Consider the following 72,089-nt stretch of genomic DNA (forward strand, 5'->3'; position numbering starts at 1 on the left):
AATAGTTTCAAAAAATATAAAATTTTTTTCGAGATTCAAATTATTTTGGAAACAATTTTGAACGAGGAAGAAAAGGGTTTTTAAGGATATATTGTCGATTTATCATCAAAAAAAAAATGTATACAGGATGATTTGCTACAATACAATACAATTAATTGAGATTACTTTTTTTCGAAAATTAATTATATTAGTATTATATTACGTCGAACTAATTTATTTTAACCATTTTTTTATTCTTAGAAGATTAATAGATCATCCTTCCTTGTATTTTATTTCAGTTATAGTTTAAAACTTCTATCTTGCGTTCAACGGGTTACAATTATAATCACCGTAAAAAAATGCCAAAAACTTTATTATTAAAATGGCATTATAACTAGAGAACATGTTCTACAACTATTAAAGTAAACAAACAAACTCTTTATGACAGAGGTGATTTTGAACACTTTCACTGCCATCTCGTGGTGTATAAGTGAATTCCTTACTTGCGTTTGATGCCAAGTTGAACACAGAATTGGCAGTCAATGTGTAAATAGATATTGTGTTATTTCTAAATTTTAAACTCATGACCGTAACTCAATCATAATTAAGCTTATTGGACTCATCCAAAACTGTAGGGTATTACTTAATTTTAAGTAACAAATTTTAGAAAACTACTTGATGATCCTTTCTGAATACCTCCAAATTTGCAGTTCAATGCGAACAGGATCTAAAGAATTAAATTTCGAAGCGTTTAACATGGTTAACTTGTTCTGTTAGCATTAAAGTACAACCGAAGAATGATCAAACATAGATAAGAGTGATGAAAAAGTAAGGACACATTATAATATTGACGTAATAGACCTTAATGGTGAATTATGGATGTTATGCACTTTTATATAAGCCCATACTGGATTGGATAACATGTTAGACTGTTGATAAATCTCCATGATTTATATCGCGAGTAGAGAACAGTGCTCTAATTATTAGGTGTTTAAAAAAATTAAACTTGTAGAAACTCAGGCCAGAAGCTTATTTTGCCTTGCTACACGTAACGGAAGTATCTGCATATTTTCACAACCTTCGAATTTGCTTGTCTGATTTTTTGACAACCTGGTGAAATGATGAAAGCTGTTGAGCGATGAATAGGTGTAGTAGCTACATATTCAGCGCGATAATTCAACTTGCTCATGAGAAAAATGATGAAGAGATTAGACTTGCCAAGATGTGACCTACATTCACCATTTTGACATTTCCTACTTGTTCTTCCGTCTTGTTATGACGAACCGAATATTTCCGATTGGTGAATTTGAAACTTTTCTGAAACATATTTTAGAAACTTCGTGAGCAAACGAAACAAGGAAAAGGTATAATATAGTTTTAATTAGAGAGATTCCCGGAAACATGTTCCTATGATATAAACCCAATATCTTCGAGTATCGGACTTGATTGAGTTGGGTTGAGCTAGGTTCGCTTGGGTTGGCCCTAACTTAGCTTCAAATAAAATCTCCAAACCAGAATTTCTTAATCTTCTAGATGCCTATTGTCATCTTCCTAGTTCTTATTGTATGATGGCAGATCATATGATCAGATGACACGCATTTATGGATTTCATGGGCTTGTACAAAATAATACACACAAGGGAAATTATAAGAATGATTGTTAGAAATGATAAAGAGCAATTTGTTTGTACATACCAAGTGCATAACATTGTAAATATGTAAACATACCCATACATTCCGAAACAATACTAACAAGGTTGTTGTAAGGGTTGTATATTCTGGTAAAATTTTTAGACATGATGATATTTTGTTGAAAATATGAATACTTTTGCCAAACGTCACATTTCTACCTAACTTATAATAGTTGAGGCCTATGATGAAAATTCTGGGAGCAACTTGATCAAGAAAATTTTGCAAAATTCTGGAAACTTTTTACAAACACTAAGTAGTTCACAATTGATTAATGTGAAGTGAAAATTATTGACAAATAACATAGAAGTTGAGAAAATATTAACACTTAATGAAAAAATGTGCTAAAAAGCATATGAAATAGATTTGGTCAAAAAAGTGGGAAATTTTGAAATACTAACATTAAATGAAAATAAATGTTTACAACTGGTTTAATAGTGCTATTTAACTTCTAATAGTTTCGTTCTTGAAAGTTTTCGTTCTTATTAAATTCGGTATTATTTGAATTTAAATATCACTCTTAAATAAATTATTTTTTTACCATAATAATAAAAATTCAAAGTTGCATTAAAAGAAGCAATTTTAACGCTAATGTCACTCGAACAATAGAACCAGCATAAACAAAGCGCCATCGCAAGACATGGAGAAAATATTTAATTTGAATGTTAAGGACAACAAGAATACAAATTCCTCATTTGGAGCACGTATTGCCTAATAAGTCAGACCCCACATGGCTCATTCTAGCCGATTTTTAGTTGTTGTAATTTATCTTTTCATTTTGGATTGATTTGCTAAATTTAACACAATATTTATTTAATTTATGCCAATTATAAGTTAATTATTTTTAATTTCTAAAATTGACACTGATATTCAAAATTCATTTTCATTTTTGCTTGTAGTTTTGAAGTGGTAAAGACACTATAATTGTTACTCCAGAGTTATATGTGTTGAACCTCAATTTAGCAATTTTAGCAAGCATGTCTCCAGTTCTACTAAGAAAACATAATTATGTAGTAGCACACCCAAATACTATGAAAAAAAATATAATTTCGAATTAAGATTAATGTTGGCAACTTAGCCAACATTTCGCCAACCAAAAAATACTATAAAATGAGACTTTAACCAGAAATTAGAACAGTACAAATCCTTTTTAAAACAATAATCAAATGCACTTTGCAAAATTCAGATGGATTACCAAGTTACAGAAATTATTAATAAACATGATTAAAAAATTAATTTTTTAGCACTTGAGCACAACCAAGATTTTGAGAAAGTAATATCTATGAACTAAAGATAAAACATTAAGATGAGATTAACATTTGCAATACTTAGCGGCGATGATATCATGAGTTTTAAGGAAATTAGTTTAAGTTTAAGTTTATTCTTAAAATATACTCAGGCAAACTTATTTCTTAGCGATTTCGATGCCAAGATTATAACAACTAAAATTGTAACTACATGAGATGAACCAAAACTTGGAAATCGAAAAAAATTTATTGGCAAAACTCAATAAATAATTTATCATAATAAGCATTATATTAGCTAAACAATATTGACATACTTTAATAAATACAATTAATTTTCGATAAAGATTCACCTAATTTCAATTAATTTTTTTTGTAGCAAATCACTCTAGATACATAAAAATTAAAAAACCCGTTTGTTTTTTTTAAACATAGAAAATTTCGTCAACCTTTGCATTTTTTTATAAAAAACCATTTATCGCAATTTTTCTGTACTTTGGATATGAAATACGTTTTTTTTTTGTTAGGAACTATGATTCGGACATCGGTCCTGCAAAAATACTCATTTTCATTTATCAAGAGGAAAAATGGAAATGATTAAAAAAAAGAGAAAATTAAATTAATAAAAAAAAATCTTTTTTTTGTAACAGAGCGAAAAAAGTAATAATAAATTACACACATCGGCTGTACGATATAATCATTTTTTTTAGCAATAATAATATAATTAATAATTAATAGTATATATGAATAGTAATAATAATCGTGTAATACGTCAGGAGAGTGACGGCCTCAGCCCTCATCGTGTTATTAAATTTATTTTTTTTCACATTCACTTAGCATTGCTATTCAGCATAAACACCCGTATCGATCACCTAAATCCGGACCTGCATTCATATAAAACCATTTGAATTTTTTTCTTTGTAACTTTCTTTGTTTTTTTTTTATTGTTTTCTTTTAATTTAGATGTTTTTTTAATTTGTAATTAATTGTAGATAAGGATGGACGATATGTTGTTCTTCAAATATATTATTTTTTTAATGGATAAATTAAACGATACGGGTGTAATTGCTAGATTTAATGGTTTTTTTGTTCAACAATCACACTTAGTTTCCAAATAAACTCACTAATATGCGAGGCAGGTCATACCGAAGTAATCCCCAGTTTTGAGTTATTTTGGATACGTAAACCTAGAATATATTTAAAATTTTTAAATATATTTTCTACTACTATATATACGTACAATGCCGTTTTTGATCAGTTTTTTGCTTTCACCCCGATCAAAAATGCGTTTTTTTTTTCAAAACATAACTATATTATTATTATTACTTAAAACACCGTATCGATTATTTATTATTATTAGTAATTAGTAGGAACCAATTTTCATTCTGCTGGCTTTTTTTATGTTTTTGCTTTTTTACGTTTTCTCTTTTTCTTAGTTTTTTTTTATTAATCATATTTGTTGTTACCGAAAGTGTCCAACTTTCGGTAGTAATTTTTATTATTTCGCGATGGATATTTAGAAGAGAATGGAAAACGTTTGTAAAAAAGAAAGAACCAGGGGAGACAGTGACGGATGAAGCGTTGTCTTTTTTTCATATTTTTTTATAAACCAGCTTTATGATGATATACATATATATAATTCATTGTATATATATGATAAATACAGCATTTGCCTTATCAACTTTAATAATGTGTTTTTCAATAATAAAAGTATTTTTTATTTTAATGTTTTTTTAATTATTTTTAATAATTATTAAATAATGAATAAAAAAAGCGCCCGCGCCCTTCGCGAAGTCGTTTTCAATCATTTTTTTTAGTTTACTTTTATAGTAATAATTATAATAATAATAATATTTGAGGAACAAGGGGGCGGGCTTTATAGGAACTTGTTTTTACTGGGCCCGGACCTGTTATTTTTGCTTTATCGCCAGAAACGGACCCTCAGTGGAAACGATTCGCATGCAGTATCTACATTTCGTCGATTTTTTCTTTGTTTTTTTTTATTAATTAGGAACATTGTAGTCGCAGTTATTTTCTTAATTTTTTCATTTTAATTAATAAGTCATCTAGTAAAACACGTTGATGTTAATTTCTATTTTTTCGTTTTTTTTTTTAATTTCACTCTTTTTGTATTAGGATAAACCCTGAAAAGCTACCGATTTTTTTAATTTTTTAGCCTATAAGAGCTATATGTACACCTATCCTCATACAAATTAACGTGTCGGTGGTAGTTTTAGTAACTTTACGTTGCTGTATAGGAATCATCGCATTTTTTTGTTTAATATCTACTATAATTTGTTTAATAATGTTTTTTTTACATACTCGACTATGTACGTGAAATAAACGAGAACTAACCGAGATTTTTTCCTTTTTGAGATGATTACGCTCAAAACAAGATCTTAGATCGAAAAAAAATCGATTTTGAGACACACAACTACTTATAGCAGGTTAATAATTAGTAGTAATTAATAATATAACGTTTAAAAATATATATATGTAGCTGTAAATATATATTTTTTTTAATTTATAGTTATTATACTCATTCTTTCTTTTTAATTTATTCATTGCTTATTTTTGTTGTTCTTTTCTTTCAATTTATTAGGAAATTTTTACGATTAGGAACTCAATTACGTTTTTTTTTGTTCATTCCTTTCCAAATACTCAAAATAAAAATTAAAAAAGAAAAAACGAAAATACCTAATTATAAACGTCATAATCTTTAATGTCCAGCGCTGGTAAGTGGTTGTTGTTGAGATAATCCATCACTTTGTGCCATAAACCTCCTCTTCGGTTCAGCAGGTTGACAGAAATTATTTGAATTCTGATCGGGAACCGTTTGCTGAGCGGTTCGAGCGGCGATCAACGTAATCTGATTGACAACATCCTCCATTTCGTGACTGAGAGGCGACTCGGACGGCGGCGGAAGCGTCGAAACCGAAACCGCGGTCGCCGTTTTTAAGAATTTATGATGATTCTCAAGGGTTTCGCAGTGTTTCTTAAACTCAACGATACTTTTGTAACGATCCGAACCGTCGCACAATTTGCACTCGAACGATGTTTGCACGATCCTAAATACACCGCGAGAATCTGAGATACCACCACCGCCACCATAACACTGACGTTGATGTGTTAATAGTGAGGATTCGGTTGTGTAAGCCACCCGACACTTCTTGCACACGAAACACACCTCAACATCGATTTCTTTTAACGGCAAATCGCTGTAACCCGATGTTCTCAATGACGGCGAATCCGAGATTCGTAGTGTTGTCACTCCTGGATCGGTGTTTCCGGTTGACATTTGATCGAGGATCAATGATGGTAGTGGCAGAAATGATGTTGTTGACCCGGTATCTAAAAGCAGTCCTCCGGCTCCCCCTAAAACAAACGGAAAGAAATAAATTAAAAAAATCATATAACTTAAAAACTTGGTTTTATTAAGATTTTTTTGTGATTTGTTTTTGTTGTTTGGTGGTAACCACCACATCCATTATTATTGTTGGGGGGTAACATTTTAATTATGCCTCAGTTTGATTAAAAAATCCGTCCGGAGCGGTCTCGTAAAAAAAATAAATTGCCTATTTAATTGGGGTCGCCCAATTTCGTTTTTGGGGGTTGCGATCGATAGCGACGCCGTCGTCTACCGAGCTGGTCGGGTGGAGGAGCGACGAGGCGGCGAGGGTTTCTTAAAATTTACTTTTTCGCTTCGCGAGTTATAATAGCCGGGGGTTAGGGGGGACGACGTAGAACGCTGTGTGGGGGTGAAGAGGTGGAGGGTTTTCTCCCCCGAGTGAGATATGGATTTTGCTTCCGACGCCGCGCAGTTTTTTTCCCTTCCTTTTCCCTTCCGTCGCTTTTCTCTTCTCCACGAGGCTGAATTATAAAATTTCTCGACGGATACGTGAGCTGGCTCTACCACCCCCGAAAGCGTTTATTGAAAATTTAGGCGTTTCTTTTGTTTTCGAAAACCCTCCCTTTTTTGTTTCTTTTTTACTACCCCCCCGTTTTTTAACTTCCTTCCTTCCTTTCTCATTCTTATTTTCCTTTGATACTTTTTTATAAACATTATTTGAATACTTAAAACATTTGATCTAGTTTAAATCGGAATTAGTAAACACGTCAATCGTTTAATTGCCGCAAGAAATCGATTTGTCAAAGGCGATAATTACAAGTTTAAAACGCACCGGACGCATTCCGCTTATGTAAATGACCCCGCAAAACGATTAGTATTCATTTATGTTAAATAATTTCGACGCTTAAACACCAGAAAAACGTGGTAATAAAGCGCGAGCAAAACAACTTTTTCAGGGTATAATTAAGAAAAAATAAATCATGATCTCCCCACAATAAAGTGAGATTTCAAATCTGGGGCGTTAATTCCGGGGTTTATCTCGTGACAGTGATAAGCCACTTGTTAATTGGCCCGTTGTAATTTCAACCCTTTCGTTGAGAGCAACAAGTGGTTAGGCTTTGAATGCTAATTTCTCAATTACCCCGCCTTCATTTCGGTGGCGGCGGCACGCCGATCCCCTTCGGACTAATTAAAATCCATTAAAACACCCTCTCTCTCAACCAGTCGAGTACCGAAATTTCCATGCTGGAAAATGACTCCGGGAAAACCCTCCTGGTAATCGACCAACGGTGTAAAACAAACCAGAGGGGTTGTTTGAGTAATTAATCTCCACCGTAATTAGCTTAAATTGTTTTAAATTTTTTTGCTTTTAAGTGTAATTGTTGTCGATTTTTTCATGTTTTGTTTTTAAACGCTGCCGACTTCCTGTTGTACAAATTACGTCTTAATTGCAATCAGCAAAATCGCCCACAGTGGAAAAATTGGGCTCTCAATGACGTCAGCGTCATTGTAGTCATTGTCGTTGTCTCCTCCTCTGGTTGCTTTAATTGCGTTTTTTTAAGAGGTAATTATCGACGTCCGCAGTCGCGAAAACTCGGCGTTCTTTTGTTAAAATCGTCTCAGTCGTTATTACACCCAAGCCGCTTTTGTTCGAATCGCACAAACCGGAAAATAGCTTTAACAAGGGGGCATTTTCAACAAGAGGGAAAATCCTCGACATTGAAAAGAATTAAAACAAGAAAAATCTTTGGAGAAAATATTAATTTTGGACAATCAACATATTTTTAAAATACGTTTTATCTTGTGTTTCAGCGCCATCTTGTGTGCTTTATTATTACAAAAATTCATATCGTAATTGGTAAAGTATTCAAGAAAGAGCGGAGTTATGCGCAGAATTCCTAAATTAAATCATGATGAAACTTTCCTAAATCCAGGGAATTTTTTATGGTGGTTAGAGACGGGGAATATTGTTTTGGATTTTCTTGCTTTAATAAAGTGTATCTCGGTTAAACTGCATATCCAACCAAACACTGTCAGTTACAGACGCCCGTAAATAAGAATAGTACGTGATTAAAGGAGTAACCACAGTTACATAAACCCAACAAAACAATTAGCGGATCTGCCACTCACTTATTCACAGAAAGCTTATTACAGGTTTATGATCTACACTTTGCTTTGTAAAAAAAAGGATTTGTTCGCCTTTATTCTATCTTTTCTCTTATTGTGTCTTTGGTAGTTTGAACGACTTGAAATATTCCTCCAATTATCATAACTGCTATCCAACTATAACCCCAGTAATAGGCAAAATGAACTCAGAAATGCATAACTTTTTTATTCCATTGCTAAATTTGATTTATAAGTACTCATAATGTTCAGTAGATCATCCTGCACAGGTTAAGCAAGCAGCACGTATTTGGTAGAATACTTTCCTTTTTATTACGTTTTCTACTAGATAGAAACTTTCCCTAGACCACAACTTAGGAAGGGTATTCCTCCGAACCTAAGCAATTTAGAGAAAAACGACGATACTATGTGAAATTTCCATCTGGAAATATTTCAAAACATATAAAAGTATTATTTTAAAGTATAGAAACTTTCCCTAGACCACAACTTAGGAAGAGTATTCCTCCGAACCTAAGCAGTTTGGAGAAAAACGACCATGCTAAGCTGTACGAGTACCATCGTTGAAGTAAGAATAAATGCAGTGAAAACAACTTTAGAATGTGATCAAGAAGAAATAGTCAAATTAAGATTCAATAGATAAGGTTCAGAACCAGATACTGATATTATTTATCAGCAATTGGAATTATACGATGGATACCCTAATCAAACCACTATATTCTGGATTCAGTTTTTATGGCAAGTGTATCTATCTTCTGGACACTGGTGCCATATTACTATGTGAAGTTCACCCAACAGTTAGATACTAAAATCGTATACGGGAGTATTTTATGGACTAGAATAGTCCATAAAATACTGGAATCATCAACCGGATGCTGTTATTACGTGTTACTAGATACTAAAATCAAATACTAATTTTAGTTCTAGTCACTATGGAAACTTTATCTAATTTCTGAATACTGCAATAATTCATAGTATTCTGAAATCATCAAGCAGATACTAAAATAAACTATATAGGTCGGGAATTATCAATCGAATATTGGAATTATCCACTAGATACTAAAATCATCCTTCAGATAGTGGTAAACCGTTAATTCCGTCATCTTTGAAATACACAGCAAGTGTACAACAACACAAAAGCTTGCTTTTTCGTGAAATTCAAGTTATTAAGAATATTTTATCGTAAAATGCTGTCTGAGGTGCTTCACCGCAAAATATGTATCCCATCTTTTATAAAAGTGGAAATGTAAGAGTCAGTCAAAAAGAATCCAACCAAATTAGTATCGGAACCTTACAGGCTAGAAAATATTCAATAAATATCTCAGAATCTGATCAACTTCTATATACATTATTAAAATTTACGATTTTCTGTAGCTCCATATCGCGAAGTTCTTATCCTACGACATCGATAACAATCGCAATCAAAAAATCCAAGTTTAGGACTAAAAAGTATGATATGTCTATGAAGAATATCGCTAAAATTAATTACACCCTTATGTTAAGTGCAGGTCTTGCAATAAATTGCAATATAGTGTTGTTAAACGAACCTTCTATCTCAAAAACTGATTACATTGACACGTCATGTAAGTGTAGGTATAAATAATCAAACAAGATAATTGTTACAAGATAATACAAGAAAATTGAGATGGACACATTTATTTAATCAGACTTTACACCACGCCGAGATATTACACTCTTGCTTTCAATAATTTTCCCTTGTAGTGTGGAGATTGTCAAAATACCATAAATTATTTTTTCAATTAAACAACCGCGTCTTATAAGGGAACATTAGTAGTATTGTAATATCATATGACCATACAGCTTAACCTTCAGATGCTCTCAGAACAAAAGTATTATACCGTAAGATCAGAAGAATTACAAGGCCACTGAGAGTGCTCGAACCTAGAAATCACATGACATTGGTATATGCTCCTACCAGAAATAACGTGTCAAATCAGAAGAAGGTTGTCAGCATATGATTGTAACACTTCGATTTGACAATCATTATCCTATCGACCATGTTAAGGCTGTGAAATGGCTACTCATGGATTTATCTAGAGTTTTAAAGAGCGTAAAATCAGGTGTTTTTCTTGTGGTGATTATGGTGATGAGTAAACAAGTGCAGCATTAGTTAGAAACATTGTACGCGTAGCGCTGTGTGTCTAGCTAATATGCAACTTGAAGTTTGTACTCATAGAAAATTTAATTCATGCAATACGTGAAATGACGCGATCGCGTCATATAGCTACTATATCAAGATATACTTCTTGGTATAGTAAGGCGGTGTTACTTTACCTTATCGATTATCATCACATACTAGACAAAATTTGCGCCGAACAACAAAAAACGACTCACTTAATAAATACTGTTCGATGTAGATAATGCTGCCAATGTTACTTGCCAAATTGAATTAAAGGCTTTGCTACATCCAACCCCTATGCTTACAACCCCTGTCATAGCTACATACAGAAAAAAGATACTGAGAGTATTCTATATTTTAGTGTAAACAATGAGTTGACTATATAGACTAAGTTTAAGAAATCCAACAAAGGATAGATCAGCAACACATACATAAGTTCTTTCTCAAAAGAAATTCTATTTACTTCCTCCCCTTTCCAAGCTATCACAGTGGGGGAGGAATTTATATGAAAAAATAAGTCCAAGAAGGGTATACAACAATTGGTGTTATTTAATCCAAGTAGTATTAATGTCAGAAATGTTTTCGATCGAGCTAATAACCAACAAAAGAACTCACACCCACACTTCAACATCTGTGTATACTACACTAATAAAGAATAATAATGCAAATGATTATCATTTAAACAACCTCGCAAAAGCTGCAAAAGAATCCATTTTTTGTCAAAACAATTACATAATACAGATGTTTGTAGAAAATACAAATAATACCACATGTATGGTTGGAAATGTTCCAAAAAGTTCCTATTTGGCACAGCAATTTCAGTAACCACACTGTAAACTTGCTCGCCAAGATTGTTATAAAACTAAAAAAAAATAAGAATGTAGATTTGAATAAAGTCTAAGAAAATTTCCTATTATTTAATTATTTTGTATTTAATTTTATTTTCAATTTATTTTTAATTATTTTCTTTTTAACAGTGGTTTGGAAATTGTTGGTGTAGGTGGACATTGAACGGACAGCGGCGGGCGTAAACTTGAATTTTATCGCATTTCTCCTTATTACGAGCGCATTTAAAATCCATAAAGTTCGATCGGGCGTCCGGGGGCGTCTCGTACACCGTCCAGAGACACGGTCCGAAATAAATAAGGGTTCAGCCATTAGAATCGTATATACAAGGTGAGATAACACACGTGTCGATACATTAAATCGAACATTCTGGCACGTCGGCCAAGTAAACTTTAAAAGGATATCTTCACTACGAGTTCAAACAAGACCTGAACTGGTCGACTTTAACCAAGACTCGATCAGGCGAACCTTGCTCTTGTATAAATTTGTATCGCGTCCGTGTCTTAGAGATTGGGCCTGATTAAAATGTAGTTAAAAAGACAACCCACACTCTCAACAAACAACATTTATTGGTACCTTTTTTATTTAGATAAATGATTTTATTTAAAGAAAATAAATTTTAATGTAAGCTACGTTAATTAGAACCGTTTTGTAAACAATGTTTAATTAATATTAATGTGACGGGATTATTTGAATCATTTTTACGGTGTGTGAATGAGACGTTTAAGCGATAAGAATCGGATGATGTCCGCATAGGAAACGCTACCGTTTCAATTCTCTTGTGGCGCAAATGAGCACGGTAATTATTTTAACAGCCGTATCCCTATTAAGATAAGTAATTAGAGGCGACGGCCGGCGAGAGAGGTTCACACTCTAATTACCAGAGAGCCCCGAGGGTGACGTCATGTCCGCTCTGCGTTCTTCCTGTGTGAGAGTATGTTCGCGTCAGAAGCCCATAGTAGACGTGATTAACGACTAATTGCCGTTGATTATTCTGATTTGAGGCTCTGATTTGGGCCACCAATACGGGGCCCGAACACTATTTTTAAAACGACGACGTCGATTAGTTTAATTGACACCGTGTAGGATTCGTTTAAAACTATTTAACTATGATTAAAACGAAAAAAAAATATTTTTGTCGAACGCAGTTAAAAATAAAAATATCCCTTACATTTTTTTTTAATAAAAGAAGCATTACGAAGAAGGGGAACTACGACCTTCTAATAAGCGTCCCTATCCAGTGTAAAAGAGAGATCTCCACGGGGAGATCTCAGAAAAAGTCGTGGGGGCGGCGAATGAGTAGGAGGCGATCAATAATTTAAAAAACCCGCGGGCGCATTTTAAGTGCGTAAGGAAGCCCGAAATTCCCGAGGGAGCAGTGCTGGCGGCGCGTGACTCATTTTTTCCTTCTTTTCCTTCACTCCTCCTCCTCATCCTCCACCACCTCACGAACTCCTTTTTTTTCTTCACCCCTCGTCTTATTACCGCCGCGGGGCGGGGGTGAGTTTGAATAACTGCACATAAAAAATGCAACCCCAGGCCATAAACGGCGCGCCCGATTAATCGAATTCGGTGATAAAGAACGCAGGGGGTTCCTATAACGCGCTGCCGATAAAAAAAAAGGGAAGAGAAAAAAATAACTTGGACCATTGAACCCGAACCCGAAAAAAAAGAGCAAACAAAAATTGTTTTTATCCGCGATTTATCTACGATACAAAAATTAAAAATTAAAATAAAAATGGTTAAAATTTTTTGTATTACTGACCTTTGCAATAGAGGCCAGTATTGGTCCAAAGTCGCATTGCGGTGAATCGTACACTGAAATAATCGAAAAGATAACAATATCAATAATTTCAAAAACACAAACAAAAGTAGGGATAAAAAGAAAAAAAATAACGAGAAGAAAAAAAAAACGGATTCTCGACAACCGAGGGGTGAAACGAAAAACGAATTCGGTTCAGAATTACTCGATAATCAATTCGTTCGCGGCGAATGGGGCGAATGTTCTCTGTCTGTGTCTGTACCACGAGGTACTAGGACTTATTTTATATTTAAATGTTGCATGATTAGTTGGTATTAAATAAAAGTCAGGCGCACCAATCAACTTCTCCATCCTTGTTTCTTGCGATTGAGGCATCCGAGGTTATAATTTATTTTTTTTATAGTTTATCGTTTTGGAGCCATCCCACACGAAAAGATTTAAAAATTTTTCGGACCCTTAATTTTTTATCAGTGCTGTACTCTTATTATAGAAGTAACACTACCGATTAAATCATCGTCATCCCTCGTTTTTAGGAGTATCGTTCGAAAAATCCATTCATTAAAGGTTTTTGGGGTGTAACTAGAAGAGTATTGTTAGCACCAGGCCTCTTTCATTTCTTTGTTAGAGCGCCGTTTAGCGTAATTCGCCGCGCCGTTACGGGTAGAAAAAGATACTTTTTCATGCAAAACCCCTCTAACTACTCATTGTACCGCGATGATTAATGGGATAGAAATTTCGTAATGGCGCGACGTTCGGGGAGGGTTTTTTGTTCCCACATGATCCCTCGTAGAAAATTTATCGCTTTTAATCAGTTTGGTAATAATTTTTTTTTTATAGAAATTCGATCGGTTTAAATTCGGTCCGAATTTAAAGGGAAGGGGTGGTGGTTGACGGCGCGTTAATAAAGTTAGGAAAGACCCCCTTTTTTGGATAGATCCAGGGTAGAAACTGTCAATTATGGGACAGTTGTACGAAACTGCTATATGAAAAAGCGACGAACAATGAAGAAATTCCTGCCCGGCGGCTCACTTTGGACGCGGCGGCACGGTCGTCCTCCGACGGGTCTCTCTTTTATAATTAAAAATCCCCGTGAAGTAACCAAAAGAATTAAAAAAGCAAAAGAAAAAAAAACGGCCGCCGAAGGTCACCGGACCTTTTTAATTGCCGCAATTTGGACATGGTGTTGGGCCTCTTCTTTTTCGGCCTCGCCCGAACTCCTTCTTCTCCTCCTCCTCTCGTGTTTTTAATTCGGTAGCTAAATTGTTAAGACAGTCTTTCCGCTTTGGCGGTGATTAAATCATACGGTTAGTTTAACAGAACCCGCTTCTACATGATGAAGAGGCCCCAAGGCTACACAACTCCAAATATGTATTGATGTTATTGATTGATTAACGCACGGCTTAAGGTTTTACAAGAAAAAGGGGTTAGTTTTATCAACCAAATAATTTCAAGGATAAAATATTTCTTTTAAAAATCCATATTGACCACAACAAAAAAGGTTTTACGTTGAATATTAATACGTTTACGTCCGTAAAAATTAAAAATAACGCACTCCCCGGCCAGGTAACGATTTCCGACGAAATATTTCCATAAATTATGCGGCCTCATTAGCATACAACACGTGTAAGCGAGGAAGAAAAATAAAAGAACCCACCCCCGCTTCCTCCTGTGACAAAAAAGAAACCGAGTGTCAGAAAAAAGAAAACGATGTGGTACGTTTTGAAATTTTAATCCGATGGATATTCGAAGTGAGCCCCCGAAGAAACACAAAAACAGACGTAATTTTTAACACCGACCCTCCTAAAGGAAGTACATTGTCCTTCCAGGTACGAAAGAACTTATACAATACGCGGATTTTTTTTTTTGCTTCATATGAACCTTTTGTAACTTTGGCGGTTGTTATTTTTGATGCTAAATGTGTTTCTTTTTTTGGGTTATGTGGGTGGCTACCTGGATTAGGAAATGGTAAAGAATTTTTTAAAGCTTTAAGAAGAAATTAACGGGTTGACTGCCACAGCTATTTTTATTTCGTTGCCACAATTATTTTGTAGTACACATTTCAATTACTTTTTCAAATGAATGGTACTCAACCGAAAACACTACAAATATGTGATGCTCTTAGAAAGATACACATACAACAATTTTTATATGGGGAAATGAATTCTATGGCCTCATGGATTATTCTGGTGAGTTCAGCAACTGGCACAACGAATATTACAGGTTATTAAAAAATATATTAGAACGTATGTACCCTTTTTTAACAGGCTTTCTGTGAATTGAACGCTGTTATACCAACTATCAACATAGAGTGCTCTGCCAAAATTTAAATATGGTTGCATTAATTCCATAACAACTTTGTTAGACACAGATATCCTTTGCATTGGTTCCTTTCCGGCGAAAAGAAAATTTTAGTGGAGAAATTTTTAATGCATAATTTAAAAATCTTGAGCCTTTTATTTTGTATACATTGCCTGAAGGAAAGACGACCTTTTCAGGAATAAGCGCTTGATTAAATTTCCTAACGATTAAATCAATTAGGTGTTGTACCTTATAAAGTCTGTCACCGATAGGAGCTTTTGAATTATCGGAAATTTGGTGAAAGATGATTTCATATTCATTAATAAAAAGCATCTAAGAGTATATTTCTAGGCCTTCTCATGAACTCAAGGACAATACGCTGTATTAATTAAATATCGTACCCGACGTCATCATTGCAAGTATGCAACCAATATCACAGTACGCGATAACCAATACGCGATTTGCCTATTGTAATACCAATACTGTGATATTGGTTGCATACTTGCAATGATGACACGTCGGGTACGATAATTAATTAAGACACAGTACTTAAAAAGAAAATACAGTGGCTTGCATAAACCAACGTATGTGTACCAGAAATACATGGTACACAGGGCAGTCAACCTGTTAAAAAGAATTTTTCACCATCTTTTTAGAAGATGGAAAAGTGGAAGGCATAAATTAGCTTCTTCTCTGGGGTTGGGGAATGACGTCAATGCACACACGTTAAATATGTAACGGGGGGCGGTGTCGGAGTCGGCGTCGCGGCGTCTGCCGCCCTTACAGAGCGCATGTCTTAGTCGACACCGCCCTCCGGTGTACACCTAAAGCTCGGCCAATTAGCCGGCGCCTCCGAAATCGCTAATAGGGATGCCGTTGGACGCCTTCCTCTCCGGATCGACGCCCTGCAACCTCCGGAGGAATCGATAAAAACCCTTATTTTTTATTCCTTTTCCCCTACGACGACGTCCAAATAGGACATAAGAACCACCCCTCCTAAGAATACATTAGAAACGAACGTAAAAGAGAAAATTGGAAACAACATTACATCTTGAACATTTTGTTGGGAATCTTTTATTATACAGGGTGTTACGTTCATGGACTCCAGGATAAAAACGAGTCAAAGTAATGAAAAGTGATTGTCCTTCTTTAGATTCTCAACCCTATATCACTGTTATAGGAGGTAGAAAACAAAATTTCTTTTTGTAGTTTTTGGACGATAAAGCTAGAGTGTAAGATCTAAATAGGCGCGGCGAGCCGGTAGAAGTTGGGATGTATGTATAGGGAAAAAATCCTGGTGGTAATCAAGTTGTAAATGCAGGAGGCAGCTGGGGCCCCGCCAATGGAGGCGCGTAGTCCGGTAGCTATAGTAACGAACTGCTTGTTTGTCTTATTGTAAAAGTAGAATGAATCTCCCCGGCCACGCCTCTAATCGTCACGTCTTCGTCGGGAGCAACGAACACGAAGGTTTGCCGTCTCTTTCGGCCGCTAGGCACGCGGCGTCGTGACTATGTGCCGGCGACTTTTTCTTCTCTTCGGCAAAGAGTCGCGCCCCCTCCGCCGCCACCGCCACCGCCGACCGCTGCTGCTAACTCCGATTTACGGGGCTCACGTTTAATGCCTCCGTGTCAATCAGGACGTGTGTTTAGCGATCAAAATACGATGGGAAAGAAACTTTTTTTCAAAGACTCATATACTGAATCATTTTAACTAACCTCATATTATGAAACACGATTAAAAATTTGTAATAAAATTTCGTTTTAATGGTCGTTGAGAATTGTGATATGAAATTCTGATAAATTATTAATGTTAAGAACGCGATAGATATTCAATAAACTCGTCTCGAAGACCCAAGCTATTCAAAATACGTCCGGAATGGCTATATGACATACCAACTGCGAGTTATGACTTGTTATTCGGCCATTCAATCATACCGAAGCGTCGAAATGGTGTTGGACGAGATCTCTTTTGGTACCAATCGCTCCCCCATATAGCTAATATTTCTGAGCTAATATTTCTTGAAAAATGTTCAAAAATCAAACGAACAATGGATAAGATTTCGGACTAGTATAGCAAAAACCAAGCAGATGTTTTTATTTTTCGTACTAATGATAAGTGATCTCAGGTAATAGAAAAGGACACGAGGGTTTTTGTAGCGAGCCAAGGTATAAGGACACACCTGGTCACTGTTCTCTTCTCGTCCCCGCGCGGGATTAGTGACAAAACTCAGATTGTCGACGAGTGTAAATGGGCAGAATGGATCTCGGGGCTCCGAGCCTTTGTCCTCCGAAATTTACGGTTTCGCGTCCTTTCTATAGATCATTATCTTCGTCGTCGAAGGAATTTTTACCCGCTCCAACGCTATATCTACGTGAACAATGTTTATTTACGGGTCCCGGAATTGTTAATGAGCCGCCTGCTCGGGGATTTCGATCGGCGATCTGGGATTTCTGGAGATGATTTCAAACACCGTGTCATTTCTAAATGATGGATCGGTTATCCTTCACCGAAGGAATTGAAAAGAATAACATATTTCGCGTCAAATTCGCAGCAACAGCGGTTGATTTTCACCACACCGAGGGCGTTACAAAAAAAAAACCTATGACTCATTAATAACGTACTCACTAAAAAGCAGCACATGTGATACTCTCTTTCTACTTACTACCATGACTGTTATTGGGGTTACGGACCCTTTTTTGTCGATAATAATTTATAGTTTATTGCAACGCCAGATTTTAACCCAACTAAGCTGATTGGAAAAGTATCGTAACGGTCAATAAAAAATCAGCTTCCCATATGTACCAAAAACCCATTAAGAACAAATGTTCCCCGTAATACAATTATTTCTAAATAAAATAAATTCTCCACGAAAAAAAAAATGTGATTAACGCTTTCATTTTCCGTGTCAGAAAACCACATATAGTATTCCATCAAGACACACGAAACCTATCCGCGACGTGCCCGATTTATTATTGATGGAGACGCGTAGCAAGGGCCGAGGAGCAAAGCCGAGACCCAGAGGAACCATTACGAATTCATATGAGAAACGCAAGGGGAGTCTTGAAATATTAAACAATACTCATTTCCCCGCGCCGGAAACAATCCCGCCCTCTACCCCACAAAACGAGATGAGAAATTGTAGTATGACTTACCGTTACCGGTGAAGACGGGGTGTTGCAGGAACTGGTTTTGACCGCCATAGGAACTATTCGCACCCATTTGGTACAGCTGCTGGAAGAAGGCCTCCTGGTTGTTCTCGTCAACTTCATTGCCCTTGTTCTGCATGTGAATACCGGCCATTTGGAGAAGTTGGAGGTGTGTATTGTTGTTGGTATTCTGTTGTGGGTGCGTTGTGGAATCGGCAGGAATGGAACCCGAAGGTGTTGGTATCGGAGGTACTTGGAATTCACCATCGTTGACTCCATCTTTAGTCGCGTTTTCCAAATGGGATTTAACATTGGCGATGTGGCTTTTCGTAAATATATGGTCTTGAATGGAATATTTATGGGAGTATTTGAACATACAATATTTACAATCTTCTGGTAATTGAGGTGTGTCATTGTCTGTACTCCCTAATACTTTTTGAAGGGCGATTTTCCCTTTTTTCTCTTTGGCTCTCGCGTTTTGAAACCACACTTGCACAACCCTTTTTGGTAACCCAATTTCCCTTCCCAACATTTCACATTCAGACATCGTTGGTGTTTTATAATCGGAAAATAAAGATTTCATTACTTTCACTTGAATCGAAGACATTTGAGTTCTAAATCGTTTTGTGCCCCCTGAAGAGGCGGGTGGTCTTTGATTACTTTGAGTACTACTCGCTGGAGAAGTAGGGTTACTTTCATCGTCAAAAAACTCTGTCGTTTCTGACATTGTATCACTTCTTTCATCACACAACGATCTTTCACTTAAATCCGTTAAAGGACCCGGATCACATAAATTTCTTTCATGATCCATACTAACTTTCATTGGCCGGGAGAGATCAACTGGTTTTGATAAATCTAAAGGTATTTCGCCTTCTTCTTTGACAACTTTAATTTCACTTTTATCCCCATTTGTGGATGCTGCGTGAGCTTGGATTTCACTAATGTACCTTCTCATACTTTCTTCGTAATATTTTTTAATTGAACTTTCCATTTCAGCATTTAAATGATGAAACATTGGTGGCATGATTGGATTTGGAGGAAATTTACCATCAACGCCAGAATTCAAACTCGGCGTGGATTCTAAACTGACTTCTTCGTCTGGTAACGCATCGATATTGATCTCTCCTCTCGCACATTGATCAGCGTGTTTCGTGGTTAAATGTGACTCGAGAGCCGATTTAACTTTGAAGAGGGCAGGACAGAATGGACACCTTTTATTAATGACTTGAGCATGTGCTCTGAATTGACCTTTGCGTTCTCGTGCTCTCGTATTTTGAAACCAAACTTGAACCACTCTTTTTTTTAAACCTACTTCTCGGGCGATATTTTCCAACATCTTTCTCGAGGGGTTACTTTCAATTTGATATTTTTGATATAAATAATCTAATTGTTCTGGAAGGATTGTTGTTCTTAACCGTTTGTCTTTGGGTTGGTCGGAAACGTCGCTTTCACCATCGTAATCTTCTAATTTTCTTTTAGGCGTGTTCACATTGTTTAACATATTCATTAAAGGGTTGTTCATCATTGGTGATTTATTGTTGCCTTGTTCGCTTATTTGTAACTGAGCGTGTTGTTGAAGTATTCCAAATGCAGATTCGGGTGAGTATTGGGAAAATAATGTGGGATTCATAATATGGACCAATTGATGTTCACGCCAAAGTTCGAATCTTGGGAAAACGAGGTTACACTTGTCACATTGAAAGGTACCTTCTTTAGTGTCGCCTGGAGTTGAAGTTGTTGATAAAGGACTTGCGGGGAAATTTGTTGGTGTTGGAGTAGTTGATGGATTGGGTTGAAGAGGACTTTGGGATGTTACAGGGATTTGATTTTGTTGTTGAGGTTGTTGTGGTGGTTGCTGTTGTTGTTGTTGTTGTTGTTGCTGCTGCTGTTGTTGAATTTGGTTATTGTTTGGTTGTATTTGAGAGTTGTTTTGTTCGATTGTTGTGCTGGAGTTGGAATCTTCGGAACTTAATACGGCTGCGATTTGAGCTGCAGCGGCTTGAGCTTGAGCTGACCTCTTTGCGTCCTCCTCTTTAAAGCAATGCGTTTTTTGGTGTCTAATTAATTCGTAATATCGTTGGAAAACTAATAAACATTTTTTGCATTGGTAATTTAAACCAGGGGTTCTCTGAAATCGATTAGCTCCCGTTTCATCGACGATTCCAGGAGCCGGTTCAACGGCGGGTTGGTTTTCGTAAACCTTCCGCGCCTTTTGTCTGGCATTTTGGAACCAGACCACGATCACCCTGGGGCTGAGGTTGAGAAGTTTTGAGAGGTACTCAAGGTCGTCATCCTTCGGGTATGCGTTATTCTCGAAGAACTCTTGGAGCACTTTGATCTGGTAATCTGTAAACCTTGTTCTATTAGCTCGTTTTCCGGTACTTCCCACCGAGTTACCTGAGTTGCCCGCCTGGAAGTCTCTATTTGGGCTGAGGCATCGGTTGGGTGTTGACATTGGGAGGATGCCTTGTAGCGGGTTTGGACTGGGGAAAACTTGTTGGTTCAATTTTGGTGGCGGTAGCATTGGACTTGAAGGTGTGACGTTCATTGTGGGGGTGGTCGTGGTCAGAGTGTCTGCCAGTTGTGACGCTATGATCGATGTTAAAGTCAAGTTATTTTGAGGTGTGTTTGGCATTGATAGATTGTCAACTGAACTTATCGGTGGAATCGGACTCTGTGACGTTTGGCTGGTGTTAAACACCAACGATTTATCGTCTTGTTCATCGTGTTTATCTTCACATTTAATCAACTGAGGTTCCTCCATCGGTTCTTCTTTAATCTCTGTTTTAAGTTCTGGTGTAGATGGAGGAGGTGTTTTATTTTTAACGCAATCTTCTGCGCTTGAATTGGTTAACGGAATAACTTTGGCTTCCCCAGTCTTTTCGTATTCTTCCAAATTCAACGTGGTTGATGGCGGATTATTGAAATTATACGGGCTGTCCTTGTTGCGTTGTCTCTCTTTGAACAAGGTGTTTCTAAACCAATGCTTAATGACTTTAGGTGGTAGTCCGCTCTGAGCTGCCATATCGTGGATTTGTTCTTCAGATGGGGAATTGTTGATGTCGAAATGGGCACGCAAAATCTTGAGTTGGTCGTCAGTGATGCGGGTTCTGGCTCTCTTCTGATTCGCCGCCGCGTTCACGGCCTGTCGGGAAACAAACAGAAAAGGGCATTGATAATTTGTAGTGATTTATCCGGACCACGCCGCTGACAAAAAGCGCGTGGATGCGCGCTGGCATTAATAAATAGCAACAAATTGGCAATAAATCAATTACGATAATTATCGCGGCGCAAGGTTACCGGCAACAAATAGCAATTAAAATAATCGAGGAGTCGGATCGCGGCCGGTCTGCGGTAATTGTCAGATCTGAGAATGTATAATTACTACTTAGCGTTTTGCGCGCGCCGCGCACTATATCAGGGACCTGAGGGGCCGTACAAAGAGGTCCGGGTTTTTCTCCTTTAGCGAAACGTTATTATTGCCGAGGACCGGCCCGGTTTCAGCAAAAAGAGCTGCTCGCGATTCAGAAAACTGTCCTGCTCGTAAAGTCGAGAGTTACAAATAAAGATATGGGCTGTAAAAGTAGGATGGCCGTAGGGCGAACCGGTTTAATAAAATTACACACTCAAATAAATAAAATAAAAAAACTTGGCGTAAATACGTACGCAGTAATAATATGAAAATACGATTGCCATTAAAAATGATGTGAATAAATAAATTCAGGTAATAGGTAACTATTAATCTACTTTTTAAAAATAAAATTTAAAAACATTGTCCTTTTAATAATAATACACAGAAGAGACCAGGTGTATTTGTAGCAAGTGAAACGGCAAGTTTCTTTGAATAAAATTAAATAAAGAAAAGAAAATCGGTTTTGAAAAAGAGACAAAACGTCTTCAAAATAGGAAACCATCCTACCCTACGGCTTTCATCCTCCAACAATCACCCTTTGTTAGCCCAAATGCCTTCTTGCCAAAACCGAAAAGGTCCTGGTTCGCGAAAGACAATAACCGGCCCGGCGGGGTACTTAGGCGCGAAAACAATGGTGCGCACGGAAGAAAGGGTTGTCAGTGTTACGATTCGACAAAAAAAAAGACGGGTCGAGAAACCAGGTAAGGAAATTTCGCGAGAATAATCAGTTCTACTCACCGCTTGCTGCTGCATAATGGCCTGTTGCTTGGCGATCAGAGCTTGCGGATCTTGAGGGTTGAATTGGTTCATGGGGTCGTACGGCGGTGGCGGCATCATCAGGGGAACCAAAGGCGGTTGAAGGTTCATAGCCGCTAAAGCATTTAGGCCGATCGGTAATCCCATTCCCATCATCTGCATCATCGGGTTAAAGTTCAATTGTTGTAATTGCATGACATTTATGGCTGCTTGCATTTCAGACATTTGTTGGGCTAACGCCATCGGATTCTGTGCCATAGTTTGAGCAAGCATCGCTTGTATATTAGCCGGTAACGTTTCGGCGTTGCTAACGGGTGTTGACGAAGAGGTTGGCGTTGACGGGGCCGTCGATGTCGCTTCCGGAGGGGTATGTAGATTAAGTTTGGCTTGGACCGCTTCTTTGGATTCGTCTTCGGGGGTCTTTTCCGGCGTGGCATGGTCTGCGGGCGGCGTCGGGACAGCGCTCGTTGCGGCGGTGTTTAGAGTGGAAACGGTAGATGAGGAGGTGGCCGCCGTTACGACGACGGATTTCTTTTCGTATTCGTTCTTGAACTGTTGAGCATACTTTTCTAAGAATTCTAGTGGCACTAAATCTTTATGTACTTCCTCACAGTGAGACTTTAACACCCACACGCTAGAGAATTCTTTATTGCAATGTTGGCACGTTGATCTACTTACTTCGGGTAGGGCGGTTTCGGCCTGGTCCTCCTCAAGGGGCGGCCTCGCGGCGTCCGCGTCGTCGGCACCGTTTCCCGCGGGCGGTTGCGGCGACGGCAGTGTCTTTTCTTCAGTGTCTCTCTGGGGCCGGTGCCGCCTCTGGTGGTTCTCGTTATATTGCATTACAAGGTCGAAACCGAAGCTCTCGAGCAAGTGTTTATACATGTGCGAGCCGGTCTTCTTCGGCAAGTTTAATTTGTTCAGGAGCTCTTGATCAACGAGCGGTGGACTTTTCGCCGTGACGCCGGCATCTTGGGCGTGAAACACGGCCATTGGAGTCGCAAACAGACAGTAGAGCTGCTGGTGTGCGGTCAATTGCTCTTGCGTACTGACGAATATCCCGCATTTCGAACAGCTCAACATCCCTTGGCTACCTGTACATTGTCCAGGTGACGGAGGGGTGGGAGAATTCTTCTCCCCACTACCTGGTGTCGGGCTACGTTGTTTCGGAGACTGCATGGCTTCGGGTTGCTCAATTAACGGTTTAGATAAATCTATTTGCCCCGCCAAAGCCAAATCTTGCAGTTTACTCGCTCTCGTTTGATGTAAAACGCTTCGCATGTGAATATCTAAGGTACTTCCTTGAGTATAAGCGACTTTACAGATGTTACAACGGTATTTCTTTTTGTCGTCCTCTTCCGAAGAGGTACTCTTAGGGGTTAACGACATGTTTGGATTTTGTCCAATAACCGGCGAAACCGGCGGGTTATTGTTATTATTTTGTTGTTCTTGCATCGCTCTTTTCAATTTATGTAAATGACTAACCGAGTTGTAATGAACCAATAAAATATTCTTTTGAGTAAAACTTTCTTTGCAAACGTCGCATTTGTAAGGTCGATTTGGATCGAGATACTTTTCCATCGGATAACTGAGCTTTTCACCCTTTCGATGTAGTAAAGTTTTATTATGGGCCGTGAGGTAACTTTGACGAGTAAACGCCACCTTACACCGGTGGCACTTATATTTTCTATTTGGGTCGTTGTAACTGTCTTCGGCTATCGCCTGACTATTCAGATAATCCTCTAGGAACTGTTGATCTTTATAGATGATGCTATCGTCGGAATTTTCCCCGTCGTTTTGATTGCTATCATCGTGCTCTTTATTCTCCTCGCACTCCTCCATGTCGTCTCGAAGCGACTCCTTTTTGAGGAGATCGTTCGTCGAGCTGTCGAGGACTTGTCCTTGCAAACCAGCGAGTAGCAAGGGGTTGTTCATGAGGCTTTGTTTATAAGCAGCAAGTTCTTCGTCCGTAAGTTCCGAATGTACCGTTTCGACGTGTTTGTGTAATGCTACAAGCGACCGGAAGCTTCGGCCGCAAAGAACGCACTTCGTGGCGTCTCGGATTAGATGGTACTGAGAATGAAGTTGAAGTTTTTCCAATGTTTTAAATGCCAGAGAACATTGGTTACATCGGTATTTGTAGACGTGTTTCTCGGATACGGACATGTTCGCGATAGAGTTCTTGGCGTGAACCTCTTTGAAATGCATCTGAAGAGCGTGTGCTGTCGGAAAAAACTGGTTACACGTCTTTTTCCAACAAACATACCCCGGACCGGCTGGTGTCTGTTTAATCTCTAAGTGACCCGTTTCATTCTGATGGAAGCACAACTCGTCAATATTTTTAAAATTTTTAAAGCACGTATTACATCTTTCGTATTCTGAATCGGCCGTATCATCGCTATTGGGTGATAATATATGCGGATCTACATCCATGGGTGTTGAATCGCTCTTATCCAGTTTTTGTGAATCTTTCGACGAAACTGACATAGGCGAAACGGATTGATTTGGTGGTGTTTGGTTGTTGCTGGTGTTGTTATTTGGCGTAGGCGTTCTCGATGAGCTATTGAGCCAATGGCTTTGGTCGACGAGCATTAAAAGTCGCTGAAGACCTTCGCTGTTAACCGAATGGATCTGCATGACGTGGCGCTCGAGGCTCGTGCGCTCCTTGAACGAATCTTGGCAGAGAGGACACTGCAAGCGTAAGACTTCTTGCGAGGAACTATTCGTACCGTGCTGAGCTAACACGTGAGCTTGGATACGCATTTCTGAGTCGCTCACGAACTCGCAATAAGGGCACATGTGATTTCCGCCCGCGGCTGATTTTATTTCGTCGCTGTCGTCGGTCGGTTCCGTTTTTATGCCGTCTTTTAGCGGATCCGTCGAATTGGCGTCCGAATTTACGCTATCTCGACGTTCTAAGTGGAAAAAGAAACAGTTTTAAGCTGTTAAGTTATGGAAAAAAACCGAAAAATGTAATCTTGGGCACTGAAACTTTTTTTTCTTTCGCTAAATTATAATTATTGATCACACCTCTCTTGGTCTATTTAAAAAAAAAGGTAAAATTATATGTATTTTAAAGAGGTTTGCTAAAAGTATCCTAACGACGCAATGGATAGTATGTAATAAATTGGTAAGGAGAGCGTCAATTACGGGCACGTTTCCCCGAGCAGAGAATAAAAGAAACTTTCACGTGCACACGTAACTGTATCCCTCGCTTACCGGAGGACTTAATGTCCTATTTAATGTGCGGGTTAATGCGAAATTGCTTTACATAATGTGGGGGCACACGTGAAATCGGGCCGCGCGTTTTACACCCTCGGGTGGGCGCAGGCAAACCATATGTCTTATAAAAAGGAGTTCGCCTATAGAGCGCGGGTAATAACAGTAGGGATTTGGCCGGCATCGAAAAACATTTCCGAAGCCCTTTAATATATAATTAGAGGCATTTTTTCATCCGGCTGTTGCGCCGAGGCGTGGCGGCCCTCGGCGCCCGCGGCCCTGATAACAATGGTGCCCGATTGTTCTTATTGTCGTGAGGAATTTTAGTACAATGATGATACCGTTAATTTCAACGGGGAGACCTCTCCCGGCATGTTTACGGAACAGAGATCGACAGGCTGTCAATATACAGCCTCTCGACACTTTCTGTTGTTACACAAAAGAAAATGTTTATTACTCACTTTGAGGTAAAAAAGCTAAATTGGACGTTCCATTCCAGTTCATCAATATTCTTTAACAAGAAATAATTATTTTTTTTTAAGTAATTCTATAATCCTTGAAAGCCATAAAATTTTATTAACATTGTTTAGAAAACTTCAACGTTGTTTTAAAGATTTATGAAATTTATATGTAACGTAAAATTAATAGCACATAAAACAAACCGATTATTATGTATAATACTTATTTAACAGCATATTTTATATTACATTTAGTTTCTGTGCCCAAGATTACACAATATTAGTTATTTTTACGACTTCTAATGTATTGTTTTATTTTAGGTCACTGAAAATAAACGAACAAATAACAATAATAGAATTCTCTCAATAAAAGAAACTAATACAAGAAATTCCCTAAACCAATTAAAGCAACATCATTCAACGCAAGTTTTTCTGCATAATTCACTTACCAGGTAATTGTTGTTCAACTGGTCCGGGTACCACGTGAAAAACCTCGCTAATATCAGGTCCGGTTTCTTTCCCGTCAGCCCTCCTTTGCAGTTGATGTAGTTGCTCCATATGGAGATGTTTTAATGATTTGACATGTTGAAGAAGTGGCAGTCGATTTGCGGCCGAAAAGCCACATAGCGAACAATGAAACACGCGTTGTTGATCAGATCTTAATACAGAACACCGATCCAAGAGGTAGCGCAGGAGTGCGACGCCGGCGTCGTGACGTCCTCCGGCGGCGTGAAGTTGAAGTTTATGAGCCGAATTTGTATAGTAATCGCAGGCATTGCACCGAATTTGAACACCTCCTGGCGCAGAGGCGTATTTTAACTTCCATTCGTTTCTTGGACCACCCTCTTTTACGTGATTTACGTGTTGAAGTCGTTGCAGGTGTTTATCAGTCTTGCAGTGGAGCTGGAAGTTGGCTTTTAGATTTGTTTTGTAGGTGCAGAGCTTACAAACGTAGTGGCCAGCCACTACGGCGAGGATTTCCTGCTCCCTGAGTCTAGTGCGATCCTGCGCTAAATGCCTGCCGAGATCTTCGAGATTGTCCGTTGAGAATAAGTTGCAAACGCAACATTGATACGTTTTATCCGGATCTGGATCCGCTGGTTCTGGTGGAGGTTCCATCGTTTCCGGATTTAAACCCATATCGGAGTGGGTGGTCATTTCCGGACCAGCATGACCCGGAAGTTGCCCTCCGGTCATCATTTGGATAAGGAGAGCTTGATTGTAAGCCATATCAGCTAAAGCGGCTTCAGGTTTATCTCCTAATCCTGGATACATTCCATAAAGGCTTTCCATGTGTTGTTGAGGATGTTGTTGATGGTGTAACGCAGATAATGTTTGCATGTGTTTTACGTTTTGTTGAAGAACTAACATGTTATGTGTGTGTTTTTCGGAGGTCATGTGTATCCGTAGATTTCTCGCGACGTTTGTTTCATAATTACATACATCACAGCGAAAGCTTGGTTTAGGTTTATGGCCACTGCTGACGGGGGAATGGTGCATTGGAGGAGCTTTTGGAGATGCTTGTCTCGCCTCCACGTTCGGTGCACCACCGTTTTGCAGTTCTTGCATGTTATTTAAATGTTTATCCGATTGCATATGAATGCTTAGGTTCCCTTTGGTTGTCGTAGAATAGTTACAAACTTCGCATCGGTAAGGTTTGTATCCACACGTGTACGTTTCTCCCCTGGCTAATCGAGGATGCGGTTGCCCTGCTATACAGTAAATACAACTCGTTTCTGCTTCGGGATGTTTTTCCTTCATATGTATTTCAAGGGTTTCTTGATATTTGTAATGCCAATTGCATTTAGGACATTTTAGTGTTTTACAAGAATTCCTACTGTGAACATTCCCTAATCCGGCAGGTCCCAATCGGCCGGATGCTAAAATCATTTCGCATCTGGTGCATTCCGCCCCAGATGGTCTTCCCTGAAGATGATCCGGACACACTCCTATCGTTGTGCCGGTGAGAAAAGCGGGTGGAGTAGCGAAAGGAGGCGAGGGCGATTTCCCCGGTGTGTTCCTCGACGTAGAGCACGGTGGGGGCGTCGTCTCCACGTTCGGATTCGCGACGGTCACCTGCATGGTATTGTGATGGTTCTCGGCAGGCTGCGCGGCGCCTAGCGGCTCCAAGAGCGAGACCATCGGCCTTTTGTCCGCACCGACGCACTGGAGGATTGCTGAACAGTCCGCGGACAGCACTTCGCGTTCGTTCTCCTTCAGAGAAACGCCGTGTTCGGATTGCGCGTGGTTCGCGAAGGACCGCGCAAAACCAAAGCTCAGTTTGCACACGAAACACATTAGAATTGGTTTAACCGGCACCGACGCCGGCCTCGGAGGTCGAGCGTCCCTAAGAGCGACGACACGATAGCTATGCACGGCCGGTAATTCGGACGCCCTCGTCGGTTGTCTCATTAGTCTTGAAACGTAGACTGCATGAAGGGGCGGCACAACTTCAGGAACCGGAGGTGTAGGAGTCGTTTCGTTTTCACTTTCCGAATCCTCGATGATATATGCCGATCCGTCCGGATTATAGACGATCTTCCCGGCGAATTGTTCGACGTCTGAGGTGTCCTGTTGGGACATCGCCGGCGAAGGCAGGCGCGTGGGCGCCGGTGGCGGTGACGCTCCCGGCGCTGCCGGCGGTGGACTCGCTTCCTGCTCCGGGCTCATCTCGGACGGGGGTTTCTCGTGCCGCTCGTTGCGGCCGCCGGAACAGTGCTCAGGCGCCGCGGACAATGTTGGCATCGCGGCGCATCACATGCTCGCCGACCGGACGCCCTGAAATCAAAAACAGAGATAAATTAAAAACAACTTTCAAATTAATGACGGTAGTCAAATTTGTACTCGGAGCGATACCACTTCAAAAACCGAATGTGATATTTTCGTAGACGACCCGGGAAGATTCTCAAGGCGATAAACCCGGCGCTATAAAACCGAGTGGAAGTGTTAATTAGTTTGAACAACGATGAGTTCGAGTTCAAGTTTATTGGGACCACCCAAAGAAATTTTCTACATCGACACCTTTAATACACCAATATAAACAAATCGCAGTTGATTTATTTTATTTTTTTAATTGATTTATTATCAAAATGTATAGATGCCGTCTACTTACAACTGTGTACACGTTCAAGGAGTTAATGTCACAATCGTGTATTGATTTCCGATTTATACAGCTGCCGGACGATGATTTTTTTCGTCATTGCTAAACCAATAAATGAAAATCGTTGTTACGTAAAATATTTACCCAGACCCGGTGGTTCATTTTGGATTTTTTAAAACTCAGCTGTTTATTCTCGATTAAAGCCAATATCTCCTGCTGCGTGTGAGACGATAAATAAGGAAATTGTCCCACGTTTGTCGAGTCTTGAAGGAGATAAAGGATTCAGACGACAAACACTTTGCGGATTCGATGAGAAATTCCGTTATTGGGATAGGAACGAGAGGTAAGGGGGGTGGTTATTAGCATAATTACTCGACCCGGCAATTAACAAAGAGCACAGCGCTTAAGTACACCAATTTAATTTCTGTTAAAAAATATAATAATGTATAATTTTGAATATAAGTGAGGGTAGGTTCGGTCGGTCGGGCCTCGAGCAGACTCCGGGCTGTTTATCGGGACGGATTCAAGCTGAGATAGAGTCGGAGAAAAATGCCCGATAAATTATCCGGTCAACCGCGGTACTTGTAATTACTAATTCCCACACACACCACGGCGCTCCAGTACTCTAATCACGGCAATAATTACGGACTTTTTGTTCAGGACTGAGCCCCGTTTTTCGACTCAGGTAACTTTTCCCATGATCTCTCACGATTGATTCTTTTTCGGACGGGACGAAAGCCGCCGGCCCGGAGTATGCGAAATATGCGCAGCGCTATTATTTCCTTCCTCGTTAAACACCGGGAATTTTTTAAATATTAAAATCGCCCGAGCGCAGGTGTGAAGAAAACAACGGCGGGCTCAAGATAAACCAGTTTTCTTGATAATTTACGATCGGCCACTCGGACGCAGCAACGTACGAACGAATACACATACTTCGTCCACTTCTGGCCGCGTCCATTATATTTTCGAGTATCGATGGGTGGCTTAAGAATAATGAATATCGTTCCAACCAGGGTGTGCTTCATAAAAATCTATGTGTGGGCGATGAATTTTTAAAGAAATTGCGATCAAATTTTCAGTCGTTTCTATATCAAGAAATATGGGCTTATATTCTTAGAATTTTAACGATTCATTATCATTTTGAATTTTCCTAAATCGTAAGCGTTTTGTAAATAACAACTGCTAATACTAATATTTAAGTAAATAAAATTTTATCGGTGGTAATAATAAAAAGTTCGAGATTTATATAAAAATTGATAAGAATGTTGTTATTACAGTAAAACCTCGATATAACGGACATCCTTCGTACAAAAACCCGAATGTTTCTAGTTCTAGGTCTAGTGTTAGTTCTAATTTTATTTGATATTCAGCGTTAGTTGGTGGTTTTCATAGAACTAACACTAGATCTAGAATCATTCGGGTTTAGCCGTACGTCTCTTAAGACGGCTAAACCCGAATGTTTCTAGTTCTAGGTCAGGTGTTAGTTGTTATTCCGCGTTAGACTGTTGTATATTCTTATTGAAAAACTAAAACTAACACTAGACCTAGAACTAGAAAGTTTAGGGTTTAGCCGTGCGTCTTCAGACATGGCTCGTATGTCTCTTAACCTATTTAGTCTCACTGGTGTGAAAACGCCCCAGCGTTTTTAATAGTATTTTAAAAAACTAGTTTCGTAAGTCACGCTTGAAATGCACGAATTCAAGTTGAAAAACGAGTGGCGAAGCCACTAGTTTTTTAATGAATGAGTGCTTTAAGTTTTACGAAGAGTGTTTTTATGCTATTTTTTGTAATTCGCGTTTTTATCCTCTTTTCAACACCGTAATACACCGTAACACCGTAATACTTGAAAATAGAAATTTGAATTGACAATTAGAAATTGTCAAAACAGAAAATGTATGCACCTGAAGAAACAAATCATTCATATACACCTTCTAAAATAAGAGAAATTACTCAGAGTTCAATGTCCTGATCATTGTGGACCTTGTATTCGATGCCAAGAACGTGTTTAAACATCTATAGACAAGAATTGTCACATTGACAACTACAAAACTTAATGACCCAATGTCACCAACTTGAACTGGTTCCATAAAATGTTACTAAAATCTCATTACAGCATCGGATGCTGTAAGGAGTCTCATTACAGCACCCGTTTGAGTACTGTAATAGTTATCATTACCGTCGCAAATTACAAACAATTATTTTACAGCCATATATTTCCAGATTTGAAGGTGTTAGCTATATATCAAAATAAATTTTGAATAAATTTGCCTTTAAACCATATTTGCATCAATTCTTTTCTATTGAAAATTACCGTTCAAAATATACAAGGGAAATAAAACTATTTTTAGTGCATAAAATTCTTTAAAATTTTGACATTTGCAAGTTTTTAAATAATGCGAAATAAAAATATGAATTCTGAAAATACGACTTGAAACATTAATGGTGCAAAAACACACCATTGGGATGTATGATGAGAAAAGGATTACATCATCTTTCGTATTATCAGAAACAAGTTTAGACGCATTTATTCGGTGACTTCCCTAGAAATAGTCGTTTATGGACATAGTGCGACAATATATGTGTAGTAAGTTAGGTTTCATTTACATGAAGAGTGCTTTGCGAAGTATTATGTTGTATTACTATTATTACTTATTTATGACTAATTTATTACTTAGTTAATAAATGATAATCAAAATATTTTTATGTTGTTGTTCATTTATCTTACCAGTGGTGCATTTTTGCACCATCTCATATCTCATAAATCAATTTTATTTTTCAAAAGCCTGTGTACATATTTATACTTTTCATTCTATCTTATCTCAAGGAGAATTATAAAAAACCGATTTTTTTAAATATAAAGCAGCGTGGGACTAAATGGGTAAAGACGGCTAAACCCGAATGTTTCTAGTTATAATAATAATAAGTTTATTGAATACGCATCAAAATGTACAATATTTTCGTCAAATAAACGTTGTAACAATAATGACAATAAAGAAAACAGGTATTCATTAGTTTTTCTTCATTGCTATTAAATATTAATCTATGGAGGAGAATTCCTTTTCTAAGAACTTATTCTTGGCCTGTCTCTTAAAACTTTTCATATTCAATGTATTGAATATCTTGCTTCTTAGCCACATCTACATCTACTCTACACTTCTTTTTCACATTAATGTACGTATCATTTAGTCTGAGATCTTGAGTTACGGATATTATTGTGATCAAGGCAAATGGTCAAAACCAGTTAGATGGTTTTTCATTTTTTTTTAATGTCTCTGTTTCCCATTTTTTACAATTCATAGGTCTAGTGAGTACATATGTCTTCATATAGGTCTAGCGTTAGTTCTAATGCTAGTGTTAGTTCTAGTTGTTATTCAGTGTTAGACTGTTGTAAATTGTTATTGAAGAACTAAAACTAACACTAGACCTAGAAGTAGTAAGTCGCGGGTTTAGCAGAAACTTTCTACTTCTAGGTCTAGTGTTAGTTTTATTTGTTATTCAGCGCTAGATTGTTTTGTATTTTTATTGAACTAAAACTAGAACTAACACTAGACCTAGAACTAGAAACATTCGGCTTTAGCCGTCTTAAGAGATGTGCGACTAAACCCGAATGTTTCTAGTTCTTGGTCTAGTGTTAGTTCTAATGCTAGTGCAAACAGGTTAAAGTGCAAATTAAAAATTTGTTCCTTATATCGAGGTTTCAGTGTATAAATAAAAGATTTTTTGTAGCAAAATAGTTTTTGAAAGAATTGTGTGGGCGAAAAGAATGTAAAGTGCCTCACCTAAAGAGACGATCGTGTGCGTCGAGCTTGAGGAGCGGGCCCGGAGTGGTGGATAATAACGATCTATATAATTGATATCTCGCGGCGATGCAATCAAGAGCGATCTGCTCTAGTAAAATATTCGTGCCCAGACTCGAGACCTGTCCCGGTCGCTTTTAGAACAATATTGGAATATTAATTTCAAAAATTATAACGTGCAACCATAAATTACGGCCCAGTTCGAAGTCATCATCTTGATCCCGAGGACGGGAATCGGTTGAGCCGTTGTTTCGCCAAAAGCGAAAAGAATATTTCAATTATAATTGACGGCTCCGGCCATTTCTGCGATTATAAATCTCCGGGGAGTTTAACAGTGTTCTCGACGTCGTCCGGTGCGGTAATGAGCTCTCTCTCTACTCTCCGGAAGTTTATCAATTTCGTTATCAAAACGGCGGCAAAACATCTCGTTTAGATGATAATACGTATCCGTTAGTAAGCGAGAGGGCGCCACTAACTTCATTTCAAGTCCATATGCGAGCTTCATGCATAAGTTATATGCTGTCTACAATATGATATCGCGAGTTACAACCGACCAGGAAAGTTGAGGGCATTCGGAGGCGAAAGATATGACGTCGACTCGTTTTGGACCGTTGGAAAACCGTGTGGCTATTATACATTTTTCCTTAAATTTTCCTTCTTAGGAAAGTCGGCATCGCATCGAGCCAACTTTTTAATAATGTAATATGTGACGCGCGGTGCACAATTCTTCCCTCTCGCCGAAAAAGTAAAATTTTAAATTAAATTTCGGCCCCGAACGCCACCGCCTCCACCTCTTCCTTCTTGCTCCTGCGGGAATTGAAAATTTTCTTTTCCGAGATGAGAACCTGCGGTGTGATTCGCGAGAATCCGATATTGATTCTTCTCTCACCGCGGAGACAGAGAGAGAAATAGGGAGGCGGAATAATAAAAATCGAGTCCGGGGAGTTTATACTCAAAAACAGGGACATATTTTTCTTCGTCTTTATATATTTTTTCTTTAATGAGTTTTTATTATTTCAATTTATATTTTTTATGCATGCGTCAATCTAAATGTAATTTATATTTTTTTATGAATAATAAAAATGTTTTTATGAACGTAAATAGGGTAATGTGTTGTTCTTCTTTTAATGTCGGTATCGTTAACGTTGTATTTGTCTTAAAATTGAAAGTAAATTGAAAAACAATTGGTTAAATTAGGGCAATAGTGAGGGGAACTTCTCTTTCGAAGAGGTAAGGGCCGATTTTTCTAACAATAGATATCTCGTAGCTGGGTCATCAATGGCCAGCGAACCACTGAATGGGGTTGTAAAACCTTCAAGGGGGATGATGCCGATCACGGTCAAGGTACAACCGGCCTTTTCTACTGTAAACGGAACGCCTTCCAACCGTGAATCGTACCCCCTAACAAAAATTTATGTTTTAAATTTTATGATGTTTTATCATTACACAAAATAAGGTTTCATAATATTCACTTTAAATATTGACATATATTTTTGTTACAACAATGTTTATTTATATTTGATGTTGTTAATATTTGCTACAACCGAATGGTTAGGACGGTAATCTTTAGAACATAATCAGTGTTGATATTCGTTAATGCATTAAATGCAATCGCGCGATATTGATATTTCCCACAGTATTCGGAGAAGGAGATGGTTTGAGACTTTGAAAAAGACGAACTGTATAAATAAATAAAAGGAGAAAACGCAATCGGGCAAATGGCCCGGTAGAAAAATGGCACATTCCCACACATTCATAAGCGTCGCAAACGTTTCTCCACAGCGGAATCGCCGCCGTCGCCGCCGCCGTATAGAGGGAGCTGCAAGCGGCGCGCGACGCCAACTCGATTGTTAATTGCAACAAATCGTTTTAGCTCGAGGTTTACGACTGAACGCGTTAAAATTACGACTCGCTCTCGACCGGGAATCTGCCTTTCTAATGTCCAACTACGTTCGGTAGGTTACTGATTTTATTTCAACAACACAACATCTACTTTTATATCGATACTGCAAAACTAATAAATTTTCTTTTGTTACCTCAATACAGTAAAACCTCGATATAACGGACCTCGTTACAACAAACTTCTGATATAAGCACCGTTTCATTATTGTATATTTCTCATTGTACTAAAAGTAGAACTAACACTAGATCTAGAACTAGCAACATTCTGGTTTAGTCGCACGTGTCTTAAGATGGCTAAACCAGAATGTTTCTAGTTCTAAGTCTAGTGTTAGTTTGAGTGGTTATTCAGCGTTAGATTGAACTAAAACTAGAATTAACACTAGACCTAGAATTAGAAACAATTCCGGTTTAAACCCGAAACTTTCTAGTTCTAGGTCTAGTGTTAGTTCTACTTTTTTTTGTTATTCAGCCCTAGATTGCTCTTTATTTATAATGAACTAAAATTAGAACTAACACTAGACCTAGAACTAGAATCATTCGGATTTAGCCGTACGTATCTTAAGACGGTTAAACCCGAATGTTTCTAGTTCTAGGTCTAGTGTTAATTCTAATGCTAGTGTTAGTTGTACTTTTATTTGTTATTCAGCGCTAGATTGTTGTGTGTTTTTATTGAACTAAAACTATAACTAACACTAGAGCTAAAACCAGAAACATTTAACCGTAGACCTTATATAAAACATTTCATTTTAAGACACGGAAAAAAAGCAGTGCTTACTGATCAAGGTAAAGAGTTCATGAGTAATACATTTCAAGCAGTATGTAAACTGCTAGGTATTTCACAATTAAATTCAACAGCATATCACCACTATACTTTAGGTGCTATAGGAAACACACCTAAACATCTTATGACATATTTGAGAATTCAGTTAAATAATTATCCTGATTCATGGAGCAATTGGATTCAGTATTGGTGCTTTTCTTGCAATAATAAAATAAAGTACATACAGAACCCAAATTCGCTCAATATGAATTAGTTTTCGGAAAAAATAGCTTGATACCTTCAAATTTGACCAACGATGACGAACCGATTTATGATTTTGACAATAATGCGTTAGAACTAAAGTACACACTTCAAACAGCATGTACTGAAGCTCGCAATAATTTAATTAATTCAAAAATAAATAGAAAAAAAGATGACAAAAATGTATAAAAATTGATTATACAGTAGGAGATACAATTTTAATTAAGAATTAAATAGGCAGTAAGTTAGAGAATTTACTTAAACGTCCGTAAAAAATCGTATAAATTAAGTCACCAAATGTAGAAGTTAGGATAGATAATAAATTAATGGAAATACACAAATATAGAATTAAAAGGTATAAAATAAAAAAAATGCCATGGCTAAACCCGAAACTTTCTAGTTCTGGGTCTAGTGTTAGTTCAATTCTTTTTTGTTATTCAGTGCTAGATTGTTGTATTTTTCTATTGAATTAAAAGTAGAACTAACACTAGACCTAGAACTAGGATCATTCGGGTTTAGCCGTACGTCTCTTAAGACGGCTAAACCCGAATAATTCTAGTTCTAGGTCTAGTGTTAGTTCCAATGCTTATGTTAGTTCTATGGTTAGTTGTTATTCGGCGCTAGACTACTCTGTATTTTTATTGAACTAACATTAGAACTAACAAACTTCTGATATAAGCACCGTTTCATTATTGTATATTTCTCATTGTACTAAAAGTAGAACTAACACTAGATCTAGAACTAGCAACATTCTGGTTTAGTCGCACGTCTCTTAAGATGGCTAAACCAGAATGTTTCTAGTTTTAAGTCTAGTGTTAGTTTTAATGCTAGTATTAGTTCTAGTTTTAATTGTTATTGAGCACTAGAATGTTGTATATTTTTACTGAACTAAAAGTAGAACTAACGAACACAAATTTTAGTTTTACTCTATAAAACTTGATAAAATTTACTTAAGAAACTTATACATCTTTTGTTTAAACTTTTTTTGTATGGTTTCTTTAATCCTAAATAAAATAAATAAATAAATAAAAAAGTTTTTGGGTTGATGACGAACTACCTGTCCCTAATGTTCTATAAATTTGATATCAGATTTATGGTCACGTAGAGAAGGTGCGATATAACGCGGCCACCTCCAGGTAGAGGAATGCTTGGGACAGTCAGAGTCGAAATAGCCACAAGAACGACCGCTTCACCGCCTCATCGTGGTTCGTACCCCAAAAGACATCCAATCTACGCTTGCTAATATGTTCTTAGAAACGAAAACAACAACAAAGAAATCAACAAAAAACTTTTTGGTATGGTCAAGATCTACCTTTAATTAGCAAGCGCGATTTTTCAAAATTACAAAGACGAAAGATCGGGGTTTTATCTATCGATAAGAGGAAGATATGTAGATTCGTGCCAGACCGTTTAGGCAAGAACCGGAGGGGCCTTCGGGAACCCCATTCTTATCTGATCCGTTTTGATAACAATGGACTGGAAAGTATAGCCGAGAAGAACCGCGCATTGAAATATGAAGCGTTTATATCTTATCTCAACGGGAATTAGACAACGTCTGAAACGGGAAATGATTTTTTCTTTTTTAATTTGAATTGCTGATTTTCCCCCCGTTTGTTTTCCATCGAGATTAAAGATGATTTCAAGAATGTCGCGTATAAAGAGGCGAATTTGTATATATGGACATTAACAGACGTTGTGCATAGGTTTTAATACAAAGTAATGACAATATGAAATGATTGCCATCGTAATTACCACTCCGCACGCGAGCTGCTTGCACGCATACAACGAAAACAGCGGTGGAGCTTTTCGGTTACGGTGGGAACTTTAAAGAAGGGGCACTTGTAAGCGTGCGTATTATAAAAGGGGTTAATAAAATCTAGAGAAAGAAAATTATAATTTGCGTGCAAAAACAATATGGAAATTAAAAAATTACAAAGAGAAAAAAAATGCCATATTATTCAAATAACACTCATTTACCCGTTTATACCCCACGTGGTATAAACTAACCTCTAATATAATAACAACCACATTTTTCTTCATCATTTTTATGGACTAAAAAAATCCGATTTATTATGCACACATTATGTAAAGGACCAATTACGAACTAAGTCGGTTATTTGTTTTTAAACGTTGCGGTTTTACTTCTTTTTAACTCGACAGTTTATGCAAAACGATTTCTTTCAATTTATTTATAAAAGTAAATTGTATAATTATTAGGTGTCCGCAACCGTGTGCCTACTAATTAGAAATCAAATCCGCGCACTCGTTGAAATATCGTATCAACATGCAAAACGTTGGACACTAAATGGCGCGTTGGTCATAACAAAATCAAATTGAGCACGTTCTTGGCGCAACAACACGCGGCCGTCGAGGAGGTTTGTGAAATGCACTAATTAGGAGTAACGGATCGAAAATAAAGTGAGATGAACGCTGGTCGACGTTCTCTAATGATCATATTTACTAATGCAATTAGGATACGATGCCGACACAAAGAGTTTTGCAACTTTTACCATATTACATCTATTAAATGGAACACGAAGATCTTTTAATTCTTTAAAGTTCTATGGTAATTTTTCGTTTTAATTAATTTTATTATGTGTAAATGTTAAAAGTATTTCAAGTTTTCATTCTCAAGAAATAACCTGTTAGTTCTTATCCTCAGATTTAGTAGGATTAAATTCTTGCCCAATACCTCCAGAAATAGCCGGTCGCATTTTGTAAATTCATCAAATAAATTATTAGTTTTATTATGAACCCAAGTTTATTTATGCCTAAGAAAATCATCACCTTCCACTTGTATTTTCTCTTAATTTATTTTGATTTGACCTCCACGTTGAGAACTGAATGAATAGAAAAGAATAAACCGATAAACGCTTGATGTTTGTTTTTTTAGTAGGTGTAACATCGTATTTATTATTTGATTCTACCGATAACATTTGTATATATAAATTTGTATTTACAACAGTTATCTTCAAAGTTCTTACAAAAAATATTTCAGTGTGAATTAGAGTTGGAATGTGCGTCTCCAAGAATTCCAGACATATAGGTAACAACATCTCATTCTCACTTATTTTTAACACTTCCTTAAAAATAATGAGAACAAGTAGTACCACTCATCAACATTAGGATTGTCATCTTAGTGTCATGTAAAGGAGAATGTGATATGAAATCACGATTATTTATAATAATGATGTTATATATTACTTATGTCATATGAAAGAGTAATGTGTTTAAATTTAATTCGTTTAACTGTCTGACTGGAAGAGATTTTCTGACACCACTCATATTACTTCATTCCTATACGTTTGTTCAAATTGTTGATAAAATTTAATATATTTCCTTTTCCTCAATGTTTCATCTGTACAAAAAACGGAGTCAGCTAGTAAATAGTGGTGACTACGCACTGGATACTGCAAATTTATTTAAATAAAGAATTTTGTGTTTGCAGAAAATATGAGATCATCACTTTATGTAGCTACTAGATGATGTATACTCGTCAAAAGATGATGTTTATAAAAATTTCAGCTATCCTGGTGTTTTGCCAGATCCTTGATCATCTAATCGTGTGATTATTGTATAAATGTAGGTTGCACTGATTCTTTATCTGCATAATTACTTCTTCTTTTAACGTGTACAAATTGTTGACTCTCATTTCATGAATTCTCTACGAAATATTTTCTACATATAAATAGACTTGTAGATATAAAGACTGTTTTCAAGTGATATTTTGTAATAAAACTATCTTCTGCAAGTAGCAGCGTTTTGTTATATCTTCTTGTAGGTTTTTTTTGTTTAATTGAAAGTGTTCTAGTAAAAGAAAAAATAATTTTATCTTCTATTAGCTGTTCAGAGCATTGATAAAAATTTGAACGGTTTCTAATGTTCACATTTAGAAGTTTCGAACATAGCTTGCTTGCCACTAATAGCTTAGCCTCTTGCTATTTCCGTTATACCTCACATTTACTTCCACGCCTAATATGATTGTTGAAAATTTTTACAATTTCCGACAATCATGTTACGATACACTTAGATCTAACGTCAATATGTGCATTCAGCACACGTTCTACTCTAGCAATCAAAATATTGCGGCGATACCAGAACATTTTACAAGGATTTTTGGAATAATTTATGCCATTTAACCATGAATAGATAGTTAACAAACTAAATGAACCATTATTTTGGGAATACAGCTTGTTAAGAAAACTATATAAAACAATATTAATTATCAAATTCCTCACTAACATATGGAGTTTGTATTTCATCATGAAGTGTCTGTAGCGCATTGATTTTTTGTTCGTAATGAAAATAATAGTAAGTTCGCAAGTAGCAAGCACTATGAATAAATAACTAACAAGACAGTAAACCAAGGATTCTAATGTTGCTAGTAATACTTATGATGCCAAAGCTTTTTCTTTGGCATCCACCGATTTATAAAATTCCACGATTTTCTTACAATTTCCCAGTTAACCATGAGTTTCCAAGAATATTCAGAAACGTTCTGAAGTTTCTAGAAGATTTTCTAAGAACTTCTAACGCTTTCTATAGGTAGTAGATGTTTTCAAGAAGATTTGAAAAGTAATTCTAAAGAATTTGCATCAAATTTGTAAGCGTTTTCTTAGATATCCAGGAATGCATTGTATTTTTAGATGATATTCAAGTTTACCAAAACGTTTCCAAGGATATCAAACTCCAAACATATAGAGTTCGAATTTTATCTAAAGTGTCTGTAACGCATTGATTTTTTGTTTGTAAAGAAAATAATAGTAATAAGTTCGCAAGTAGCAAGCGCTATAAATAAATAACTAACAACACAATAAACCTAAGGATTCTAAAGTTGCTAGTAATACTTATGATTTGTAACGATTTTCAGGAATTACTAAGCTTTTTCTTTATCATCCACCGATTTATAAAATTTCACTATTTTCTAACAATTTCCCAGTTAACCATGAGTTTCTAAGAATGTTCAGAAATGTCCTGAAGTTTCTAGAAGATTTTCTAAGAACTTCTAACGCTTTCTATAGGTAGTAGATATTTTCAAGAAGATTTGAAAAGGAATTTTAAAGAATTTGCATCAAATTTGTAAGCGTTTTCTTAGATATTTTCTTAGATAATATTCAAGTTTATCAAGACGTTTCTAAGGACATCTATTTATTTATAAGAGTACCCAGATATGTTTAAAGATTTGCAGGTATTCTTTAAAGACTTTCAAGGATATTCTTTCAACTAATAATACCTTTCTCCCACCTAATGGTGTAGAAGCTAAAGAGTGCAGAATAAAGATATCCTCAATTTTTATAACTATCAGTGCTTTTTAGTACAAACTCTTTCACCTTGACAATAAAACAAAATATAATAAAACTATAGGATGTATTTTCAAGAACAATTCTTTTAAAGTCAAACTAGACATTTTTGAATTCCTTCTTTCTGTTAAATTTAACGTTAAAAATAAAAACGGTCACATAAAATAAAAGACACACCCGCCGATCTTTTACACTTCAATAAATTTCTGGAAAATACTAAAGATAAGGCAGCTAATTTAACGAAAGCCTTTCGTAATTAAAACCGTGTACGGCCGGTTGGTCTGGTGGGCCGTATCGATCGTAAACTCGACGAAAATCCACGCATACTCAATGTTTACGGCTGTGTGTACTTCTTCTACTCGAAGATCCACACCAAGCATCGCACAAGGTATATATCCACATCGCGCCCTGTTGGAGTGGATTTTAAATAGTGCCGTAAATCGTTACGTCTCGAACGCTTATAAAGATAAAATGTACATAAAATTCGCGCCATTAAGGCAGTAAAATCAGTCCATCAAAAGGATGTCCCTTATCTAAACGTCCTCGTCACTATCGTCGACGAAAAGGTAAACGAAAAACCAGTTGGAATTAATTGGAGGAATGTTAGTTTTTTTTTGTTTTGGAAATACACCTCCACACAAACCCCAGAAAGTATAAAAATTATTTTTAAATTTTCAACTTGATTGACAAAAAAATTAACTGATCCTGTCAAATATCTCGTAAAATCAGACGCGTTTAAAGATTCCGAAACTCTCTTAAAAGGTAGGAAAAGAAGAAAATATTTGCTGGGTTTCTGTCAATTGCGCGTTAATAAGAGTTGGAATTTTTCGAATCGACCCTCGACTTTTTTTACAGAGTCCCCCAATTCGGGTATCCCAATTCATTTAGTTGAAAACTTATTAATACCGTGGCAATTTTGGGACCGTTTCGGGCGCTTTTACAAATGGGAACGGGTTTTCAGCGGAAAGCCGTTTAGCTCTGTACACGTGTTCTGGAGATAAATTCGACGTTGCCAAACCACCGAGAAACAGCGATACCAAATTTTATAATTATCGTATCGGAATCTAGCAGGACGAGTCTTCGTCTTTCTACCTCGAGAGATTCGGTGCTAAAATCTTGACGTGTCATTTGTATTTTCGAACCCAAACCAACCCAAAACACTGTTTACACTTTTATTTTAATTCATTCTTTTTTGCTTTTATACTGATTTTTATTTACAATTTCAATACAACAGATGTTTAATTTTATTATTTTGGTAGAAATGGTAAATGGTTTCATATTCGACCCACAAAGAGCTGCACGCGAGCTTGATATTTAGTGGTTTTAAAATATTCTAACAACATTACAATATTCGTGTCTTGTTATCTTGAAAGATAAAAAAGATTTTGCTGACGAAAATAGGTGGAAAAACATAAGCAAAAGATTATTATTACATGGTTTAATGATTGAAAAAAAACATTCAACACTTTTTCAAAATCAGATCAATAAAGAAATCAAAATGAAAAATTGATGTTGTACAAGAAGGTTCAGAAGTCGAAAGAAAGATATAAATATGATCGAAAATGAGAATTATTTTGGTGGTAAAACCAACACAGAAATAAAATAAGAATCCATCTTCACTAGGAAGATGAACAATTTAAGTCAAAAACTTTCTGACGTAAACTTTCAAGCGATAAAACCCGAACTTGCCTTAAATGTTGGAAATGTGTGTTGAGTAATATTTTAGACATTATTGTGCAATACATTTATCAACATATTGCTAACATCAAAACAAATTTTCAACGAAAGGAAGATGTAACATCTTAAAATGATATTACTTTAGCAGAAGTTAATCAAAATAACTGAGACAGTTCAAAAGATTTCTTGGGATCTGATGGAAATGAATTTGAAAAGTTTAGTTTAGCAATTAATGTAATACGTTTTAATATTTTATGCTAAGTTTGCGATTTGATGATTAAAAGAGCAAAGGAGGCGGGCGAATAAAAGGAAAATAAAATTATCAAAAGTGTTATTTGTTAGGAAAGTTACATTTACGCTTTAAGAAAAATTTAGGATATCGAAGATTACACAAGATAACGCAATATTACATTGGACAACTGATTCGCTATTATTGATTTAGTGGATGAACTGATAAGCAACAATTTGTCTTAATTTGGAATAATAAGATAAAATAAGCCTTTTCCTTTTCGTATTCAGAAAATTTAACGGAGTTGTCTACACTCAACTTTCTCGTACTTGTTAATGGTATCGAAACATTTGCAAAACAAATTTATCGAACCTGATTTCTAGTTAGGACCGGAAGCCACCCTGATATGATTATTTGAGTTGCGGAAACTAAATTTCCATCCATAATTTTTAATAAAAAATTCAAATAAGTTTCAACGAAATCTTAATTCTGAAATGAAAATTTAATGTCAATCAAAGGACTTCTTTTAAATCAAATTAAATGTATGAAACTTCTTCGAAACTTGAATTGTTAACAGAAAACTTAATATTAACCGAAAAATCGAAATGTAATAATATTTTTCGAAACTTCATAGAAATTAAATTAAAAAAATTGTTATTGATCAAAGAAACTTCAATAAAATATCATTGTCTATTAAAAATTGTTATGTAACTTCAAAAACGTGGTCTAAACCTAATCAAATAATAAAAAGTTCATTTAAATGACAAAGTTTAACAGAAAATGTAGTATCAACGAAATGAACTTCAATAAACTTAATTTTTACCAGGAAATTTTATATTTAACTTAAAACTTAATCGTAATGTGACATGGAAGGTGTAAAAATTTGATTATAGTACAAGCAACTTTATTGGAACCTCAATTTCTTAATCTAAAATTTATTATCAATCAAAAAGAAACTCAATGTGGTTAACTTTGGTAAACTTCAAAATAATAATGAGTAAATAATTCTTTGGCATCTTAATGCAAAAACTTTATATCAACCACATAAATCTTAATGATGAAATTTGATTAATATAAAAAATTATAATAACATTAATTCTTAATAAGAAGTTTAATATTAACACTTCATCGAAACATAACTAAATTCAAGAAACTTCATCAAAGTGTTAATTTCTCATAAAACATTTGGATTAAAAGCTTCAATTTTAAGCCATATTTTCTACGTGCATTAAACAAACTTCATGCACTTTTTCTACAGTCTTAATTTGTAGCAAGAAACTTAACATTAGCCTAAAAAAATTTCAACGAAATCTATAAAACTTGAATATCAATATTAAATTGTGTACAAAATGTTTTTGGTCATGATAAAAATGGGCGAGTTATTAATTTTGCCAATGATTAAAATTTTATCGTAAGAAATATGTTTCTGAGGAACTATCCCATAAATTATCGGTACAACAAATTACTCAACGTCTACTTTAAGAAAACATTGAAGGAATTATTTGTAAACTTTCAGACTACAAAGTCAACAAGAAGAAACCTTAGACTACAATGATGTTGAGTTTAAAAGGAAAAGGTGTGAAACATATACAATAAGGCAAAAACTAACAAAGTATAAAAACTGCAACAATTATTTGCTTGTTTTTAACATCAAGATGCATCAAGTGTGGTTAGATATTATGTCTAACGTATTCTTAATAAATTAAGTACTTTATCTAAAAGGTGATGGCTTGGCTTTAATTTTTCTTAAACTTGCAAAATGTAAACAAAATAAAAAGTCATGTAACATTAGAAAAAAGAAACCAATAGTTATAAGTATCCAATTTGTAAAATTGTGCTTAAGTACTTAGTTTGTTTCTATATATGAGTTGATGAAGGGAGAATATTATGGATTTCGTGACATATTCTAATATCAATCGTCAAATCGCTCCACTACTTTATATTGCGTGATTGGTGCACGATAGGTCTAATGCACTTACAATATCTTGTGTGTTAAACAACTATGGATTTATATCCATTTCTAACAAACGTCTTTGATGAAGTCTTTGAAAATGAGGTTGAACGTCAAAAACTTTTATCAACTTTAATGTGGAAAAGCAACAAGTCAAAAATTAGGAAATTCAACGCTTTATAAGAATCATGGAAATTATAAACTTCATTAGAACAGATATGCTTATAGTCAAGACTCGATGTAATGGCAGTTTTACAAATTGTATGTTAAATTTTGTCATAACAAGGAGCATATTGAAGCAAGCTATTATAAACATTTACTTAAAATCTAAATTAATCTCGATCAAAATCCACCCAAAACAACTTGCAGTTTCTCAACATTGCGCAAAACTAGGAGTAATAATTGTCTTCGTGCGATAACTTTTTGATGCTTATGATGCAAGATGAAATTTTTTGTAAGTATTGACAACTTTTCGTCGTATTTAAGAAAGACTTAATAAAACATGAGAACGCAATTAAAAGATAATTTAGTGTTTTTCACCGATATAATAAAACCTCTAAAAAGTTTTAAGAATTTCACTGCATAGTAAGGACACGAATCTTTCAAAATTACATCAAAGCATTTTCAATTAAGAATAACATGGCTTATATAATATAATAGAAAAGACATTTAATCACTTCACTCATTTTAAAAAATCTATTTCCCAATGTATTATTCCTCATGTGACAGCATTAAACATCAAATAAAAAAGTTATAAACAAAAACTTGTTAAACGATTTTGAAGAATAATTGAAGACCCCTAGGTTGTTATGATTTATCTTAAAATACACGGTTTTAACATTAATTTGCTATATAAATCAGCACTTAATTGGTATTAGTTCTCTGAAGATCTAATTCTGAATGGTTTCATCAAGTCAAATCATTTTTATTTATAGTATTGAGGTTTAATCTTAATAATTATGCCACTGTATGCTCTGATTTTATCGAAAAATGTTTCATATAATAGTTGCTTAAAGTATGATTTAAAATCGTTTTCTTTAATAAAAATTTTCGATACATTGCCGGATAACGCTGCACACTGATATAAAAACAACATTTTTGAGGTTATCTTGATAATAAAAGGTTGTATTAAAATTTTTTTTAATCTTTTTGTTTAAAGTTACACTAAAAATAATTTTTGTTTGAAACATTTTTCAAAATTTTTGCTAGTTTACGCAATATTCTAATACAAAGTGATTTTAATTTCCCACTGCACAGTACAATTTATGACAATTAAAAGCATATCAATGTTTATCCCTTAATTTTATCGAAAAATGTTTCATATAATAGTTGCCTAAAATGTGATTTGAAACAGATTTTTTTAATAAAACTTTTTTGTAACTTCGCCGGGTGATGCCGTGTACTGATACAACAATAATATTTTTGAGGTTATCTTAATAATTAAGGATTGTATCAAAATTTTTTTTAAACAATTTTTGTTCAGAATTAAATCAAAAATAATTTTTATTTGAAACAATTTTCTAAATTTTTGTTAAATCACGTTATTTATTAGGACGAAACAATTTTAATTTCCCGCTGAACAGTACGGCAATTCATTCTTAAAAACATTATTTTTAAACCAAATTGTTTTCTTTTCGAAATATTATCATAAATAAGAGTCATATTTAATTTATTTATCATCGTATATAAAAAAGATTAATTTCTTCTAAAGAAATGAGACTGAAAAATTTTCCGGTTTGATTAAATACCAATTTTTTAAATAACATTTCTAAGAAAAAAGCGAAAACTTACAATTTAATTTTTAAACCGAAATTTCCAGTAATAATTTTTTTGTTTATTAATTCTGTCCGTTATACTTTATCGATTACATTTCTCGATAAGATTTGCCAATAAAAACAATTAACGAGTTTCGGTTAAATTAATTTACTAATTGGAGATTTGAATGATGGAGTTGTTATGTAACCCTTAATATTATTACTTTCTATCTTTCTATCTTAATTAAAAAGTAAGTTTTAATCTCAATTAAATTCCTCAGCGATTTATAATAAAATGACAGAGTATGTTTTATCTACAACGTTTTACCATTAATAATAATAACAATCTATCAGTGTTTCGTTTCTTGTTTGAAAGTGAATTATTTGAATAATTAAATTAGTTATAGGTTAAAATGAATTATGTGTTCGTGATTATAACTTTTTTAAAGCTTAAGAAATTTGTTAACGGTTTCAATGACTTTGAGATGAAGCTTAAGAGAATTACACAAAGTTTTGAACTATAAAATCTAAGGTTCACTTTCTTTGAAATCTCAAGTATTTCTTCGAACTCAATAGAAATTCCAAGAAAGTACCGGAGCGCTAAAACGTGAACCACGGGGGCTCCTCTCTCTCTCAACATCCTGTGAACATCGATATACACACGAATAAGAAGAACTGAGCAGATGTTCATAGACGTACGAACGGCACACGACCCGATTTTTTAACCGAAAACTATGCAAATTTCCTAATACCTAAATAGCTATTCTCCCTATTTTTATTCAAATAAAATTTTATTCACGTGTCACGCGCCTTGTGTATGAATATAAAGATAAAATTTACCTGCAAGCATTCCTGATCGTATCCACACTTTCGAAGAGTTGACGATCCGAAGAAGAAGTACAAACCAGGATAAAGTAATGCGACACTTTACTCTTCCAAAAATAAAAACAAAAATAATAAATAAATTGAAAATAAACCCAAGTTGATGAACTCACTCAAAAAAATAAAAATTCTTTTTATAAAAAAGAAATAACTAAGAACTTTTTATTTTCAAACTTTTCAGGAAGAAGAAATCCGCGGCGGAAAATTTATAAAAAACTCACAACACACACGCGATATCATTTTATACTTTATTTTTTAAATATTATAAACGGATTTAGTGTTTAGTTAAAAACGAAAATGAAAAGACCGCGTGCTTGAAAAAAACTGCTGCTGATTTTCTTCGTTTTAAATGAAATAATGCGATGTGTCCGTGAAAACGCGTGTTGTTTAGTAGTCCTTGTAGTCGCCGCGACGTCCTCCTCAATGTAAATGAAGAACGTATAATACTAATAATGGTAGCAATAATAATAATAATAATAAAATGTGTGACGTGAGTACGCTAAACGCGGACAACATGACCGCACCGTGTTAAGGCTTGGACTGCGTTCTTCATGGGTTAACAGCCAATGGGGGCGGTCCGAAGAGAGGGGATGTGTTCCACCACCCCTGTAACACCTGGGGAAAGATGGTGGGGAAACGGCGCGGCGCGCGGGGCCCCACTTTCGGGACACCGATGGTGGTGGGGAAAGACGCGCGGTTGAATGCTCGCGAAATAAGTTTAGAGTAGATTTGCAACAATTTCAGGCTCCTTTTTTCCTACTACGTTTCCAACTCGCGACGACGAGAAGGATAAACAATTATTTTCCATCTCGCTCATCAACATCGAATCGTCCACTTATATTGTACTTACTATTGTTACTCTACTCGCGGATAACCATAGAAGAAACTGAAGCAGCGGAAAGGATACCTATTTCATTAACACTATTAAATATACTTTCTTTTGAAATCGAAATTTTACATTAATCATTGATAATAAGATATATTTTTAATATTATTGTTACTATTTCTTTCCATTTTTATTATAATTTAATAAAACTATGCGTTTTGTACTTTTTAAAATGGATAAATTTATTTTTAGTTCTACCGGTTTCGGTTTTGATGAAAAACCATCCTCAGGAATCCTCGAACTCGTCAATTAATTTAAAGTCCTATATTTATAGTAAATCATTATTATTCTTAAAATTATTTATTTTCTTTTATTTTTAAATCTTTTCAATTTCTTAATTAGTTTAACACTTATATCTATAACTATCTTTTATGTTTTAACGAATTGACAAACTGTTTATCTATTCGTTATAAAAAAAGGTTTTTCATCAAAACCAAAACCGGTAGAACTAAAAATAAATTTATCCATTTTGAAAAGTACAAAACACAGAATTTTTTTAAAAAATAGTATCATCTTTAAATGAGCAATGAGCAATCTCGAGATTAATCACGAAATATAATACTATATTTTTTTGTGCAACCCTACCTGATTAAATTACTTTTTGTTCAAAAATCTAGAACTAAAAAATACATTTCTCATTACTAGCAAAGATTCAAGCTATGTTTCTTCTGGTCTTGCATAAAATACTGAAATATATAAACCATCCACAATTCGAAATAGATCTTGGATTTTGTCAATGAACCGTATTTTTTGCATCATACACATTAACAGTTAAATCTTCTTTTACGAACATTCTATATTTCCCGATGCATGAAAAAGATAGCTGTGATACCCAAGATAACCTCTGCACCCAAGGTTAAAGATCCCAGGGTTGTGACTGATTTTCTACCGATCAGATTTCTAAAGCTTTTATCAAATATATCTACTTATAAAATTTGTTAACGAAATAAATCTGTTTGGGCATTATAGTTTATAACAAAGATTTGTTGGCCCTCCAATATTGTTGGTAATCATACGAACCTAAATTTTAATTAACACATTATTTGCGATCCAACATAACTCTCAACCCGACAAAATATAAGGTAATGTTTAATACTCGGTGCAACCTTGATGATGTTGGTATCATGCATACACTAACATGCTAAAAGCTTGGGAGTTGTTTTTGCTGTATCAAAAAAGCCATACGGGAACTTAATGTTTTTATACACTCAAAGACATTGTATGGAAGTACTAAGAAAAAATATTGTGATGTCTTGCTTATTAGTTTTTGTGTAATGTCACCATATTTATACAAGGTAAATTTTAAAACGGGCATTCATTGCATAAAAATTAGACGTCTATAATTCGAAATAGATCTTGAACTCTTTGAAACGTATCTTAAACATTAATCGAACAGATCTGATCATAAACGTTAACGACAAAATATTCCTTTTCAATGAACAAATTACGATGTTGTTAGTTATTTTAGTTATTTTCCAAACCTTTTGTCCCATTGCTCACGGAATCTATAAAAGTTATGATAATAATTAGGAGATATCGGAATACTTAGTAGATATTCCCTAAGTGCGATGGACTATAATGGCAACAATTCTTAGAGAGAAGGAGGTATTTAATGTGGTAAAGTTGATAAAAATTAATTGATTATTAATTATGAACATAAAGTGATAAATTGGCTTTTGCTTTCATGATTATTATTTCATGTGCTAAATCACCTTTTCTTGGTATTTATCAAATAAATATAAAATTCTTCAAACTGTCGTTCCTACATTGTTGAGTATGTTACGCAAGGTTACGGATCCCAATGTTGGGAGTGATCTACGAACAATCAGCGCGTTGCCGCTTTTGCCAACGATAGTGGTGAAAAGTATAGATATTGTACATAAAAAATGTATTAACGAGAAAAATCTGTTGCTTTCGATACAACCAGGTTTTCGTATTGCCATACAGATTATAGCAAAACATTATTCACCACAGAATACTGTTGCCGATTATAGGTAAAATATTATAGCTTAAACTTTGATTTACAAATTATTTCTACTTATTCAGTATAAGTGACAACCAGACTAAACCTAAAGTACTCGTTTACAGTTGGTATAAGCAGGATGATATTGGTGTGACGCTCTCAACATTATGATGCTTTATTTATTATATATTTGGTTAACACTTTAGTTAGCAACTAGGATAAACATGAAAAATCGTAGAAAACATTTTTAAAGACTTGTACAACGCCGCCATAGTTATTAACTAGATAAGTATCAAAACAGATGTGCGTAACATCAAAATTAGACAGCGCCATTCCTTTTTTCTCTAATACTTAATGTTGCCTCAATTTGCATGCAAAATTCCTAACGATTTGAAATATCTTCAAATGTACTGATATTGTTCTTCTTTCAATTGGGCTAAAAATGAACAGGGTTTGTTCTTAAAACAACTAAATGAAGCTGTGGCTGCGACAAACAACATATTCTAGAAAAGAAGACTCTAAAAGACTAAAATAAAAGTATACATTTTAAATACACTCAATGGATATCACAAATAAATGTCTAAAAAATACAGGCAGTGGGCTGGCAGTTTATTAAGGAGGAAAGTATTTTTGTGGTATCACTTTTGATTTTATGCAAAATTTATCTTTGCCTCATATTAAATGCAAGATGGATATGATTATGGGGTATAATTTTAACAGAAAAAAGGACAGAATGAAATTTATACGTTGTTAATGTAATACATGCCATTCTTCGTGAAAAGGTTTTTCTGGATGATTGCAGAAAAAATAAGTAATATCATGTTTCATTTTGAAAAATGTTGGCAATATTTTGCACTATTCGCCTACTCGTATACATTTCTTCTAGTACAAAGATACGAATTTGGGAAAAAACATTGAAAAAAATATGGCAAAATATTGTGGTTGAAGCAAGCAACAAATCCATCACAGTCCATTTCCTTGCACAACTATGTCTTACAATTAGATTAAACAATTATTCATTTTTAAAATATAGATGACTTATACAGCGTGTCCCGTATCTTCCGCATCAGAGCATTATACGGTTGTAGAATACATTATTCTGAAGCGATCTTTCTAATAAAATTTTTTCGAAATGTTTATAATAACCGCACGGGAACTGTTTAACGACGACCAATAACGGACAACTTTGATTCATCGAAAAAGTTTATTTCTCTTTCCATGACGAATTTATTGGTGAGTACACGTGGGAAACGAGTTATCATCGGCGTAGCGGACCGGCCGAGGGTGGCACCGATTACCTGAGTCTGATTTGCGATCTGCTGATTGGACGAAAAACAGTTCCTTTAAACAGTTCCCGTGCGGTTATTATAAACATTTCGAAAAAATTTTATTAGAAAGATCACTTCAGAATAATGTATCCTACAACCGTATAATGCTCTGATGCGGAAGATACGGGACACGCTGTATATAAATTAGACATCAAAGACAAATTTTTTTATATATTTTTTTTATATCAAATTCATTTTTGAAATAAATTAGTTGCCTCATCAACAATAAGGAAAAATTGTGAACTCTAATTTCAGAGTCAGTAAAGAATATATGTGTAGTACACCAGTAATTCTCAATCATTTTGTAACTGCGGAACAAATATGGTAGACATCAGCATAATTGGAAAGGCTGAGATTATTTAGATAAAATTGAACAACCTAAAGATTATACAAAATCCTTTCATAGACTCTATCAAAGATGTAGCTCTATAGCTACGATGCTATTCGAATCATAAATTTATGACATCAAATATATGTTGACATATTCTATGTTTAATGAGTTCTCCGCAGCGTAAAAATTGATTTATTTTATTTTATATAGAACTTTGCCACTTATATCAGATTCATGAATTTTCTGATCAAAATCAACCCAGGTGTACCAATGCCATTAATGATAATATTAGAGACGATGAAAAATTTAACATTATAAAGGTTATTTTAATCATACCAAATGTGGAGTTGATTTAATCCATAAAATGTGTGCAAATTTTAATGTGACTAAATATTCCATTATAGTGAATAAAAACGGCATAAAATTCTGAAAGCAGAATATGTAAATGTTAAATATTTGGTACATTCACAACCTCCAATCTTGTAATTTTCTAATTTACACCAAAAGAAGTGTAACCATAAATACGAATTTGTAGTAACAATTTGAAACACATGTATGTATTAAGTTTTCATTAAAAAAGGAAGACTTATTTGAAAAATTATCAATACACATGTTACAATAAAATTTAATCCTTAAACACCTGAACAAACGATTTCTCATTGCGTCACCTTCTTGGAATAATCGAATTTGATGCTTGAAAGACAGTGGCGACATGGAGTTGATTTTAGCAGCTTGCATTTAGTTTACATTGGCATACCATGCCTTATGGTTAATTTACATATTTTAATGCAACTATAGCTTAATAATAGCTTCATTGTTCAAATAGACGAGAAAATATTTAGAAATTATGCACCCCTTTCAAAGCACGTCAATGCTTGGAAATTTTAAATCCCTACAGCCAGGAATTTCCGGGAAAAATAATTTATTCGTTATCTAATTTCTGAGAATTTTAGTCCAACACATGTGGTGTGGATTAAAACAGCGATCGAAGACGAGTTTATTCTTGAACAAACTAGATCCTATTTGTGTTTTTATAATTTTTTGTTATTATTTTAAAAGTTATAAAGCTCAGAATGAAAGCTTGAATCTTTACTTTATATAATTTTATTAAATATTGATAAAACGTTATTACATGTTGATTGTAAAGTTAAAATTGAAAACTGCAAAATAAGTAACTTACGATGACCAGAGAAATTGAAATCTATAGAATCAGGTCTTTGTAAGAAACAGGGGTTTTCTTTTACCCTTATTTATTAAAACCAATTTAAAATGTTGGATCCTAGATAAATTAATCGGAGGTTCCTATATGAAAAATAGATAAAGAAAGATTGAATTGGATATGTATTTTAAAAAGCAAGCAGCGAATTACCTGATACAGTAACTGAAAAGCTGTAACTACTTTTAGCTGTAAATGTACATAAATATTTAGAAGGTGAGCATAATTACGTAGTGGTAGGAAGATTGCATGTTTCTATCGAAAATACTTAGAAATACGGTCCTGCATATATTGCTTCATAAAAGCCTTCTATACCATAGCAGACTGATTAGTTCTAATTTCTAAGTCTTATAAAATACATTATTCTAATTGGTATAACATTAATAATAATTATAGATAATGATTAGCACCTTCGAAAAGAGCAAACAGTTTTTTCAATGTTAAATGTGATTTAGCTGCTTCTTTTTACAGAAACCTGATTCAATAGAAATACCTTGATTACAACAGAAATAATGCCCTCTAAAAATTAAAATGATCTTTTATGACCGTAATTCTATCTGTAATAAAACAGCTTCCATCGTAAACAAAGCTCAACTAAGTAAATCAGTTTCATTATGTTTTAATACAAAGCAAGGTAACCTTTGTAACATCTACTGTCATTTTACTAATGCGCTTATATTAAATATCTTTAATGTAAAGGTCAGAATTCTTGGATAGTCGGAGATCCGGGTTCAATTCTCGGATTACCTATAAATCGTTTTTTATTTTATACCAATTGTTTCCGATTATTTGTTATATTTACTGATATCTCATCGATTCAAGTAATATCTAAAATAGTGTATGTTTAAGCCTTAATACTTATAGTTTAGAAAACATAAAAAAATTGACTTCTAACTATAAATCGAAAAATCTTAATTTTAATTCATAATTAGTAATAGTTAATTTTAAATTTAAATTATTTAATGCGACTTCTTGTTGCGAAAACAACTTGGTTAAGATAAACTCTAGTTTGTATCAACTTCAAACTTGATTTTATACCTCAACATACAATTTTGTTGTAGTGTGGTAGTGAATTAACTCTGTTCGGACTAGATCGAATGCAGTAATGAAACTGTAATAAATGCAGCAATGAAACAAGTTTAAACGTGTATTTAAACGACACCTCCGTAAATGTATAGTTAAATCGGGGCTTTTTATACTTCAATGTTTAACCGATGTTTACAATTTAAACAAGAACGTTACCATGGAGTTAAAATATAATTTATATGGATCCTAATTTTCAAGAATGTAATTTTTTATACATAGTGAGGTGTGTTTTTTCACGTTTTAGAGTGCAAATGTTTGATTTACCTTAATTAACAATTTACATTGGTACAATACCGATTCAAGTGAAGTGGGCTATAAAAGTAGCCGTTTTGGAAAACTAAATGAAATTGTTAATAATCTAACACTAAATAAGTTAAAACCACTTTTTTAACATTTAAAACAATAGAAGAGATATTGCATACAGGTATATTTCGTCATTTAAGTATCAAAAGGCATAAAAACTACTTTTATTTGAATAACATTTTTCATGGTGGAATCACGGTTAATAAGGTTTGTTGTATTCTACATGTATCAACTGGTTGTCTGCGCACAATATCTTGTCTTTTATTAGTAGCATCTAGTGCTACATTAACAGCATCGAGTCCTCTAGCTATATCTAGTTGTCTGCCAGCAGTATCTAGTCTTCTATTCGCAGTGTATAATCTTTAAGTAGTATATGGTCTTCTATTTGAAGTATCTAGTCATCTATTAGTAGTCTCAACCTTTGTTAGCTATATCTAGTCTCTAGTCTCTAGTATCTAGTCTTTTGTTAGACCTGTCTAATCTTTTATTCGTAGTACCTAGCCTTCCTATGGCAGAATATAATCTTTTTGCAGTATCTGTTCATCCATTAGCAGTATCTAGCCTGCCGCGAGCTGTATTTAGCTTTCTCTCAACAGCATTTAATCATTTATTGACAATATCTAGTCCTCTATCAGTTCTACAAGCAGTACTTAATCTTCTGTCATCAATGTTTAGTTTTGTATTGGCAGTGTCTAGTCTTCTGCCAGCAGTATGAATTTCGTAATCAAAAGTTTTTCAGCAGTTTGTGCTATTTATTGTATAATTATGTAATTTCTATTCTGCATTTATGTACTGTATATTTTAATGTGGAACATTAATAACATTGATTCTCTAGTCACTATCGTTGAATTGAAATAGTTAATGTTTTAACTTAAAAACCAAAGAGATAATTAATTGTTAACTGTTTAATCACTCATTGTAAAATAGAACAGCCATTCACTATTCGCTATCGTCATTGATGGTTTCAAGCCTGATGTCTTATTCTTTAGGAAATCGATTCATGAATTGGCGACTTCACATCGGACTTGGAACAATACATCGATAGAGGTTGAGACACCTGTAGTACACCTGTAGTACCGGAAAGAGATGAGAAAAATCGTATTGACATGGCAATACGCTGACACCATACGATTGGTGATTTCCTGGTCATTAGTGTTTCCGTTTCCGATTATTGGTCTTGTCGATCTTGTTGAAATGGTGATGATTCAAAGGCTGTGGTTGTAATATTCTGTGGTAGGTTGCGATGTACTTGGAACAAGGAGCTAATTGATCGAACCAATAATTTCAACAGGAAAATGTTCAACATCTTTCACCTACGTGGTAACTAAGTTAGTTCACGTTTAACATTTTATTATCAATAACATCCGTGACAGTTTTGGTTCTATATCGGTGTCTCTGAATCTTTCTCAATTATACTTAGGTTGAGGTGTAACATATTGGTTTTATTGGGTGCACGTAGTTGACATTACGTTTTGAAGTTGTACCTCGAATGCGATTACATAATATGTTGTGCTTATGAATAATCTAACAATAACATTGCTGGCATCGAAAATAGTAATACTCATGGTAATAATTCAGTATGTTTTGTTATATTGAACATACTTCAATTTTGAAAGTAACCCAATTTTAAAAACTTTTTTTAAATACTAACTCAGGAAGCATTACTTATTTAGTCTTGCAATATACAATAAACGATGACATAAAATCGTTCGATTATATAACTTTTATCAACTCGACCTTATAACTGACTTAGTTCATTCTTGTATTGATGCTGCGGACAGAATTCGAATTCAACGGGTACAGAACTCTTGCCTTCGTTTTATATTTGGGATCAGAAGACGGGAGAGAATATCTCACTCGCTTGCTTGGGTCGGTTGGCTAGATATGTCACGACGGAGAATTTTACACTGTGCTTGTTTATATCATAAAATACTTACTTATAAGACTCCTCCTTATTTATATAACAAAATTAGTTATCGTACTGATGTTCATAATATAAATGTTAGACACAGGTATACGTTAACAATACCAAAGCACCGGCTTAAATTGTTTGAGCGAGCTTTTTCTTACTGTGTGCCTAACATTTATAACAACATTCCTATTCCGATGAGGCTGGAGAATGAGCGCGGATTCAAGAGAAAACTTAAAGTGGAGCTGTGGATGCAGCAGGAGGAAATGAGTCATCGTTAATATCATTAATACTTTTTTTTATGATTTATGATTTCACCTTTTGTTTTTCATTTTAATTCGTTAAATTACAATTTTCTGAGTTGACACTGTGGCAGTTGACTTGGTGCTGGGTTGGGTTTCGATTCATCATTATGATGTATTATATATTTTTTTTTTTATATTCAAGGGCCAATGAAAAACAGTTTAGCATTCTTGCTTAACTGACTTGGTCCTTTTTAGCTCCAAATTTAGTTTAATTGATATTTTGTTCGATTACGTTACTTTTTTATTGTTGTTTTTTATTTTGTAGGTTCTTTTTTGTAATTCATTTTGCATATAATGGGGTTAATAAATATCTATTATTATTATTATTATTATTATTAATAACTCGCATACAAAATTGACGAAACAACGTTAAATTTATTACCGAGTCCCGAATTATGCGCCCCATTCGCGATGCATACAGAAAAGCGGATCGCGGCCTTTTTTCGTCGATATAAAACAGCCGGCCAACATGAGATGATAAATCAAAGACGCCGCCCGAACGTTATTTTGCCCCCGGATCACGTGCGCCCTGCTCGTTCCATCATTTTCGGTCAAACGGGGCCGTCGATATGTGCTATGATCAGTAAACATAATTATTATAAACCTTAAAAAATAATAAAAAAATTCGTTTGAACCACAATTGAAATCACACAATATAGAAATAGAAATGTTGAGAATGTTGTGTTGAGAAATAAATAATAGTGTTGAGAGTCTCGGTTGAGACTACGGTTCTGTGTATAAAGTAACCGTTCACGATACCGGCGTGAAATATTTCGCAGAGGATAGATGAGTAGCATGGGTTTTACCGATAACCGGAATTCCACGATAATGTACCCGGAGCGAAGGAATTGAAAGAGGAGACAACTCGCCGCAACAACGTCAAACGTCCACATCGTGCGTATTTTAATTGTTAGACACAAAGGATAAGACCGTATAATAAATAATTTATGAACGCGCCACTCTTCTTTTATCTCAATTTAACTTTATTACCATCGTTCGAACGTAAATCTAAGTAACTTTAAGATCAATATGACATTAAAAAGGTAGAAACGTAATAAAATCAAGTAGAGAAAAAGGAAAAAGGGAATGGAATGGGTTTCAAAAGGTCAACCACCACTTAATACATATTAATTTATATCATACACAAAAAAGAAATTTGTTTGTAGTAGCAGAAGTTTAGATGCTAATAGAAGCTTGTCAGGTGCTGCCCTCTTCACGGCGACGCCTCGAAACTATTCTTAAGACGCGTGAGCTTTTTTTTTCACTACACCAGCCGGACATCTAGTGTGTAGTAGGCGAGACTGTATGGAAGGCATCGCGACGCCTAAGACGTCGGTCGGCGTCTACCGGACAACTTCTTGAAAATAGCGCGCGCTCTCCTACTACTACATTTTACTACATGCGTCGTCGACACTTGCACTTTCCAATACTACTACTTTTAGACACGGCGTCGTCGTCGTCGGCGTCGCTTTTTCCCTACTCGCTCCCCCTGTTCGAAAACGTTACTCTCTCATCGAATATTTAACTATTTCTACACGTAAATGTTTCATGGACGTATGCATAATACAAATCGACTTTAAATATAAACTCAAAATGATAGAGATAGAAAATTAGATGGAACAAGAAATTTGAATGATTTTTCGAAATTTTTTGACTCTAAAATATACAGTGAAATTCCCCTAACTCGAATTACTAAGGGAGCGAAAGAAAACTTCGAGTTACGGAAAATTCGAGTTAGAGAAACACATTTAAACACATTTGAGCCTAGTCAAACGCTTGAGCTTACGAAAATTATTCGACTTAGAGGATAATTCGAGATATAGAAGTTCGAGTTAGGGGAATTTCACTGTAGTTTAAGACATACATCATTTTTTAGTTCTTAAAAATAAATCTCTTATAATATTTACAAAGTTGAAAACTTGGTGTTTTCAATAATTTTTAAATAAATTACAGATTGTTGAATATTAATCATTATTGAACTAAACATACATATACATAATGTTTATAATTATTTTCTGATGTTACTTATAACCACTTTTTCACTTATGCTTTTCAATATTACTATGTCTCTATATTAATCGACAAGTTTCCATATTCTGCCCAATCTATTACAGTATTTGCATTATTTAGTACATCATTAATATTGGATTCTCCATAATAGTATTAGCTTGGAAAGTGTTGTAATAGTCTTGTAGAACATCTTTATGAGTAATTAGGTTATTTGTACGTCATTTGCTCCCATAACTCCAATAATGTATTTTTTACCAAAGTTTTATCGTTTAAGCAAAATATACCTAATGAACTTTATGTAGTAGTGTTCTTAGTCAAGTTTTTAGCTTTTAATTTTTTATCACATTTATTGCAAGGGTGTTTACACTTGAAGATGTCAATGCCTTAGAATTAGACGCAATGTTTAGCTTGATTACAATTTAATGCATATTGAACAAGTTATTGATTATGAATTCTCATTAGACTTTTTTGGCCGTTAAAAAAACCTTAGACACGAATAAGCCAATACATTGATTTTACAAACTATCTTTGTCAGATAACTTGGATATACTTAGATGACCAATTTTCTCAAGATTAATATGCCAATATATAATAATCAAGATAATAATATAGTATGTATCATTTTAAGTAAAAAGTTTTATCGGACGATTATCTAATGATAGATACATGAAAGTTAGATGCAACAAGTTGGTTGCTGATAACTTCAGCTAAGCTATAAACGCCAACAGTCACGTTAGCGACAAGAGTACTTTAGATCATCTTTAGATAAAGTTGCTCAAAATGTAGCCACTCTTTGATTATTGTGGAAATAAATATTGGAACATGATGCAATTCAAAAAAAATATTGGATCGATGAAGCTAGAGTACTTTAAAAATTAGAATAACGACTCTACGAATACATATTTCATCTGAAGCAAGGGAATTTTGGAATGCTGGACCAACACGTTATAATTCAGTTAGTAGTTTCGATGTATGTTTGTAATAACAGTAAGAGGATTGTGCAGATCAACTAGACTATAACTGCAGATTCATTAATGCTGACACCATCTTTTTTATTTAACATTTCTGGCCTTCATAACATTTTCCGGATGTCATGCTATGAATTATTTTGTTGTGCATAAATTGCATAATTTCTCATCAGCAACATATGATGTAAGTACGACAACTCTACAACTCGTGCATGTTCTTCTCTCAAAAATGCCAATTCTTTCGTCAGATTCTCTAAGTTTTGCTTATTATTGGATATAATAGTTGTTATCATGGTAAGCACACGACTTTTTGAGCTTAAGACAAATTTCGAATTATGACCAACAATCGCTTATCAGGTGTGCATACAACACTCTGTGTATTACCCAACACCTTACAACATGGATTTGAAGATGGTGAGGTCTTACATGAACAATAAATAGCTGCGGCCATAATATTTATTATTATTTCTGTGTTTTATAGTATAAAAGTATTTCTTCTTTCTAGTTGTTTTATTTCTATGTTACATACATGTTTAATTAAGTCTGATTTTTTGTGGCTCATTTAATATTACTTACAAATATTTCTTCACTTATTTACTGTTTACTCATCAATTGCCTTGATTGTGACTCTTTCACTATTCAAGATTTTTTGTTTATTCCCAATTTGGTATCTTCTAAGACCCAATTTCTTATGTTTGGACCACTTTCCGATGTCTCTCTGACTTCATCAATATTATTTGATTTCTGTGCGATATCCATCTTCTTTGACCGTTCGTTCCTCCATCTTCTGAATTCCTTCTTTCTGACATTTTTGACATCTTCTAGATAATAGTTACTTAATAGGTTCGTTTCATTTACCGCGGTGCTGGGTTCTTACCAAATATTTATTCATCGTCAATCTTTTTGCTGTGAAATTAACCAAACCTCACACTTTAATTTCTGTTCAGATGTCATTCGCACCTCATTGCCTTCTCGTAATATTTCCACTTGAATATTAATATAAAATCTCTAACGGTGATATTTGTTCCGTAGTTTTAGAAACTTGACATTTTCTGATAGTTTCTTATATTTAACTGGACGTGTGGTATTCTAAGAAGTACCGATGTCTTCATATATATAGAACGTTTTAATCTATAATTAGATCTTGCAATCTCAAAGTAGCAAAGCTGATAAACACTCATTTCTTCAAGTATCACTGCAGTAAAACCGCGCAGTCATTTGTAGGACTTATATGGTTTGTTGCAATATGTTGACCAGGTTTGCGTTGATATAGTTTATTAAACGGGAACAATCTTATATTCTTTGTTCTAAATTTAGCCAAGGTCGCTAATAACCGAGGAGCTGTAATATTGTAGTCATCAATTTTGCGTGGTTATGGTATTAAATACAAAGCTTTGGCCGCAAGTATTTTGGGCATAATCAGGCGAAAGATGTTTCCCCTTACGTTTAGATGAAGCAATCTTCGCTTAATTAGGCAAAATCATAGATTCCTATGAAGTTTAGCCGAGGCGCTTCAATACGTATTCTCCAATATGTTATGAGACAATTAAAATGTATCTGAAAATAACAAATTTAATTTAAAACCCATGTTTTAATTTTTTAAATAAAATCCGAAAATCTTGAAAATTACTTGCGAGTTATATATTTCTTGATATTAAGTTTTAAAAATTCCCACATAAATGCCATTTTTTATTAACTCCTTTGACTCATCTTAAAAAATTGTCTTTAAGAGCTTTAGCTGTTGAAATACCTCTATTGTTGTGGGGTGAGCATTAAGCTGAAAAAAAATCAATATCATGTGCATACGGATTCTCCCCTCTCCCCGATTTTTCTCGGCGCCAATTTTTAAACGTCTTCCAGAAAGCTACCATCCATGCCGTAATTACGAAAAAAAAATTGTTGTTGTTGTAGAAACCGTACAATTTGCACTCGTCCACATTAATGAGCAGCTATGCAAACAAAAATTGCTCGCTTCTGTTCTGCACCGACACTTCGGAAGTTCGAAGCAACAAAGAGCTCACGGTCTAACGCCATCTGGAATCGCGATAAAACCGACGGTATTTATTACAAAACGAGCGCTGCTCTTCAAAGTAAGTATTATACAAAAAACAGATCCACCTCGGGTTGTTTGTTTTCCCCTCTGTGTGTAATTTTATAATTTGATTAGAGGTTTAAAAGTGCGATACTAATGACTCGTTTTGTTTTCTGTACCGTTTACACGATTCCTTTTGTTAGAAGGGGGATAATCGTCGAGTCGTTTCCGGTAATTAAGTAGTCTTCGTTAAATTAGCATGTCTGAGATTTTTTATGTTAATTTTCAAAGCGACCTGGTGGGAAATAATAATGTTATCTTAAATATTTTTAATAAATTAAAAAAATAAATTTAAAATGAGGTCGTAAATATTTGAATAAGGGCTCTTTGCATCGACATTTACATAAACTACTGTATTATTTATCTGAATGCAAATACTTTGACCGCAGTCGTTTCTTTACTTATAAGGCCTATATGTTAATTAGAGTCCGCGGCCTGTCATTATATGTTAAATTAGACGGGAGACATGCACCACGGGCACGAAACTGTCGATTTTGCAACGAAAATTTATTGGACAGGTAAACTTAGCGAACAGTTTTACTTTGCTAAACTTTCCTGCACATTGTTCCTTATATTTTTGTCACCTTTGATTATATCCATTGCTTACAATAGATTTCAACACTATTTAAATAAATTAAAGTGTCAACTATTTAGTATTAAATGTTTGTTAGTAAATTTTGAATGAAACTCAACTCAATTGATTAAGAAAGTCAATGATCTTTCTGCAACATTCAATTTCGTCATATTTAACAGAAAGCTTTTTCTACGAATTCAATTTTTTCGTTTCTATTAACCATTTCATTACTTTTTTATTGAATTAATTATCTTCTTAAAGGTGTTACTACAGTTGGAAAAAAATATTAAACGGAATGACGACTCGATTTTTACCATTCTCATTGTTCATTGTTATTGCTCCCAGTGTGGTGTTAGATCGGAGATACGTTTATTAATTACCCAGAGACGTTAAGAGTTCATCGTTCATTGTTTACGAAAATCACGCCTCGTGATTCGATTACGTTCTTTTTTTCCTTTTGAAATCCTCGTTTTCTTTTGTGAATGAATGAAAAAGAAAGAGAAATTTAATGTTTAGAGTCCGTTTGTGCGTAGTAATTGATAAATGTAAATCCGGGGACACTTAAAAGGGGTTTAACATTCTCGTTTATCACGCACACAAGGGAGAAAGCTGCGTGTATATGCGATGACCGGTACTTGTTGCGCACTTAACCCTTACATTCAACGTATAAAAGCTTAACCCTTTCACGGTGACCAAGAATAATTTGCGAACGGGGAGTGATAGCATGCAGATTAGTCTAAAATTTTAAAAGGGGGAAAATAGAACGAGTTATTTTAAAAGCTGTTAAAGAAAAAATTTATTGCTTTGCTGACAGATAAACAAATGTTCCTTCTATTTTATTCCTCAAATCGATTTATCTTAATGATAATTTTTATTTAATTTCCCATTCAAAACGGATGTAAAAAAAACTAAGTATCAATGTCAAAAGAGATAATAGATTACGTATAGTTATTTACATTTATGTCATTTTCGAATCCATGCGTGTCGATTAATATGCAAATTATCGCAAGATGTCGATTCGTACGGACACTTTAAATGGTACTCGGATAATAAATCTTGCAACTAAATACGTTCTTGCACTAAATCAACGGGGTGCGGAGTAATTTTTTTATTCTCTCTTTTGTTGTTGCAATAAGAATAACATTTTTCGTTACCTGTAAAATATCGTAAAATAAAGGCGAAATATTTCAAAGACGCGAACGCCATCAATTTCGAGGATATCTGGATTTTAAACGTAATCGTTCCAGTTTGGGAATGAATGGAAATAAAAAAAACGACAGGGAGAACGGGCGGAAACGCGGGTACATTCGGGAAATATCGCCTCGGACCGACGACGCCGCCGCTGGAGGCGACCCCCACCGTTCTCGTTCCCCATGCCGCCCTCTATGAAACCGCCCCCGCGGCCCCGTTGTATGCAAATCAAGGCGTCGCCTCCGCGTTAAGAAAAAAAAATCTATCAGCGAATACTTCCGACTGGGTGTTACCCGCGTTCCGAATCCTTCCGAAGTGCACATTTGCCCGCCTGAAATGGAATACTTATTGATTTTGAATTGTACTTAGACCTCAACAGCCTTAGAATACAACTCAGAAAAAAAATCTTTATTTTATCTTAAATCTTAATCACTTTAACTTAGGATAAAAAAGATTTTTTAACAAAACCACCCCAAAAAGTGAAAATGATTATCCATAACAATTTTCCAACATAACAAATTTGTAATCTTATCAAGTAAAAAGTTAATCTTTCAAAATGAGCAATAGTTTTGATGAATAATAAAGATTTGAACAATAGAAAAAATTCCATTGATGTCAGAATTTATATGGTATAATTCCTAAACGAACGGTATTCACATGCATTTGTAAATTCCTTTTTTAATGCATTGAAAGAAAATAAACGACTGTATCTATTCAGTCTATCAAAGCAAGCATTTAAAAATAAACAACATTCCATTGTCTTTGTCACGGTCACTTTCAGTTTTGAAAACTTTGACATTATCCAACATTCCACAACAAAATCTTTTAGAGCATGTAAATGTCTTATTTGGGGAACTCTTTTGCATACTTCCTGAAATATGGTATGTTTAAAATTGCTTGATGGAGGTGTTGTTAAAGTGGTTGTTCTTCAACAGGCGTTGAAGCATTCTTCTAGACTACCATAATTAGCAACCATCTTTTGTGTAATACTTTCCTTGCAACTGCACATCTTCGTTGTCCAACACAGTTCTAAATCCAAGCCAATACCATCAACTGGTAAACTTTCCGAAAATTATTGTTAAAGTAGAAGCCAATTCCTATGTAGTATATATTTATTTGGGTTGTAGTTTCTTCGACCAATTTGCAGAGATAAAATGTCGTTAAAATGGAACAATTCTCACTTATTCCTACTCTCCAAGTTCAACTATATTCCAAGAAACATCATTTGGGAAAGGTTAAGAGAACAACAAGGAATGGATAAGCAGCTAAAACGCAGAATAGCAAATATATGTAGGAACATAAAAAGGATGATGAGAACATGCAACATGACACCAAAGGAATTTATGACACTAGATACTGAGTTTAGCACTTTTTAAATTGTTAAGGGTTGTGTTGTTATATTGAAAGAAATAAGGAAGAAAAAAAGTCGAACCCTGGTGGTAACGAGAGTCTTAAAACCTTAAAATTTCTGAATGTAGCTTACCGATGACTTGGTCGTGTTTACCAGAAAGCATCAACACTTTCAGCAAAATCAATAAATTTAAAATCTAGTCCCATGGCAAGCAGCAATACAGAAGAGACAATTAAGAATTAATATCCAAAAAACTAGCTATATTACAGTCTAAATACCTCGAAAAATAAAATTCACATCTAAAACGATATACCAATCAAGGTATACCAAGGTATTGTTGTATGGGAGTGAGCTAAATTCTATCAAACCTGCTAGAGAGCTCTTGAAATCAAATGCTTAACGAGAGTGAAAGGTGTCACTAAACTGAATAATATTAATAATGAGAGTGTAAGGCAAGATGCAGAAGTAAAATTGATATAGAAGGATTTTGCAAGAATGTGATTAAAATGGTTATCAATCTCATGAAAGCTGAGAGGCGGACGAAACAAATATAGCAAGCGCAATTGTATGAAGGAATAAACCAAGGAGTATCCAAGAAGAATTGGATCAATGACTTGGAGGGTGTCTGATGGATAAAAGACTAAGTGGAAGCAAGCAAATTATCAAAAAGTAGGAAGGAATTATCGAAAATTGTACATAATTGTTTTCAGGATTTTTATTTTGTGCCAGATAAGACAAATTTTAAGATTTAATAGTTTTTGAATTATATTCGGTTTGAATATGAATCACTTATTTGTGCACATAAATGTATAATCTTGTGAGATTGTTTCGTGATTTTGAAAATTTTTTGTTTGTACCAAGATAATGGTCATAACTAAGTTAGAATCAGTTATAATGACTTACTGATAACTTGAGAACTTTACGCATAAAGTGGTGCCCATGGATTTTAAGTTATTTTAACTAAAATTTTCCATTTTGAAGTTTCGAACATTTTTGCGTTATATCAAGCGACAGATTTGACTTAGTTATGAGTTTTTTTATCTATTATGAACCATTTTTATGCCTAATACGTCTATTTGTGCCTAAAAATTGATTAAGCTAAATTTAAATTGAATAACATATTTTTCCGTCAGTTTCAGATTTTAACACGTTCGCTACGAGGTATACTTGATACTTGACCCGTCAGGAGATTTAATGAGGTGCGAAAAAGGTTGACTTTTCTTGGTGCGGATATTAACTATTTAATTTTTCAATGTCTTGTAATATTTTTTACACAAGCATATTTGGGAAAATCTATTACAAAATGAACGTATATCATCCGTTCTGCACACTGTTAGATAAATCAAGTGTGACGCATTCCGCATTTCGAAATAGAGTAAAGCAAGTCTTAACGTGTTTATGAGCTCTAAGTGATTTTAGAGTCGATACGATAAATTAATCTGCTTAACCTGTATACTTTCAAGTTTAGTCAGAAGTAAAATATTAGTTTTGATACATCGCAAGATAGTTCTGATTCTTCTCAATAATTTTATGAGGATTTGGTCGTAGATGTATCCACCATTGAATCTGATTATAAAATCAGATGCGAGACAGCAGAAATTGAGAACGCTGCGTCAAATACATCTCACAGACAGATCATGATTGGATAGAACAACTCTCTAACAGAAATGTGTTTATGGCAACTTGTACTAATGTGCAAATTTTTCAATTATTTTTGACTGATGAGTTGATCGATTAACTAGAGCAAACAGAAAGTCGTTATAACATCCATAATTGATTATGAAATTCTTATGTAAAGTCACAGATATTTGTGAAAATATTAAATTAATGTTGAATGCCCATTATAAAACAATATCCAGTTCCGGGTCCTATAGGACTCCTATTTGAGTTTTTTTTTCGGAAATATTGGAGAAAGTTTTCTCCAAGAAATAGCAGAATTTGAGAAGCGATAGCAATGTAGATGAGAAACTAGAGTAGATGAGTGGAGAGAAAAGCTAACTGATCAAAAGCTACTTTATTTATAACCAACCTAACTCAACCCAACTTTACCTAATCTAAGCCAACCTAACGCAACCCAAGCCATCCCAACCCAATAATTTACACTAGACATCATTTTTTTCCATATAATATATTTGTTGATTTTTTCCAGTGTCTTCCGAAAGGAGCCATGCTGGAATCATAATACATTTTTGTTCCAGCGATTAATTAAGCAAAGCAAAATGTTTTAACCGATGGAATGTAAGTGGTTGATCCTTTCAAGTTATTTAATATTGTTCCCTAGGTAGCATGTTATTAGAATATACTAGAATGACCATTCCTTCAATTTCATCTAGGTATCCAAATACATACTAAGTAAAACTTGTGTATTTCTACAGTCGACCTAAATGGTAATATTAGTTTTATAGTTTATCAACTTAAAACTTTTTCCCATCAAAACCCCTAAATGATGAGTTTTGGTAATGAAATACAATAAAAAAAGAAAATCATTTCTAACCCAACCTAAAAAACAATAATAAATTCTTATAACTTTTTATGTTTTTCAATTACTTTTTCAGTATCAAAATTAAAAATAGAATTTTATATCACTCGAAGATAACGATTTCCTCCTTTTCCTATCTCTTAAATTATGTAATTTGATCCTAAAATTGAATTAGTTTGCATAACGAGTTTGCTGATATTAAGACAAAAAGAACAGGGGTGGTTGTTGGGGGATGGGCGGCGAAGAGAAGTGCATTAAAATTTTTTAATCAAGGGGAGCTAGGGTCCTTTGGGGATCAGATGTTCTCCTCGTTTGGAGGTGTTGTTTGGGGCGATGTTCAAAACCGGTAATTTCCCTGTTTGCATGCTAAGAGCTTAATTTACATGTAAAGCTCGCGATTCGGTCATCCGAACAATGTCTCTATTAATCCGGAGTAATGAGCAGCCCCTTCATTTCCCTCGTTTTTCGGGGGGTCTTTACTTTCAAGCTTTAATTATTTCGAAGTAAATGAAAGGAAACGATTATGACTTGAAACGGTTGTTTTATTTATAAAATTGAAAATGGAAGAATTTCTGTCAAAAGATGACGTGACGTCTTATTGATAAATTGGCGGTTTCTGACCAATGCTGGAGGTGCACGAAACCATTTTGTTTCAATTCGCCCGTTTATTATGATGTAATCGATAAATAATACATACATCGGAGAGATCTCGATGGCTGTCTTTGGATTTCTTCTGACAGCCGGTTTAAGTCCAGTTTTTTTTTTCGTTTCGCACTCGACGCAAGATGCGATGAGGGTTTTTGACTCTTCTTGATGATATATACAGATGGTGTATACGGCGAAGGGGTATTTATTGAATATTCAAATTTTACTTCGACCCCGGAGGCGTTTAGGATCAGGTGTGAAAGGCGATTACCGGAAAAAATATGACCGCTATTATGGCACGTTTATCGCGGAAAACGACGTTCGCCAGGATCCGACCACACCTACGCCAACTTCTCTAGCACTTCCCTCAAGCAGTAATTAGGCGATATAAACCTTTAATTACTTTGTTTACATGTAGCCGCGAGGGCCGTAAGAATATCCGTCTAATACCGCAATTAGCCAAATAACGCGTTCGACGATACAACCGATTAGAGACCAATCGATTCGATCGATCGATCTATGATAGCCAGTCAGAAGATTGACCATATCTCTTCAACTTCGCAAATGAACTATTGTTGCCTCGGGTAAATCAATTTTCGTTCAATATAATTATACTTAACCAAAAAGAATCTAAATTTAAATGAATTTAAGTAATTTTTTTATTCTCCCACAACAACAAAAAAATGTAAATTAACACCACTTAAGGAGCACCACTTAACACCGGGGCGTTTAATTTTCACCCAAGCCTGACAAATTAAGTCTCGGAGAGAGAAAAACGACGCTTTAATGAGGAAGAAGTTTAAAGGACGGTTGGTTTCCCTTTAACGAGGGCTGCCGGCCTCGAAAACACAAGGCTCGAGGGGTCGAATGAGATATGCCTTCATTAACAGATTTTAAACTTCCCGGCACCATCAGAACAGCAACAGGTCGTCGTTAATTAATAGCGAGCATCCCCTTAATTACCCCTTTCGCCTTTCGGTCCATTATGCAAACTCCGGGCAACCCTCACCGCCTCCGGAACGAAGGCGCGCGCGAGCGACGCCTCTAAATATATAATTACTCGCCTTCTAATTGACGTTTATTACGAGCCTAAAGCTGGGAAAGGGTGGTGAAGTTAAGATTTAAATGACGACGTTGCGGTCTACTAGCCCTCGGGGGTGTTTTTCTTAAGAGATTTTAAAATCTGTTCGTTGAAAGAGTAATGATGGTTTTTATGAAAGGGGTTGAGCTTCAATGTCAACCAAAAGATTTAATTATTAAGAAGTTAAAATTGATGTTAAACGGTTTTATTAATTTTTTTTTGATATCTTGAAAATATCTAAAGTCAAGGAAATAAAGTGAAAGAATTGTGTATTATCTCAAGAGGTATGATCGTTGATCAGAGTTGTTGGGTTTTTCCTCCTCCAGGAAGTAAAACAGGATTTATCTGATGGTTAGGCAACAATTGCTTTCTGCAACTGCACCGCCGCAGCTACTATTTACTTTTACTGCCGTCAGTTTTGCCGTAACCAGAGCGCGTAGAGCGACGTCTAAATATGGTTAGTCCCCCATTGATTCCCAGCCCTCCCCGGACCTCGCTCCACGAACCTCAACCGATCGTAAATTTTAATTTATCGATCGCGGTCTCCTTAATTGTGCCAACGCTAATGTGGCACACAAGACACACACACGCGGACCATAGTAGAGAAACGCGCACACGCGGTTGCCACCGCGCCGCCGGATTTATCGAATTTTTAATCCATAAATTACCGCAATCCAATTAAACCGCGCTAAGCGCCCCGGACTCCACGGCCCCGGATCGCCCCGCCTTGGAAGGTTTCGTAATTAAATTACCTCCTTGTTGTTGTGTAGCGTTGGAAATTAATTCGCGGTTTTAAGACGTTGTATTCCCTCAACATGGATCCGATTTCACGACACGAAAAGGATCCGTTAAATTACGCCCCCTCAGTAAACCTTTTCACTACAATTACTGATCAATTTACACAAATCGATTTTAAGGAATAAATCTTTTTTTACCTAACTTTAAACAAAATTAACATTATACAGGGTGGTTTATTAGCTCACCATCAAACTTTGACATATGATAGCTAATCCAACTACCAAAAAAAATGTTAATGAATCAATAAAAAATGAAGAACACCGCTATGTACTTAAAATAGTTCAAAATTACCAAACTTCAAGGCCTTGTGCAATTGTTATGAAACCGAATTTGAAACAACTGTTATCACAGTCAGAAATATCGCTCCTTCAACTATCTTAATCCGGGTTTTCGTCGGTCAATATCTATCGGCGTCATGTTTAAATCACCCTTAATATCCATCCCTACACGCAGAAACACTTAAATGCTCTTCCTCTAAATAACTTTCTTATTTGATAGCGGGAAAACTATAGAAATATATCTATCTTATCGGAAATTTTCTGCGCTTTCTAATGGTGCATAACACGCGGCACAAGTACATTTTTGGCCAAAAACTGCTAAATTCATACGTTTTAGCCATTTTTAAACCTTGCTCCTACGATAACTTTCTTATATGAGCAGGAGAAACCTCTAGAACCATATCTATCTTATCGAAAATTTTCTGCTCTTTCTAGTGGCGTTTTGTGCCAAAAACTATTAACGTTATGGATTTTTCTGTTTCTAGTTAAGTCCCATTTGTGACAGGATCTGTCACGACGACCTGAGTCAAAATCATTATGAACGGTTCCAATGGAAAAAAATATGAATGGAAAAATCCCTAAAATGGGTGTAAAGATTTCAATTTTGTGCAATTTTTGGTGTAGATTTAAAATTTTTTCCGCCATTTTTAACCCTTTAACGGTTAGTGGCTTTTATAGGGACTACTTGTCAATAAAGTCAAACAGCTGCATTACCACAACTAAATCGTTTCTAAAAACCAAAAATAATTTACCCGTTAAAGGGTTAAAAAATAATTTGCCCGTTAAACGGTTTAACGAGTTATGACGTTATCGATATTTTACCAATTATTTTAAACAATTCCCTGAGTGTCAAAAACTGATATAGTAGGTTCTTGAAGTGTGGATCTTGTTGGAATAACTGCCGTTGGCATTGTGTTGGGTCAACGTTAGCGGGATGGAAGAAATGACATGAGAAAGAATTTAAACATCTTTTTCCACTTTCCTCAAATGTTTTGCGTATATTGGGTGTGCGACTTTCTTGGTTAGTTTGGATTTGGGTAACCCAATACCACTCAGAGTCCACTCAATGTAAATGTTCCCCCGTCGGAAAAAATTATGTTTTTGACAAAGTTGAATCTCAATTGGAACATTTGGTCGGCCTGACTTCGAGAAATGCTTCGAGATATGCCCATGCTTTTTAAATTTAGTCACAGTTAGGTTCACCATACTTTGGCTAATGAGTTGGCGATCAGGATATGTGGTATTAAAGAGGTCAACTACTTACTAA

The 72,089-nt window shown here is 35.1% G+C and overlaps 1 protein-coding gene and 1 long non-coding RNA gene across 5 annotated transcripts; one reads left to right on the forward strand and one right to left on the reverse strand.

Moving 5' to 3' along the window:
- Positions 1-1,114: 1,114 nt before the first annotated feature.
- LOC111414433 (zinc finger homeobox protein 3-like) lies at positions 1,115-48,573 on the reverse strand. Of its 4 annotated transcripts, none has more exons than XM_023045812.2 (7): positions 48,142-48,573; positions 47,987-48,078; positions 26,865-29,193; positions 23,420-25,653; positions 22,724-23,293; positions 18,580-21,718; positions 1,115-6,286 (listed from the first exon to the last, which is right to left on the reverse strand). In XM_023045812.2, the coding sequence occupies exons 3-7, from the start codon at positions 29,158-29,160 to the stop codon at positions 5,631-5,633; spliced, it is 8,895 nt and encodes a 2,964-aa protein (XP_022901580.2). In that variant the 5' UTR covers positions 29,161-29,193; positions 47,987-48,078; positions 48,142-48,573; the 3' UTR covers positions 1,115-5,630. The 4 variants fall into 4 exon arrangements, with proteins under 4 accessions (XP_022901580.2, XP_022901572.2, XP_022901550.2 ...); XM_023045804.2 differs by having other exon boundaries at positions 18,580-20,919; positions 20,971-21,718; positions 22,724-25,653; XM_023045822.2 differs by adding an exon at positions 13,133-13,185 and having other exon boundaries at positions 6,014-6,286; positions 22,724-25,653.
- Positions 48,574-64,988: 16,415 nt separating this feature from the next.
- LOC139432589 (uncharacterized) lies at positions 64,989-67,748 on the forward strand. Its single transcript, XR_011642332.1, has 3 exons — positions 64,989-65,246; positions 65,318-66,210; positions 66,675-67,748. It is a non-coding gene; the product is annotated as an uncharacterized lncRNA (long non-coding RNA).
- Positions 67,749-72,089: the final 4,341 nt, after the last annotated feature.

The sequence above is a fragment of the Onthophagus taurus genome, chromosome 1, assembly GCF_036711975.1.
Source record: "Onthophagus taurus isolate NC chromosome 1, IU_Otau_3.0, whole genome shotgun sequence".
Classification (NCBI taxonomy): Eukaryota; Metazoa; Arthropoda; class Insecta; order Coleoptera; family Scarabaeidae; genus Onthophagus; species Onthophagus taurus.

Bases quoted from the DNA above. Each gene is read 5' to 3' on its own strand.
- LOC111414433 (XM_023045782.2), bottom strand. From the start codon at position 29,160: ATGCCAACATTGTCCGCGGCGCCTGAGCACTGTTCCGGCGGCCGCAAC. The intron at 25,654-26,864 runs GTAAGTGAATTA...TTTTCCACTTAG, and splicing joins AGTTGAACAACAATTACCTG to AACGTCGAGATAGCGTAAAT. The intron at 21,719-22,723 runs GTGAGTAGAACT...GTTTCCCGACAG, and splicing joins CCATTATGCAGCAGCAAGCG to GCCGTGAACGCGGCGGCGAA.